Source organism: Glycine max, chromosome 17, assembly GCF_000004515.6.
Source record: "Glycine max cultivar Williams 82 chromosome 17, Glycine_max_v4.0, whole genome shotgun sequence".
NCBI lineage: Eukaryota > Viridiplantae > Streptophyta > Magnoliopsida > Fabales > Fabaceae > Glycine > Glycine max.
Window position 1 is genome coordinate 32183164 of NC_038253.2, and position 65770 is coordinate 32248933.

The 65770-nt window shown below is 32.4% G+C and overlaps 4 protein-coding genes and 1 pseudogene across 8 annotated transcripts; 2 read left to right on the plus strand and 3 right to left on the minus strand.

Annotated features, from left to right (window-relative positions):
• The first annotated feature begins 19420 nt into the window (after positions 1–19420).
• LOC100804101 (FCS-Like Zinc finger 10) lies at positions 19421–22093 on the plus strand. Its single transcript, XM_006601047.4, has 3 exons — positions 19421–19579; positions 20134–21222; positions 21332–22093. Exons 2-3 carry the CDS (start codon positions 20150–20152, stop codon positions 21456–21458), a joined length of 1200 nt encoding a protein of 399 aa, XP_006601110.1. The 5' UTR covers positions 19421–19579; positions 20134–20149; the 3' UTR covers positions 21459–22093.
• A 5387-nt stretch (positions 22094–27480) lies between these two features.
• Positions 27481–34109, minus strand: LOC100803569 (probable E3 ubiquitin-protein ligase RZFP34). 3 transcript variants are annotated; one of them, XM_006601048.4, is made up of 13 exons: positions 32255–33881; positions 31715–32104; positions 30998–31617; positions 30826–30913; positions 30267–30326; positions 30112–30144; positions 29607–29684; positions 29354–29397; positions 28893–28933; positions 28679–28761; positions 28492–28583; positions 28294–28405; positions 27481–27937 (listed from the first exon to the last, which is right to left on the minus strand). In XM_006601048.4, the coding sequence occupies exons 3-13, from the start codon at positions 31186–31188 to the stop codon at positions 27833–27835; spliced, it is 927 nt and encodes a 308-aa protein (XP_006601111.1). In that variant the 5' UTR covers positions 31189–31617; positions 31715–32104; positions 32255–33881; the 3' UTR covers positions 27481–27832. The 3 variants fall into 3 exon arrangements, with proteins under 3 accessions (XP_006601111.1, XP_040866891.1, XP_006601112.1); XM_041010957.1 differs by having other exon boundaries at positions 31715–34109; XM_006601049.4 differs by lacking the exon at positions 31715–32104 and having other exon boundaries at positions 30998–31253; positions 33400–33586.
• A 7171-nt stretch (positions 34110–41280) lies between these two features.
• Positions 41281–42507, plus strand: LOC100778594 (transcription initiation factor TFIID subunit 7-like; annotated as a pseudogene).
• Positions 42508–44257: 1750 nt separating this feature from the next.
• LOC100779131 (glucan endo-1,3-beta-glucosidase 4) lies at positions 44258–48582 on the minus strand. 3 transcript variants are annotated; one of them, XM_041010959.1, is made up of 5 exons: positions 48375–48582; positions 47648–47728; positions 45973–47220; positions 45078–45105; positions 44258–44681 (listed from the first exon to the last, which is right to left on the minus strand). In XM_041010959.1, exons 2-5 carry the CDS (start codon positions 47712–47714, stop codon positions 44528–44530), a joined length of 1497 nt encoding a protein of 498 aa, XP_040866893.1. In that variant the 5' UTR covers positions 47715–47728; positions 48375–48582; the 3' UTR covers positions 44258–44527. The 3 variants fall into 3 exon arrangements, with proteins under 3 accessions (XP_040866893.1, XP_006601114.1, XP_040866892.1); XM_006601051.4 differs by having other exon boundaries at positions 47648–47756; XM_041010958.1 differs by lacking the exon at positions 48375–48582 and having other exon boundaries at positions 47648–47954.
• A 7377-nt stretch (positions 48583–55959) lies between these two features.
• LOC100779658 (molybdate transporter 1) lies at positions 55960–57998 on the minus strand. Its single transcript, XM_003549182.4, has one exon. The coding sequence runs from the start codon at positions 57779–57781 to the stop codon at positions 56303–56305; it is 1479 nt and encodes a 492-aa protein (XP_003549230.1). The 5' UTR covers positions 57782–57998; the 3' UTR covers positions 55960–56302.
• Between the last annotated feature and the right edge of the window lie 7772 nt (positions 57999–65770).

A 65770-nucleotide genomic window follows, 5' to 3' on the forward strand; every position in this document is an offset into this window, starting at 1 on the left:
CATACGCCTAGCGCGCAAGGCATGCTTAGCGCGACAATAGAAAAATGAAGGCTCTGGCTAAACGAGACACCCTCGCTTAGCTGAAACAATACAGTGGCTAAGCGAGCATGGCTCGCTAAGCCTTATTCTCCAACAGAGAGCTAATTACGCTTACAAGCACGGCTCACTTAGCATGACACACTAAACAGGCTTAGTGCTAGTGGGCGCTTAGCAGGACTTGACTACTGCAACATTAATAGCTTAGGGAGCCATGAGAAGAAATTGTGCTTAGCGAGCATGACTCGCTTAGTGCATGAACAAAATTCTGCAAAACTAAATTTCCTTGGGCTTAGCAAGACAGACTAGCTTAGCCCAGACTTATTCAAACTCAAAGGCATGGTGGCTTAGCGAGACAGGCTCACTTAGCCGCAACTAGAATACCAAAAGCCTTTATGACACAGACCTAACTAAGCTTACTCGCTAAGCGCGGCATGCCGGCTTAGCAAGTTCATACGAACTCTAAAATTAAAAACTTGAAATTTAAAGGCTCGCTAAGCCGTAGTGCAGTGGCTTAGCGAAGTCATACAAAGATGCATAAATTCAAATAGAAATGATGAACTCGCTTAGCGGGACAGGGCCCGCTTAGCGTGTTCATCAGAAAACCCATAAATTCATCCAAAATGGATGAACTTGCTTAGCGAGTACATCGAAATTTCCATAAAAAATTGGGGCTTCGAAGTCTCAACTCCTTAGCCATTTTCAGGCATAGGAAGCCTAAGGCATAGCCCGACAATCAACCTACATTCTACGCTAAAATAAAGCCCTAACAACATACAATCAAACAACTACTTGCAAAGAAACTAGAGCATCAACAACATCAAAATCACAGAGAAATGAAAGTGACTTCTACCCTAGGGTTCAAAACTCAAATTAAAAGGAAAGAAAATGGTACTTACTTGGATTGCTAAGGTGAGTGAGTGTGAGGCAAGAAGCAGAAAAAAAGAAGTGTAAGCACAGTCCAGAATGCAAATGATTGCCAATGAGTGAGAGGGAGGTTATATTTTTGTGCAAATGGTAACTTCCTAAGGCAATTACTTTTTTATTTTTGGCAGTTTCAATCTGCTTGCTAAGCGCGAGTGACTCGCTAAGCGAGCACTCAGTGACGTTTGAATTTTTTTGGATTTAAACTCATGCACTTAGCGAGTCTGGCTCGCTTAGCTCAACTCGAAAATTAGAAAACCCAAGAAGGTTTTGGGCTCAGCGCACAGGTGCATGCTTAGCGAGTTATGCAGCTCTAATTGGTCTGCAACTTCCGCTAAGCGGGACATGGCTCGCTTAGCGGATTAAATGCCTCAAGATGTAGTAGTGGGGTCGCGCTTAGCGAGATGGTCTCGCTTAGCGCTATGCCATTCCAGAGAAGGTTTTGGGCTTAGTGGGTATGGCTCGCTTAGCCTAATTGCAATGAAGGTCCAGGCAGAGAGCCTTTTGCGCTTAGCGAAAGACTATATCGCGCTCAGCGAGCTAACTCGCTTAGCCCTATTCCATTAAATGTAATTCCAAAGAGGTTTTTGGACTTACTCGCTCAGCGCATAGGGTATGTCTCGCTTAGTGCATGAGGCGTGCTGAGCGAGTGGATGAATGAAAATTTTTCTAAGTTTTTTCCTCATCCAATGCTTCAGAGAAGCTTTTGGCTAACCCCTCTATCATACAAAACATGCCTAAATATTACTCTAGCAATCTCAATTAAGTTAAAACCTAGCTACATGCAATGATGAACAGAAAAATGATGGAAAATTAAGAAAATGGTTGGGTTACCTCCCAGTAAGCGCTTCTTTAACGTCACTAGCTTGACGTATGGTACCTCTAAGGGTCTTGTAAAGCCTTAGCTTTGGCAATCTGAGCTATCTCATTCTCAATCTCCTCCATCTTGGAACAGACATTTTGGTCAATTGAGTGCTTCACTGCATCAAACAAATTGAAAGTAACCTTCTGGTCTTCCACACTCATCTCTAGATTACCTTTCCCCATATCAACCACACAATTGGCTGTCAACATGAATGGATGGCCTAAAATCAGTTTTAGTGTCTTCTTCAATGTCTATTATCACAAAATCTGCAGGGAAAGTGAATTGATGCACTTTTACCAACACGTCCTCCACTACACCATATGGCCTTGTGATTGAGCGATCCGCTAACCGCAGTGTCATTCTTATTGGCATGATTTCCAATTCTCCTATCCTTTTGCACATGGATAGGGGCACCAAATTAATGCTAGCCCCTAAGTCAATAAGGGCTTTTCCAACTAACACAACACCAATTGAGCAAGGGATTGTAACACTCCCTGGATCCTTGTGCTTCGGTGGAAGGATTCTCTAAATAACAACACTACAATTTCCCTCCCCCACAATATTATCACTGTGGATATATTTGTCTTTCTTGGTCAGTAGATCTTTGAGAAACTTGGAGTAGAATGGCATCTGTTGCAAGGCTTCTCCGAATGGAATAGTTATCTCCAATTTCTTGAATATATCAAGGAAATGAGCAAAGTGGCGTTCCTTGTCCTTTTTAGATGGAACCTAGGGATATGGTGCTTCCTTTCTTGTACTTGGAACAACCTCCTTCTTCTTCTCTCTGGCCAACTCACTCTTAGTCTTTTTCTCCTCCTCATTATCTCTTTTTTTCAACTTTTTCATTTTTTTTCTTCCTCTTCTTCATTTATTTTTCTCTCCTTCATCTGATCTCCCTCATTTTCTTTTTCTCCCTCAGCTTCTACCTTCTTCTCCTCAATAGTCCTACTTTCGTCCTCTACAATGGTCTCCATCTTGCTTCTAGTCATGACAGCCTTACATTCTTCCTTGAGATTCTTCTCTGTATTAGCTCCAAAACCTCCAAAAGAATTCTCAGCTCTTTTCTTAGCTAGTTGTCCCACTCGGATCTCCAGATTCTTTATGGTTGACTCAATGCTCTTATGGTTAGACATTGAGACCTGCATAAACTGAGCCAAAGTTTCTTCTATCTTGGTAGTCCTCTCATATAAATTAGGCTCTTGATTAGGAGGTCTGTTGGAAGGTCTTCCTTGGTCTTTATTGAACTGATTTCCTGGATGTGACCTCCATCCTTGCCCCTGATTTTGATTGAAATTTCCGCCTTGCTAGTAACCTGAAAAACCACCTAAATGGAATCCTTGTCTATTTTGATTCCCCATGCAAATTACTTCTTTTGCAACATCATCTTGGGGTATGCAACAGCCGGATTCATGCGCTCCTCCATAAATACTACAACCTCCAACCTGTATAGCTAGTTGTCCCACTCGAATCTCCAGATTCTTGATGGCTGACTCAGTGCTCTTATGGTTAGACATTGAAACCTGCATAAACTAAGCCAAAGTTTCTTCTAGCTTGGTAGTCCTCTTATATAAATTAGGCCCTTGATTAGGAGGTATGTTGGAAGGTCCTCCTTGGTCTTTACTGAACTGATTTCCTGGATGTGACCTCCATCCTTGCCCCAGATTTTGATTGAAATTTCCGCCTTGTTGGTAACCTGAAAAATTGCCTGAATGGAATCCTTGTCTATTTTGATTCCCCATGTAATTTACTTCTTTTGCAACATTATCTTGGGGTATGCAACAGCCGGATTCATGCGCTCCTCCATAAATACTACAACCTCCAACCTGCATAACTGCTTAATGGGAAGGCTGAGCCGCTTGTAACTGTGTTGGCAACTTGCTAAGTGTCTCAGTGAGTGATTCCAGCTGCTTAACTAGCAGCTTGTTCTGGGCCAACAATGTATCTTGCGAAGAAAGCTCTAACAGGCTTCTCTTGGTGGGTACATGACTTCTATCACGCAAAATAGCATGATCACTTGCAGCCATATTCTCAATGAGTTCCATTGCTTCTTCTGGAGTCTTCAACTTAATCTTTACTCCAGTAGAAGTGTCTAACAATTGCTTGGACTGTGGTCTCAAACCATCAATGAAAATATTCAACTGAATAGGCTCGGAGAATCCATGAGTATGGGTCTTCCGCAGCAAGCCATGGAATCTTTCAAGCGCTTCAGTCAAAGACTCATATGGAAATTGATGGAATAAGGAAATAGTTGCCTTGCCTTCAGCTGTCTTTAATTCAGGGAAGTACTTCTTTAGAAATTTCTCTACTACTTTTTCCCATGTCTTTAAGTTGTTCCCCTTAAAAGAATGCAACCATCTCTTTGCTTCTCCAGCCAAAGAGAATGAAAACAAGCTGAGTCTCACTGTATCTTCCGGCACCCCTGCAATTTTTACTGTATTGCAGATTTCTATGTATGTTGCAAGGTGTGCATAAGGGTCTTCGTTAGGCAAACCATGAAACAGATTTCCTTGAATCAGCTAGATCAAGGATTGTGGATATGTAATGTTGTGTGCTTGGACTTTCGGCCGCACAATGCTTGTGAAAAATTGCGGCACGATAGAGCTGAAGTAGTCCTCAAGAGTAACCCTTTGTGGTTGCTCGTCCGTCATAATGAGAGCTTCAGATGCACCAACTTCGAATTCCCTCAAGTCTGCTAGAAATGCTGAAGATGATTTGGATGAATGAGTTCCCTCGGAACTTGGCTATACTATCCTCTCTTGTAAAGCTTTTCTCCTCCTTTCTGCGTTATTTCTCCTGCAAGTAAATCTAGTGGAGCTAAATCCCCTGCTGAAGAATTACCTCGCATACAAGAAGCAACTAAACAGAGCAACAGTTAACCAAGTCAAGAGAAAAATTGAATTCTAATTATTCACAAAAATTAATCAAAGAATAAATGTTTCCAAACTAAATTATACTATCTAAGTGGAAAGAAATTCCCTGGCAACAGTGCCAAAAACTTGTTCGAGTGTGTCGACAAGTGTACCGATTCGCACAAGTAGTATAAAATGGTAAGATCGAGTATCGTCCTTAGGGAATTTGTTTCACTTAGACCATGTACATTCAGTATGTAAACACTTATATGGATTAAAAACAAGGTAAATGTTGAGTTTTGTACTAGAAAACCTATTTGAACATAAACAAAATATCTACAGCTATATAAGGTGAAACTATCAAGTTAAGAGTGTTGGGTCGTTCTACTGAATTTATCTTGATGTTTAAGTTGTATTTTTCTCTATTTAACGTTATCATAGTGTTCTTATATTGAGAAACTACTCAAACCATGATTTCTTAAGTGAATGAGCCTAACTCTCTTTAAATTTCGTCCATGATCCCTCAACAAACTAGGTCTAAAAGAGTTACACTAAGCCTACAACGTAAAATGGACTAGATCACTGCACTTCATTCCTAGACATACAGATTTCTAGCTTGCTCTATCAAGTTTTAAGGTTGTAAAGCATTTTCCAATACTAAAAAGCCCAACTACACATACAAATGGGTGATCAAGCCACAAGCATGTAAAATAAGCATAGATAGAAGCAATGAACACAGAAAAATAACATTTAATAGATAGTAAGAGTGTTACATCAAGATTGTTCAATAGAGCTCCCCAACAAAGAAGCTTAGCCTTCCATTACAAGCAAAAACTCAAAACTACAAGAAAGAAAATGTTTTTGGTGAAAGAATTTGGAAGAAGATGATGGAGGATGTCTCCTCCAATCTCTAAACCCTAAGTCTCTCTATTTTTCTAGACTAAGCTCTATCTGCTACTCTAAACTTGTCTCCCTCTGCTTCCTATTGATTGTTGTTCCTTGTTGTTGTTTATTTCCGCCAACCTCAGTGTTTTAAAGGCTCTTGCGGATCTGCCTCGCTAAGCGAGTCATCAGCTGCTTGAACCTTCTCTTCTTTTGGCTTGAAACTGAGTTGGATTCAACATTAAGCCACAAAAATAGAGTCTCTACTCTATAAAATCACACAATCAAGAAAAATATGTACAATTCCTACAAAAAAAAAACCACAAATTGAAGGTAAATCACTATTTCCTTGCAAACATTCAATATCAAACTAACTCATGAATAGCAACTAACATGCATTAGTCGTGCCTTAACTTTATTGATAACTTTTGGGGGTGTTTGGCCTAGAGTGTGAGTTGTGAGATTGTTGGATTTTATATGTGATTTCCTTTGGTTGTAGAAAAAAAAAGGGTGTCCTTAGAGGAAGAAAAAGGTAAAATAGCAATTTTAAATCCTTCCCTAAGCTTTAAACATAGAACCTTCTCTTTTTTCTCCCATTTCCTTCATGTTCTTCTCTTTTTCAAGAAACCCACTTCCTAGCATAAGGAGATTTTGAATTCTTTCCCCTAGAAGACTTTTCTCCTACTTCTCTAGAGCTTCACGGTTGATTTGTGAGTTGGTAAGCTCATCTCCTCCCTCTCTTTGATCTCTTGATTCATTCCTCTTCTTCTACTAAGAGCTTATGAAATAGGTATCCTTTAAACTCTTGATTGAAGGATCAAAATTTTATTAAAGCTTATTTTGGTATTGATCTAGGTCTCCTTTAGTTGATTTCATAGTAAAAGCTGATTAAATATCATTCTTGGATCACCAAGTCTCCTTTATAGCTTCTTCAAGGTTTTTGGTTAATTCTTAGGGTAAGGGAAGCTTTATTTTGGTTTAAATGCTTTGATTGTTATGTATTATCATTGAAATGATGATGTTTTTGGTGTTTGTGGATGTTTATAAACTTGAGAGGGTCTTTACATGTGAATGGGATAAGTGGGTATGTTATTTAGATCCATAAAACTCACAAATTTGAAGCCCCAATTTTTGCTTGGTCCAACTAGAATTGAGTTTCGGTTGGGCCATAGTGAAATAGAATGGTGCTTTAAGTTTTAGGGGGCTTCGACCTAGCTAGAATTGAGTTTTGGCTGGGCTAGAGTGAGACAGGGTGGAGCTTTAAGCTTTAGGGGTTTCGGCCCAACAAGATTGTATTTCGATCAAGCCAGAAATGTGACAAAAGGGTTTTGACCCAGTGAAAGCTTGGTTAGTTGGGCCAAAGAAGTGACAAAATGGTGCTTTAGCTAAATGGGGTTTTGGCCTAGTGAGAATTTGTTTAGATGGGCTAGAAAGTGACAAAATTAAGTATATGACTCCAGTTGTGGCTTGGCGTAAGAATTAGTGAAGAGCATTTCTTGATGCTAGACCATAATGCTAAGTATTTTATTGTTATTAAGATAACTATAATATTGGAATGACTATAGTATTAATTGAAAACAAAGTTTTATCTTTATATGGTTTAACTTACTAAAATTTGATGATAAATATCATGTGAGTGTGAATTGATGTGAACATATATTGACTATTAATCTATGACTATTTTGTTTACTGTTGAAAACATTATACCATATTATTGTTGAGATATTGATACTTTGAGGAGATGAATAAATATCATGGTTGGGTTGTTGATATATTGTTAATTGTTGAATGAAATATTAATAATATTATAATGGAATGTTGGTGAAATGTTAATGAGGGATGATAAATTTTGTATAGAACCTCCCTTATGTGTTGAAAGGAGTTGGTTATATCCTTTGGAAAGATTTTTGTTGTTGAAAATGATATACTTAGGAGGGTGAGTTTCACGCCAAGACTTCGCTCCACTAAAGTGATCTAGGGATCTCGCCTTATGGGGTATCTTTCCAAGTACCACGCTATATTTTGATTTTGAATGACATGTCAGAGTGATGCAAATACTTCCTAAGAGGTTTAGTTGACCCTTTTGGTGTATAGGAAAAGGGTTGTTGTTGCTGCTATCATTGTTGCTTTTGTTGTTGTTGGTACATGGTGGGTGCACATTTGGTGTACATAAATGTATTATTGTTGCCTCTTGTACACGATGGGTGCACAAAAATGTATTGTTGTCATATGTATACAACCGGTGCACAATTGGTGCACTAACATATGAGTAGGCACGTAAGTTGAGGGTGATAGGTGGGCTCTCAACCTAGTGCTGAAGGTTTTTGTGATGACTAACGGGAATAAACCTATAGAATAAACGTGTAGGAAAATCACTAAAGATGCATGGTATCGCAAACCTACAAAGGTAAGCCAATAGCCATATGGCCACACTTGTCTTTTTTTTATTTTTATAAAACCACACTTCCTCTGTAAGGTCAGCCCAAGAAACCTCCTGAATGGTCAGAGTGTAAGTACTATGTTAGGAGATGAGGCTCTTGGGGAACCACTCATATTATGTTGAAACTCCATGGAGTAAAGCTAGTCTTGATGTCTAAGTTTGAGGTGGCCTAGTTGGCTATGTATCTCAGTTGTGATGATCGTTGTAATATCCTAAAATTTTAATATAATTATTTTTGTTAATTTTAGTAAAAAAAAATATTAGTGTAAGAGTTTATTTGAATTAAAAAGATTAAAAGAGTTTTACTATTGTAAAGATAATTATTATAGTGATAATACAATATTGTATATCTAGTTTGGATCAAATATTTGTTATATTTGAATTTGTGATCCTTGAAAATGATTTAAGTGTTATCTTGTTTTATCTTAATGTATGTTGAAATAAAATAAAACATTAGATATTGTTAATAGTTAGATAAATCTAGACAATGGAGTAGAAAAAGATAAAGAAAGATTTAGTCTGCCAAATCTATTATCAATATATCTCATGTGACTCAATCTTAATCATATACTCTTGCACTTATATAAGGATAGTCAATTCTATTTCTCCTAGAACTTTATAGTTAGTCTCTCTCAAAAAGTAGAAAATAAGTAGAGTACGTAGGGTTGAAAAGAAAGAAGAAATTAAGAGAATCTTGTTGACCCAGTAAATAGAGCAGAGGAAAAATAAGCTGAGAATGAAAATTACAATGCTTTAAGAGGTGAGTAAAACAACACTTTTCTAAACTTTAATGGTATAAATCTTCGAGAATATGCCTTCTTGAATATTACTAGTTATAAATTGATACATTTATATTTGCATTAATTGATCCCAGCATTGATTGTGAGAATTTAGGTTTTGAGGTTTTCTTGTATGAAATTTTTTAAGTGTTTAATATATCTATTCATATATATATATATATATATATATATATATATATATATATATATATATATATATATATATATATATATATATATATATAATATATAATTTAAGTGTTTATGCCTATGAATGTGTTTAATTATGTATATGTATGGAGTATTGTTGGATCAAGTGGCCTCAGAATAATTAAGAAGGGGGGTTGAATTAACTATGAACGTGTCTTGACTAATTAAAAATCTATCATTCTTAATGTTACCAGATTCAATTAGGCTTTTATTACAAGTTAAGAAAGTAAAGAACAAAATAGAAACTTAACCAAAAGTAAAAGCGATAATTAAAAGTACACGGGAAATTAAAGAGTGTAGGGAAGAAGACAAACACAAGATTTATACTGGTTCGGCCACAAACCGTGTCTACATCCAGTCCCCAAGCAACCTGCGGTTCTTGAGATTTCTTTCAACCTTGTAAAACCTTTACAAACCAAAGATCCACAAGGATGTACCCTCCCTTGTTCTCTTTGAATAACCAAGTGGATGTACCTCCACTTGAACTGATCCACAAGAGATGTACCCTCTCTTGTTCTCAGTATAACAATCCCAAGTAGATGTACCCTTTACTTATACCACAAAGGATGTACCCTCCAATGCGTTGGGACAAATAATTCTCAGGCGATTAGTCCTTTGAATCTTTGTAAGGGGAAACAAAAGATATCTCAGGCGGTTAGTCCTTTGAAATATTTTGCTTAAGGGGAAGGGAAGAATCAAAAGAATTCTCAGGCGGTTAGTCCTTTGAATCTTTTGCAAAGGAGAAGAGAGACACAAAAGAATTCAGGCGGTTAGTCCTTCGTTCTTTTGGCAAAGGGAGAAGAGAATGAAAAAGATAATAGCACAAGTTTTTGAACAAAGAACTTTTCTTGGAAGAGAAATGTTGATAAAAAATTTTAGAAAGATGAAGAAAATGAATCAGAAAATTCTGTAGAAAGATATTGAAAGATTGATTGAAAGATGTTGAGAGATGATGTTGAAAAGATTGAAAGATAGATGATTCAATATGATTGATGATTATTGAAACTCATGCCATGGTCACATATTTATAATCTCTTGATGACTTAAGTCAAAGCTTATGACTCTTGGCAATTTCTTTAAAACTAGTCACTTAAAAAAGTTGTGACTTTTGGAAAAATCTTCAGAAACAAGTCACTTGAAGAATTGTGACTTTTGGAAATGTATTTTTGAAATCAGTCACTGGTAATCGATTACAATTAAGGTGTAATGATTACACATCAACAGATGTGACTCTTCATTTTGAATTTTGAAAATTAAAATGTTTAGAAGCTCTGGTAATCGATTATAAGTATTGTGTAATCGATTACACAAGTTTAAAATACTTTAAAACTATTTAAACATAAGTTGTAACTCTTGAAATTTGAAACCTTAACATTTTAAAACACTGGTAATCGATTACTACCTTCTGGTAATCGATTACCAGAGAGTAAAATTCTTTGGTAATGATTTTGTGAAAACTTCTTGTGCTACTCAATGTTTTGAAAAACTTTTTAGTACTTATCTTGATTGAGTCTTCTCTTGATTCTTGAATCTTGATCTTGATTATTCTTGAATCTTGAATCTTGATTCTTGAATCTTTGGAATTTTCTTAACTCTTGATTCTTTGGCATCATCAAAATAACCTTGGAAGACATTGCTTCCACAGTATTGTTCCTACGATGAATTGCTATTTTATGAAATTATGGTACTGACATGGTGTCATATTGAGGATAATTATGATTGATGCAAACTTTTTAAGAATTCATTTAACAATTATTTGAGATGACACTTTTCTTATTATTGTGAGAGTCGGTCATTACCTTTCGGGAAGAAATGATGGTAAACATTCTACTAGGGGAATAGGATGATAGATACCTCCATCTGGGGTGGGAAAGAGATTTCAGATACTTCCGTCTATGATGGAGAAGGCAGTAGGATGCCATTACAAGGAATATGAACTCATAAACCCTTTAAAGAATCTAAGATCCACATTGGATCCAAGAACCAAAGAGTTGAGTTTAGTGATTCCGAGAATCATCGAGTTGTATGTGAGTTTATTTGAATGCATTGAGGTGTTTAAATATTTTATTTATTGAAAATGTTATGAAAGTAAATTGTGATTATTTCAATTTGACTTTTATTGGTGTATGTGATGAAGGGTGTTACAATTGTGACCTAGTAGGTTGTTGGTATATGTCAGTTATGATGATTGTGGTCTAGTTGACTATTTGTGTATGTCAATTGTAATGATAATTGTGATGATTGACTATAATAAGAAATTGTGAGGATCGATGATTATATAAGTGATTATTTTGATGGAAGCATGATGTTGATGATAAGTGAGGATTATGTTGTTATCATTATGTTGTATGAATCGATTTGAAATAGTTGAGCTGAAATCTTTGAAGTTCAATCATTATTAAAAGGAAAGAACATTTTATATAAGATGAATCTTGTAAACTTTCGACCTTTTGAGGGATACTATTTTTGAAGTGTATAAAATTAGTTTTACTTTTCTCCATAAATTGTTTAGGTTTATTAGTATATGTACGTTTTGTCTCGGTGAGCTTACCCTTGTGTGTTGCACACGTGGTTTATGCATGTGATCATCTCGAACCTGACCTATGTGGGGGGCATATGGTTTATAGGCTGGATCTTTCTCTTGGAGGCATGGTAGATGGAGCAAGCATGGGCTTTAAAGTTATGTTCTCATCTTCCTTTTCTTGGGTTTAGTATTATGTATAAAGACGACCAGATTAGGTTTATATTAGATATATATTCAAAGAGTTTTAAGTAATCAAAGTTTTGTCTTGTTAAAGGTTGAAGTGTCATATGACAACATATTTGATTTAGTCATGTAATTTAAATACATGGTTTATATCTTAGTTTTGAGTTTTAACTATTGGTTTTGGAATCACAAAAAGTTTAGACAGTATTTCCATAATTAAACTAATGAAAGAATTTTTTTTTAATTAAAATAAGATTAAAACTTTACTTGTGTTAGTTGTGTAACAAAGGTGGGTCGTTACACTTAAATGAGAATGAATGTGCTCAATTAGTAAGAAAGAAAACGCAATTCAAGGTTAGTTAAAATTTAAAAACAGAGAAAGAGACACAAGTTTCTTATACTTATTCATATCTACCATTGAGACCATGTCTAGTTCTTGGTTAACCCACCAAGTTCAACTATAACTAATGCCAAGTTATAAGTATTCTTTCCCAAAGTCATTTCTAACTCAAATCCTAAGTGGTTTTGCAATTGTCTCTTCAAGCAAACTCCTAAGTATTTTTTGAATCAAAGCCTTTTTAGGCTTCAACAAAGAGATTGATTCAAGTTTAAGGGCCCACAAAATGTTTCGTCTTACAAATGGATTATAAATTTAAAGCTTAAGTCTTACACTCTTAAGATATATAAATGATTTTGAGAACTTAGTTTCTAGCTAGGATAAAATTACAAACAGATTTGAATTCAAAGCTGGCTTGTTTATGTGTAAGTTTTTCTAACTTGAGAACTTCGAATTCAAGTCTTCAAGTATATATAAACAACTTCAAAGGATGATAGTTGTAACTTGTGAAGTTTTCATCTTCATCTATTGGTGGAAATAATCATCGAAGCATTTAATGCAAGTCATTAACTTGTCATGTTCATATGATAAATCAGTTTATCATACTATTTCTACACTTCATATCTTGTGTAAGTGATCATATTTGCTTTTCTGTATGCAAATACTTTGCAACTTGTTTTGACATGCCTTTTAATGTAGTAGGCAGTTTTTTAGTTGACTTCTTTCTGATTCATACATTTGGACAGATCCTATGAAGAAAATAACATTTATTCTCTACAAAGAGGACCAAAACACCAAAGCATTGAATATTCATATATGCATAAATCCAACATCCAAATGTGAGCATCTATTAACACAAACTAAAACACTAACAAGCTTTCATCTAACAACATTCAAACAAAGATATAAATACTTAGCATTTGTTTGCATAAATAGAAACATTTGGTCCTATATTTTTTAAAAAAGGACCAAAATGGTCCTTCCGTTAATGGAAACTTAATGTCGTTAATATATCTAAGATAGTGGCAATTGTTATCCGCCACTGTTATACCTTTTACAAATTTGAAAAACACAACCATCTTCTTCGCATCACAACTGCCCTCCTCCCATCCTTGCCTTTCAACAACACTCTCACACCAGATCTCATAAACCCAAATCTCACAAGTTGCATAACAATGAACCTCCTAAACCCAACAAATTATAAAAACATTTTAAAAAAAATCCTAACATTTACTTCCTTCAATTCCCTTTTGATACAAGAGAAGTTAAAAATTGACACCAACCAATTGTTACGGCTTGAGCAAAGGCTGAAAATTTGAATCCTCCTTAGACTCGCACACAATGTCAACATCCTCCTACATTTATCAACGACATGAAGCTTTGCCTCAAACAAACACAGATCTAGCACATAGAGTTCGCCCTTTAACTCCTTGGAGATTTGCGCACATTTGTGCAAAGCCCTTCCAATGACATCATTTCTTGTTGAATTTGTGGTTAAACAGCACCCATCACAACAAGTTCATATTTGGCACGACGACACATATCTTCATCGATGGCTATGCCAGTGAGTAAGTTTTTGTTGGGGTGGTGAGGTAGATCTATACCAGTGGACCTGGATGCCCTAGAGCTCCACCACTCGTGCGTTGGCGGTGTTGTCGATGAGCTCACATGCCACGGTGAGGTCAAGCCTTGCGAACGAGATTTTGCACTTCATTAAGGCCTACGGATGCAAGATCACACATTTGAAGAACTCCTTGTAGATGTCAGGGAGAACGAAGATGCAATAGTGGTTGGAGGATTAAGAATAATAGGGTTTCAAAAATTAAATTAGATTGAACCCTTATTAAGGAAATTGGGGGTTTTGTTTTGAGCTAGTTTTCCACCATTTTAAGACCATTCATTCTCGACTTTTGGATCGTGTGTTCTCTTTTTGGATTGTGGTGTGATTGGTATTCTAGATTTGAATATTTTTGTTGTATGTTGTTGAGTTGGAGTTGAAGATGGGGATGATGGGGGAGGAGGAAGGAGAAGGAAAAAGAAAAGGAGGAAGATGAAGGAAAGGATATTTTGTGGCAGTTTTAAACCGTTAATACCTTTAGTTTATCAACAACACCAACTTTAGATAAATGGAAGAACAATTTAGAATCAATTTAAAAGGATAAAAGACCAAAATGAACTTTTTAAAAGGTAAATGACAAAAAAATAAGATAAATGATCAAATATGTCATTTGACCTTTGTGTTTTACTTCTCAAGGAATGAATAATTTAACTCCCACATGATAAGAATAACATTATATGTGTAAAATTTCTATTTCTATCATTTAACTTCTTCACACTCCATTTTCTTAAAAAAAAAAAAGTAACACTTCTATCAAATTTTAGTTGTTAATCAAATAACATATTTTTTGTTTGGGTGAACACGTACTATTTCCTACTTCTGATCACGAACTAATATCTCAAAATATTAAAATTCTTAAATGTGTTTGGATGAGGGAATTTAAAATTATGAGAAATTTTAAATTCTAAGAATTTCAAATACTTCAATTGAAATTCTTTTATTTTCAAAATTTTGTGTTTGGATAAAAAAAAATTAAAATTGTGAGGATGAAAAAAAATAAATGCAAAGAGAAGAGAAGATATGTTTAGTGTGCTTCCAAAGAGAAGAATATTGATGTAGCATGGGGAGTCGCAAGGGAACCGGGACATGACGGCGTACACCACCATACCCGACCACAACATTCAGTCAACGACGCAAGGCATGGCCCAGGCCCTCTGCACTGGCAAGCACCTCCACCGCGTGATAGGCAGCAACGATTGCTCCCTTGACTGACAGGTGTAGTTCTACATGTCCCCCTACGCTCGCACTCGATCGACGCTCCGCGAGTTCGAGAATGAGATTTCAGAAACTTTCAGGTGGAAGAGAGGATGAAGGTTATAAAAAAAATACACTAACGTTTTGAAAAGTTTTTCTATCAAGAAGAAAATTTTAATTTCTCACCTTTTAGAAGGAAATTAAAATTCCATATTTTTAATTGTTTAAAATTCCAAAAATTTAAATTCTTCATAAAAAGCATCCAAACAATGAATTTTAGATCAAAGAAATTTAAATTCTCTGATAAATTACTTTCCTCAGTTAAAATTCTCTATCCAAACGCACTCTTAAGAAATTGTCTTTTTCCAAAAATTATTTTTTATATACATAAAGAACAAAGTTATTTGTCAATTATCTTACACCATATTGATAATCAAATATATATATATATATATATATATATATATATATATATATATATATATATATATATGTAATAATTTATCATTATAATTTCAAGAATGTTATTACCATGAATTAAAATAGATAATTTAAAACAAATTTCTTCTAAAAAATATATATTTTATGGTCTTTTAGTTTAAGATTTTGGTAACATATTTCTTATATTATTTTCACTAAACTCTTATAAAGGTTAGGTTAAGATAAAAGTTTAATAGTTAGAGTTAAAATCAAGGCCAGTCCAACACATTAGTAGGCCTAAAGCGAGCTTCGAAATGAGACTTTTTTGTTGGCAAAAAAATGAAACTTTTTGTAAACTAATAAAAGATTTAATAAAATTATTCATATTTTATTTAAAATTAATTTTTTGGGCTTTTTGGGACACAAAATCATTTATTAAATTATTGTAATCAATTTCATGTAACATTTCTTTTTCAATTGATAATAAAGTCAAACCATTTAATTTTTGTTGAGACATTGTTGATTTTAGATAAAATTTTATTAGTTTTAATTTTGAAAATTTTCTTTATGTTGAAACAACTGAAATCGTTAACATTATATATTTTAAAATAAAACAATGACTATAAATCAAGATTAAAGAGTGTTATTGTTTTTTATTCAAAATTAAAAGAATTAAATGAGTTAATGAGATTTTTTTTTATTTCTAAACATGTAGGCGAAAAACTTTTTACAACCTCACGTATAATAACACATAGTGTTATCACTGAGTCGCAATCCTTGATAACACATGTGTTTAATATATATATATATATATATATATATATATATATATATATATATATATATATATATATATATTAATTGCAAAAAAATATTTTTTGGTGGGCCTAAAGTAAGGGTTTGGGCCACCTTACCCTTAGGCCAACCTTGGTTAAAATTGTGAATAAAAAAAAAAAACACAATCAATAAACAAAAGTAAGAGAATGTAATGTTATTCCTTTGAACTCAAACTTTAAAGCAACATATTAGTAAGTAATGTAAAAAATAATTAAAAGAAAATATAAATCATAAAAAATAAAGCATGTTTCAATTCAAACTTTTTTCTTGACTAATGGACGAACAAGGAAAAAGAAAGTATAAATAGTTATTTTGAGCCTTTAAAGTGTTAGACGATGATAAATTGATTTTTCAAACACAAAAAAAAATAATCATTGAATATATAAAAGTATAATAAATTGATCTTGCAAATAATTTAATAACAAATTAATACTTAAACTTCATAACTTAATATTAATTTGATTATAAAAAATATAACTTATTATCAAATTGATTATTGAGATTCAAGTGAAAAAATGAAATAAAAGTTTTAAATTAAAATAAAATATAAAAATATAAATCTTGAATCCATTATATTATTTATTTCTCTTTTTCTTCTCTCTTTTGACCTAAACGTCTCACTGGGACAAAATAATATTTATCAAATACTATACGGATTATTTATCAAAAAAAGAATGAAATTTAAATAAATAAGAACACCAACTGACCAAAGTGACTCTCAACAGACAAGCCACTCATTACTCAACACGTACACAAGTCCCCCCAAAAGGCAACATAATACTAATAAAAGGAAAGAAAATTAAAAACCCGTGGTCGGTTAACCGCAAAGCTATAAGGGACCTAGCACAATAAATAAATAAAAAAGGAAAATCCTTTTATCGTAAGAGAATCTCGATGTATTAGCCGTTGATTGTGGTGATCTTGTTCTGATCATACACGTGGACGGTTAACGTTTTCTCTGTTTGAGAGTACAAAATCATAAAAAGCTGGGTCGCAGAAAACGACAACATAGACTCAGCACCTTAAAGTCATGAAAACAAAACTACAATACAACCCGTGGTTATTCATTGGTAAAGCACTTAACCATGGTTAGGTTAAAGTTTGTTCCTTAAATGCTGGTTTCGTGTATGCTCGGCAACTGGGTAGGAGGGTAGGCTTAATTTAACAACAGCAGAACTCAACGTCTCAACCACAACTTTTAACCTCTTCCAAATTAATAATTCCTATATTATAAATTAAAATATACAATATACAACTAAAAAAAATATATAAAATGTGTTTTTGTTAATTTAATGTTTTCAACATTGGATTTTAGTTCTTTAAAAAAGTATATCCGATTTTATCATCTCGAATTTTAAAATACAACACTTCTAACCTCAATTTAATCTTTAATTGCGTTTATAAAACACCATCTAAGTCACTCTAAAGAATGATAATTTACAGTGTTTTGGTACAATTTGATTTGATTTTTAGATAGAAATTCATTCAAACAAAACATTAAAAAGTATAATTTAATTTACTTCAATTTAAATATAACATCAAAATCAAACCCATCTTTTGAGAGGTTTGATTTGTTTGGTTTTACAATTTTTTATTTCTTGATTTAAAATTTATCAATTAAATTTACATAATTATTATTAATTGTTGATTAAAAATTATTATTTTCATCTTTGTTTATTATTATTAAAAAAAGATATTACCAACTTCTTTTCTAACATAATAGTAATTTATGTATAAATTGATATTTTTTTTATCTATATAAATTAAACATGATACCAAAAAATTTATAACATTCTTATATCCTATTCATTCAACTAAACTAAACTCCCTTATACATTACTTGATATTTAATATTATATTTGAACATACTCATCCATCATTTTCTAATATATAAAAGTAAAATATATATATATATATATATATATATATATATATATATATATATATATATAAATTATGAAAAAGAAAATATAATAAATTATTCAACACTTATTATTAATTATCATAATAAAAATTACATATTATAAACTTGTTATAAAAACTAAAAAGGAGTACAATATAAATTGCATACTATAATTATTATAAATTTAAACTAATACTAGTTACATAATGCGAAACATTCATTAAATATAATCAATGTAATTTTAATATGTAGTTTGATTTTTGGATTTTTTAGATTTGATAGTTTTTGATTTTTTTTATTGGTTTAACCGTTTACAAATGGTCTTATTTGATTTTGAACAATCCTATTGATAATCATAATGATGTATATCAAAATTAAAGAGATTAAAATAAGATATTTTTTAAAAAAGAACTATAAATATATTTTAAAAACTTAAAGAGAACAAAAATATATTTTATTAATTTAAAAACCAAAATTTATTTATTAACTATTTCAATTTTTTTAAATATCTATGTATTTGATCTTCTTAACTACTTATCTATTTTTGTGTAAACAAATAATTATCTATTTTAATTTATTATTTTAAACCTTCACCATTGAATTAAATTTCAACAATTTTTAAAATAAATTATTAATAATTAAAAATTAGTTTACATCACAATTTAAACTATTTATTATAAATATAATTTATATATTTTTTAAAATATTATTTATTTAACTTTTTTTGGAAAGATTATTTACTATAACTACAATACTTATTAATGTATATTTACTTGTGCTCTTTAATTATATATGTGACTTTTTTTATATTATTATAGTCAATAGTCAAATTCTTATTATTATTATTATTTATAACAAAAGCGTTTCAAAAGCTTGATAAAAGAAAAATGGGATTTTCTATACTATTTAGTTGTCTAATTAATTTAATTCTCCAAATGATTAATAAAATTATTTTATTAATTACCAAGTTATATAATACTACTATTTGTTAATCAACTACTAATTTGTTAGGGATCTATGTGGCTAATTATTTTAAATCTTCTCACATTATCTTATATATATAAATTATTATAAACTTTGTAAAATGATTTTCCATAACTATCGATAAAAAAAACTAATCAACCACTAATCTCCATTTATTAACAAGTTTTCCGCTAAAAAAAAATGGAATTTTCTAGTGTAACATAACGTACACAAAATATTTTAGTGTCTAAAAATGGGATAGGAAAGTAATTTAAACATGGTGCCGATTTAAGAACAATGTAGTGTACTTTTTACTTTTTGCATCTCAAAAATATGAGAAGGGATGCGCTTTTGTGGTTACGTGGCAGCAAACTAGTTAAACATTTGTCACAATCGAAGTGAAAGTAGCAATTTTGTGTGTGACACGGCACACAAAGTTAGTAACGCGCAAAGAAAGAGAGAGAGAGTGTGTGTGATAGTACAGAATACAGATACACAGTACTGCACTGCACGAGTTTCACACACACTTTGTCATTTTTATTACCGCATTTGGAGTTTCTTCTCTCTCTATCATCTCTCTGAAGGTTCTAGAGCACATAGAGAGAAAAAACCCAGGTGGGGGGTTTCTTCAGTTCTTCTTTCATTTTTGGCTCTCTTTTTTTCTTTTTTTGAATTTTTTGGGCCCTTTTTTGAGACATTATTTATATTTATCCCTTTTTCTTATTATTGGTGGCACTGGTTTGTTTTTTGATTGAGGTTCTAATGTTTTTTTGTTTCTTGTACTATGTGGGGTTTTTCTGTTGTAGAATGATGCTATGTTTTTTTTTTTTTTTTTACATTTTATTTTCTGTACTGCGTATGCATAAGAATGATTAAGAATGTTTGTAGCAATTTTTCAATGGTCTATTGCCCCCTCCCTAAAAAAAACACTTTTTTTTCACCTTTTGCATTTGGGGTTTGATGCATTGAAGTGAATGTTATTTGCTGTCAATGTAAATTATGCCTTTGCTGTTCATTTATGTGACATGCAATCAAAATATTAATCTTTTTCTGACATGAAAGTGGATGCGTTAGATTATATCGGCTTAAATTGTCTGTGGGTATTCTTGATTGATTATTTTTCAGATTGTGTTCTGTTATTTATGTGAGAAAATCTGTGGTTTTTTCAGTTTGTGTTTTGAGATAATGCTGAGGAAGAGGACCAGGTCAATCCAGAAAGATCAACACCACACTGGTCAAATGGCAATCTCTGATACCAATTCTGAGTCTCATGCTTTGGGGAGCAATGGCAAAAGCAACTCAATTTTCAATTCCCCTCTTCTGTTTGTGGGCATGGGTCATAAGGGCTTGTTGGATTCTGATTCAGTTAAGAGCCCCACTTCACCATTAGATTTTGGTTTCCTTTCAAACCTAAGCAACCCCTTTAGAACCCCAAGTTCATTGTCCAATGAGGGACAACATAGGAGTTGGAACTGTGCCAAAGTAGGTCTAAGTATTATAGATTCTTTGGAAGAATGTTCTAAGTTTTCTGGGAAAATTCTCCAGGCTTCAGAGAGCAAGAAGACTAGTCTTTGTCCTCCAATGATTACTAAAGCCCCAAAATGTAAATCCTATATGGATTCTGCTCAGGCATCTAAATCTTTACCTAAAGATTTTTGTAAGATTACTTGTACTCAAAATGGTTCTATTTTCCCTAAGGGTGAGTCCACTGTTCTTTCTGAGATTGGAGAGGCCCCTCTAGAATATGAGTCCTTTGGGAAAACTGTGTCTTTTTCATTGGACTCTTGCAGTCCAATTAGAAATCTGTCTGGTTTAACTGGTTCCGACTTTGATTCTGACTCTGAGAATTTTGCATTGAAACAGATGTGCTCCCCTCCTCATTTTATTGGAGGAAGCCAAAATAACACAAAATTTTTGCTACCTTCTGAGGTACATTCAAACCCTGTAGCTGCAGTCTCTTCTAATGAATTTATCGAGTCTCTATCGGCTAGTGAGATTGAACTCTCTGAGGATTACACCTGTGTGATTTCCCATGGTTCTAATCCAAAAACAACCCATATTTTCTGTGACTGCATTTTGGAAAGTCATGTTAATGATTCTGAAAGACATTATAAGGCTGAAGAGGAGGGAACGGGATTGCCCCTTTTCAGTGTTAACATTTTGCATACTCCAAGCCAATATCCTTCTCATGACTTCTTAAGTGTCTGTCACCATTGCAACAAGAAGTTGGAAGATGGGAAAGATATTTACATATATAGGTAGATTAACAGTATCGCATCTCTTATGTTTTGACTTGAAGTTCCTTTGAATTTGATGGATAGAGTGTGGCTCTAATATTGGCTTCCTTTACCCTTTGATATCCTGCAGAGGTGAAAAATCATTTTGCAGTTTGAGCTGCCGCGAAATAGAGATCACGAACGATGAGGAGCAAGAGAAATCCAATTCATCACCTGAAAACTCTCCAAAGTGGGGACTTGGAGGGAAATTTTTTTAAACAGGCACCCCCAGAGCTACATAGAGGCATTCCTGCCATTGGCACCAAGTCCATGAAGCGAGTAGACGCGTCTGATCATCCGTTCTAAAAGAGCTGTTTTTTGTTTGCATCTATTGGCAGCCATGGATGATTGTTTTGTACATCACTGCGTTTGCTATTTGTTTTTCAGCTTTCATGGTCTTGGCGGTTGATGGCTCTCCACAGCTACTAGATTTGGTTTCCATATATAACTACATATATGTATGGTATGGCATTATATTATAGGGTTTTAAGCTTAATTTTTCATACAAAAAATCAAGGGTTTAAGCCCATTTTTCTTGGCTTTCCCGCTTGTTTGCATTATCTCTATGTTGTGTCAAGAATCAGTGTATGCCAATCCAAACAAGTTTTTGAGTTGAAGGTTATACTACTGTTGTAGTGCTTATGAAATTATTTTCTTTGTTTTGGATTGCAAATCAAAAAATTGATTGATTTGGTATTTTCTGCATTCTGTACTGATTCAACAGTAATCCTTACATGTACTAGCCTAGAGTATGATTTCATTTGAATGAATTGTAACTTGTAAGCATGAAATCTGACAGGAAAACTATTCCTTGCCCTGGGATTTTGAATATTTGATGCTTAATATTGCTCCATTGTGCCAAGCATATGACTCTTATGATTCATATTCTTGTAATGTTTCTTAGATTACTTCCCTTGTTTGTTGGGATGGGGATACGGAAGTGGCATGATTTCAATATGGACTTGATTGTTTTAAAGTTGGGTAAAATTGATTTAGAATTAGTTTTAAAAGTTTTGAATAATACAATTGGAATGTCTTTAAATTTATCAGTTACAAATTAACATTTTGAAATTCTGTTTAAATTAATCAGTTTTAAATTAACATTTGATTGTGTGTGTTTAAACTAATACTATCAGCAATGAATGAACATTTGAATGTGTGTTATGAAAATGGTAGAATGGCTTGTCTAAAAATGAGGAAAAAAGAGAAATTATATTTCTATAATTTTTTTATGACAGATAGAAAGATAAGAAGAAAAAATGCAGAGATAAAATGATTAACTAATGTGATAAAGAGAGAACAAATAGTACAAGTTTTATAAAAAAAAAATGTGTATATGATTGATGCAAGAAAAAAATAATATCACGTTGAGTCTCCGTGCCAGGCAAATTCTCCTATATTCTTTTAACTTGGTCCAAAGCATTAAAGCATCTTCCTGGACATCAAGTAATATAATGTGATAAGACCCGAATACCACTGTTCTGTGGTCTATACTTGTATCAGAACATATTGAAAAGCATGTTGACCTAAGTGAGACTTAGGTGCAAGCTTCAAATTTCCTAGTATTGACTCCTTCAGCCAACCACAAGAAACTTATCATCCATGAAGTCAAATTCCGGACTCTAATCTAGCAGAGTATTTTTTTATTCTTTTTTTATATGTAGGAATCAAAGATTGTATTAGGAGATGTATAACAGTGATGTATCTTACTTACTAATGGAGTTAGATTTCTTTAGTATCTAATATAATATCTTCTTATTTAGGGAAAATTACACTTATTTCCTATTTCCTATGAGGTCTTTTCAAAGGATATTTACACTTATAATTTTCAAACAAAACACTCATCTCTCTTATTTATTTAATCAAGTGATGCACACAACCCTGCAATGTTACTCTATTAACGAGAGATACTCAACTATTTTCACAACTCTTCACCAAACGATTCTTAAGACAAAAACATATTTTATATTATAAAGATAATGCTATAATGTGTACCTCTAGATTCTCAACAGTGTTGCTATATAGTATTAGAAAAATGTTTGTTCTTTTATATGTTTCTCTCATTCTCTTTTCATTGTATTTTTTTGAATTTTTTATAGAGAAAATTGGTATCCTAACCTTATATAAATAAAGAGGGATACCAAAATTTTAAAGGATTATTTTTTGATGCCATCTTGGGGGAGATGGGTATATATCATTTTAGAAGAAGGATGAAAAAGGAAGAATTATGAATATTTTGTGAAATTACACAAACTCCTCTTTCTTTTTTCAACTCCAACATTTATCTCTTTAGTTGTTTGAAAAATATACACTCACATTCGCTTTGTACATTATATTAAAATCTCTTAATTGTTTGAAAAATATTACATTGTATTTTTTTTATTAAAGGGTTAATGTAAATGTTAAAAAAAGTAAGAAGAGCTTATGTAATTTCACTAACCCTCGTAAGTGATTAATGTAATATACTTTTTTAGAAAAGTGATTTTTTACATCGATTATAATCATAATCGAAGTTGCTTTTGTACATCGGTTATAATTATATCTGACGTCAAAATTCAAAATCACCTATCTCTAATAGATAGTTTTTGAAACCACCTAGTTTGGTATAGTTTTATAAAACTACCTAAAACTACCTAGTTTGGTAAAAAAAGTCAACCTTTATGACAATTATTTATAATAATAAAATTTACATATTGAATTGCACACATGGGCTAAAATATGAATTAACAAAAGGAAACTTATTCACCAAAATTATGTCGATCCATGTGGTACTAGGGTTGAATTCTTTAAACAAGGTCTTAAGTTCATTTTTTGTAGATGAAAGAAACATGGTTGGAAGGAGAGAGATCTCCCTAAAGATAGTCATTCATTTAGGTTTTTTGACGAAAACTAATCATTAGTAAGACTAATGTATACTTCGCATCTATAACATGGTGACCCCACACAAAAGAAACTAATTTGTACAAGTATACCTCCCTTGGTCAAAGTCAAAGACTTTCTCCCTTTTCTAATTTCTCTCTCTTAATGACTGACACTTAATAATAAAATTAAACACAAAAAAACGCATGTCACTGCTCGTATATCTTCTCGATTATATATATATATAAACTTACTATTTCTCCTTTAAAATAAACTTATTTATCAACATTATGTTGGTCTGAGTGATATTAGGCTCAAATTCTTTTAGTAGGGTTTGATGTTCAATTTTGTGGATGAAAGAAACATGGTTGATAATAGATTGAGATTTCCGATAAAGATTAGTCATTAGTAAAATTGATGGGTAATTTGTTCCCATAACATGTTGACCCTCCAGAAAAGCAAGCTCATTTGCACAAGTACACCATGACTCACTCTCCCTTTCTAATTTCTCTCACTAATTTACTGACATTTAATAATAATTAAACCCTCACAATGAAATGTATGCTACCGCACCTATATCTTATCAATTAAATTTAAATAAAAAATGATAACTTCTTTGTTAAGTTTTTACTATTTCTTCATTGATTCCCATGTGTTAAATTGTCATCTTAGATATCTATAAATGCATATCAGTTATATCATAACAACATAAGGTGTGACACCCTTTACTCCAAATGATTCATTTTAATAATGCTGTGGATGATAAGAAAAATGCATGTACTGTGTGAAGCATTTGACTTTGTTAGATGAATGTTTTTGTAACAACAAACTTTTAAGAAACAGTTTTGAAGTCTAATCAACTTTTGATACAAATGGAAATGCCTTGAAGTGCTTTCAAAGAAACACGACTAATCAAGAAGCATGGGGAACAAGGTGTGAAGCATTGTCTGCAATGTTGGTTTTTTGAATTTGAAGTTTATCCAACTTCAGAAGCAGGAAACCGAAAGCAGAAGGGCAATAGTGATTTCTGTATCAAAGTGTAGATATCGGAAGTTGTACATGACTTAAGGATGATCAAAAGATGCAATGTTGAGATAACAAGTGAAGATAGGCGTGTCTACACAGTTAAGAAGCATACACCAGGAACTATAACAGTGTATACCATGTAACAATGTTTTGATGCACTAACAGTCTATACCATGTAATAGCGTACTGATGCACAGCTTCGATGAAGTTCTCTTGATCCAACAAATCAATTCAAAAGAAGAGAAATTTAAGTCCTACATTAGCATGGCAACCATAAGAAGAAAAATAGTCTCTTACAGTCTACAATAGTCGAGAGAACATCAACACCATTTTGAAAAAGACATACTTTTCTGAAGAAGTAGCAAGCCTCATGACTGAGCTAGAAAAAAGGAGAAGCCATAAGTTCTAAACCAACAACAAGCACCAAAGGACAAAATTCAAAATTCAAGTAGTGTGCAAGCTGTTCCAACTAAGAAAGGAAGAGGAACCAACCAACTGTGTGATGGAGACAACTCACAACACATCTCCTTGGCATCCAAGCCTCTCAAAAATAGGAGTAATGGATCTCATTGGCCTCCAAGACAAGGTGCAACAATCATCTTTAAGAAAGTCTATACAAGGACATTGAAGTGTAGTTGGAGTTCTTTGCTAGAAGGAAAAACAATAGAAAGGACATATCTTAAAAGCCTAATCAACTTCTGATACTAGACTTTTTAGCTCAAGCTCTCTTTTTTTGTATTTATCTATAGAGTCTATAAACATCTTCTCAAGGGGAGTTTATTGATGAATTTTTCCTGAGAGATGTATTAGTTACATGTCCAAATATAACCCATTTAGGATAGGGAACCTTAGAAGAGTAATCAGGGGATTGCTGCTTTTGAAGGTTAAGCGTGACTACAATGTCTTCTTGTGTTAGTCAAGTGATAGTTGCTACTGGGGGTTTGAAGTCTGGATAGGTTTTTCGAAAGAATACTTGGATAGATTGCTTGCATAGGCTTGGAGAATACTGAGGTGTAGGAGCCTGGGGAGGTTTTAAGAAAGAAAGAATAGTCGAATGGTGCTTGTGTTAGTGGAAAGTCTACCGTTGAAGGTATTGGATGTAATTCAAGTGGGATGAATTCCTTTGTATGCTTCATCCTTCCTGCTTTTGATTTGTGTGTCTCTGAATCTTTTCCTTGAGTAGCTTGATTTTTAAATGATTATATCTTTGATATAAAACATTTTTAAGCTTTCTCAAATTGTTTTTACAAGTCTAGAAGCATACACGTACTCATTGATTAGATTAAGAAAACATATTCTACCTATCATGAATATAATATTATATGAGTAACTTTTGAAGTAGTAAATGAGGATATTTATGAATGATTATTAGTGAAAATTTATTTTATACAAAATATTATCAAATGGTCATGTTTGCTCTTGACGAAGCTTTTTGAAGTTGATATTTTGATATATCATTAAAGCTTCAGAAGTTGAGTGTTCTTTTGAAAAAAATAAAATAAAATCATAATCGATTAAGTGTCACTGCTCAATTCTCTTTTAGTGACCTTCTAACCCACTTTAGTTGGTAGCAAAAGACGGACTCTCTGAAAGCACTTCACAGTGCAAGAAGAAAAGATCCCAAAGAAGTAATGACTACTGCAAAAAGAGGGACCATAGGAATTAAGAAATTACAAGGTAATTATTTTTTATCCTCTTCCTTATTTTGGCAATTTTCAACTTTCCATTTTTTTTTGCAAATTTAATGTAAAGGTATCACGTCAATATTTCTAAAATATTAAGTTCATGAATAGAGTAAAATAGCTAAGTAGATAGTAATACATAAATTTGCAAAAAGAAAAAAAAGAGAATTTACAAAAAGATGAAAAAAAAACCAAAATCAACACCGTATGCACAAACCTCTTCGATAGTAATAGCTAAATCACAATTTATATATGAATAACATGTAACATCAGTATAACTGCCACGTGATATCTACAAAATTACCACGTAAAATTCTAAAAATATTTTTCATCCCTGAAAAAATTTCAATATTTAGTTTGAATCTCAATATATCAAAGTATTCTATCTTATTTTAAAAATTTGTAAATCTCTAATCTCTTCATCCACTTCCAGCCTCATGTCACTAACATCACGTTCAAGGCTGTTTCATTCTTAAATAATGGAAACCGTCGTAGAGAGAAATGTTAGAAGCCAATTATGATGATCTCTTCGTTGGGAAAAATTTTCCATCTTAGCTCAAAGATGGGACGATCGTTTCCCCAACGATGAAGATATAGTTACATTATAATTGTGATATATATCTTGAATAGAATAATAAAAATAATTAGAAGCATGAATTTCACTTAATAGTAATTTAACTAGAATACTTATCAATTGAGACCCAAAAAAATAGAAACACTTTTAGCCAAATTGCTAAGCTAAAACAAACACGAACTCTAACACTCGGGGGCCCTATTCCAACTAGTGGCGCCCCAACAAATTACACTACCCCACTCCAAATCAACATATAAGAAAAAGAACCATTATTCTATCCCTTTGAATGTGGCTCATCGTGCACTCCAAATTCAAATTCCCACGTGCACATCCACGTACCCAATGGACACACATGCATTTTCACAGCCTTCACGAATCACAACAACATCAAGAGAACTCAAGTGAAGGCTTTTGACGAAACCAATGAATAATCGTGGCCACTTGCTCAGCCTCATGTTTGTCGTGTATTGTAGGATTTGCAGTTCGGACACTTTTGAGCCACAAAATGGAACTGAACGTGAGAAGTTTTACCACAATCGTTGCACAGGATCCAAACCTGTTGAGAGCAACACCAATCCATTAGGCAATATGATAATTGATGTGACATGCAACAAAAACCATGCATATTGCAGAAAGAGAAGATAAAAGCTTAATCTAGGACAACCACTAATTCCATCAACCACCATATATCAAAGGTAAAAAGAGATATAAGGTGAATTAGATGATTAAGAGAGAAGGAAAGAGGAGAAAGGTTCTGGGTTTGATCCCTTCTGCTAACAAAACTAACATTCTAAGAAACTAACATTTGTCAATACAAAAAAAAACATATATCAAAGGTGTGAGTTTATTGTATAGTTAGCAGGAATAGTAAGCAATAGCAATAATAATCAGAGTTGAGAAAGGAACACTGACCATTTTATTTTGATATTGCTCAGGCATTGGTGTAGCAGCAATCTCTATATCAAATTTCTCCCAAACCTTTGACATGTCACAGACTGATTTCAAGCAGAGAGGGCACGAATACCTAATTTAGAATCAAATTCAGGGATCAGAATAAATTTTCAGGTATAGATGGAGAAGTAAGGGGATGAGGAACTTTGTGATACTCACTGGAAATGTTCTCTCATTTCATTCAGGCAGCTCTTATGGATTGTATGTCCACAAGGCATAACAGTGACATCATTTCTTGATTCAAACAAATACTGCAATCATCAAATTTGGTGTGTTTGAATCAGCCTCCAACAATTCAAAAAGCTGTTAGGGTAATATTTAAATCATAAAAGCTGTAAGAACTCACCTCAAAACAAACCGGGCAATCATGATGCATTGCTCCTTCTACACAAGGGTGACTGTTTTTCAGAAGAGTTGAGTAGCAACAACCTATGCACAAAATCAGGAATGTAATGACCAAAAAGGTAGTACATTTTAAATAATCACATTGCTACTGTACTTATTAAAGTGCATTAGAATGATGTATTAAAAAAAAGAGAGGAATTAAAATAATTACTTACCACACTTGTAGCAATGGAAGAAATTTTCGCTTCCTCCAGTTCTGTATCAAGTGAAAAGACATCATAATCAATCAGTCTGAATTTTATACAAAGCCTAGTCAATCTATAAAGAAAAACTACATGCAAGATCTACTTACTATAAAAGTCATCATTAAGTCCAACACAAAACAGAGAAGGTAAAAGTAGGAATCATAGGAAGAAATATAGCTTTCATTTCCATTTTCACAAAATTCTCAAAAATCAGGGGTACAGCTGCTAGTATAGCTTAGTTATCGTGGCCAAGTGAGAAATATTATTATTGGGTAGCCAAATTAACATTTATTGTAAAAAAAAAAGATTGAGACACAAAATTGAGGGGAAAAAAAAGGAACTCCCTTCAAACATGTCATCGTTCCTGCCTAGAGTGCAGACTGCAGAGATGCTGATATTTCTGATAAAGTAACTAGTCTAGCAATTCATACCTGCAAATTCCACAGCCACTGCAATGGTACTGCTGCTTAGATATCTGTAGCACATAAAAGAAGTTAATAGCACAATAATACCAATTGAAAATCTTCATAGTTCTCTTGCAATCATTGCATTCCATCATTAATCTCATGGTACAGTTAGAAATTAGTGAGAATTTTCACTCATTTATTATGCTAACCTCAGATAATTATACCAACAATTAACTGAAAAGAAAAAAGATCGTTTGTTCCAGAACTATTTACTTACATCATCATCAAAAAGCTTGCATGTTCCACAGAAGTACTTGCCCATACAAACACCACAATTTATACAGTTTTGCTGAACCTGGAAGCAGTTAAAATCAGGACAAGAAACTTTAGCTTCAAACATTCAATGCAGATTGCAAATCATGAACTTTCAGCTGGCCTAATGGATGTTTTGTTGAATAAAATAAGAGAAGTATTTTCAAGTAGTCTTTTGTCTAGTGCTTCATCAATATCTTTAGATGAAACTCACAAAAATACTGTTTCCACAAAACATCTGGCAGAACCTTCAGAAAGTAATAAACTTTATATTTCCCTTATCAAATGCACCATTTTGTTTCCTTTATGCCTGTGAATGCACATATGCATTCACATGCAATGTGATTCTCTTTTTATTTGACAATATTAAAGATTTGTCTACAAAAGCATAGAGATCAAGATCCTCCTTTATAATTTATATACCACTATACAAAGCACACAGAAAGACATTAACGAAACTCTAAACTCACCTCTTGTTCAGTCCCACAAAGTGAACAAATCACCTGAGTATGTCAAAATTATTTCATTAGCATTAACGAATTCCTTGACCATGAAATAACAAAGCAAAAATATATATAAAAAGTGTGGATATTCCAATTGGAAATGTCCAAATAAATAAACATACCTGTTTGACTTGGTGTCGTGGAATATCATGTCTATGCTTCTGATCAATGTTGATATCATTCTGTAGAAAAAAACATATTAATAAAAAGTAAGTTCCCCAATAAAAGTAATGCAACAAGTGTACAATACAACACAACAATTAAACATAATAAGACATTAAGACCATTCCTGGTACATTATGAGTCATAACTCATATGAGTCTGGCTTGCCTAGAGCACGTGGAGACCCCATTTAAAAAGCAATTAGTCATTACATCACAACAGCGGAGAGTTGAAAAAAATGATACTTGCTTTTCCTAATTCAGACCACTCACAAACAACTGCTACTCAAATTAGTTCAATAAGGATATACACAACCTTGCCTCCTTTTGAATGGAGGACACCATAAATAAAGAGCCAAAATAAATGGAAGCCACTGAATACAAAATGATATTAGACTACTCTGGATGGGTAGAAATATAAATAATAATATGGAACTATATTATTTATGACAACAACCATAAATTAAATATCCGAATCAAACAACTATCATCAAATACTAGATTTGGGGAATTGACTGACTTTTGCCTCATTATGACAATGGCGGCAATCAAAAATCTCATTGCAACATGGGGCCCTGATACGGCATCTTCTCCGGTAATGCTGACATCTGCAGAGACAGCCTAATTTTAATAAAATAACAGGGAAACACAAAACTTACATAGCAGAAAAGAGTTTATGAACAACAAATTACCCATACTCCATATATCCTCTCTCTTGCAAGTCATTGATATTTTTGTGGTCTGTTGATTGACTCGATTCTTCTCCAGGTAAGCGCTCCACATTTGATTCTGGAGGATACACTTCCTTCTCAGTCATATTCACACTAATGTCATTGCACTCAAACTGCAGAGGCTCAGAGTGCATTACTGCCACTTCTCCCATGGTACTAGCTACTACCCTCAGATAAGATTACCAACTATCTAGAAGCAGGATGTAAGCTTAGGGACCTGCATGTAGGAACACATTAGAAATAATCCTAAAACTTCTAAAGGCATATTTAGTCACCCTATCAAGCCAGGTAAACACCAACGCATCGTTGCTTTCTTCTATACTGCCGCAGACCAATTGAAATCAGCAACAACAAAATCGATTAATGCAGCTCCAATCAGCACTACTCCAAGAGGGGAACACAGCAAAACTAATGTATATACAAGAATTCCACATATTACTACAAGGTAGCACTGGGGGTACTTGACAGCCTCCAGCAGTAAATAGAAACCATTAGCATAGAATGATCACTTGAATCCTTGAAGAACTCTCTGAACCAAATCCAACTATACTGGACTGGAGCCAATCAATAGACACTCCAACCTATGGTGAAACCAATAAATCACTCAATCAAATGCATCCCATATAATATAAATATAGTAGATGTGTTGATTTTATTGCCCATGAAGGGCAAGCCTACCTTAAAATGCAGTTCTGCATTTGACTCCTCCAAGAACTGCAAATTACCAAAAGGAAGTACTTAAAAACTCCACACCATCAGCACTTTGGTAGATTCCTTTGGATCAAATACAACCTTTCACTTCATTAACTAGGTAACTTGACAGTGGACTATGTGTTCACTGCCAAAAAGAATATTAACACTACTCCAGGGGACTAGGTTATCAATATTCAAGAACGAAATCATTATCCATGTTAGGAGTGCAGCTGGATTGCCACTTCTACCAACCAAGACAAAACAAAGGCTGGAAGAAGAAAGATGGAAAGATTGGCACTGATAGTATGTATTGAGTATTCAGGTGACGTCAAACAATTGGAGTGGCATCAAGCCAGCCTTTGCACTGTACATAAACTGGCAAAGAAACAAAAGGATATTTCCTATGAATAATGCAAAAGGGATATCCCACATTAAGCTTTAACAACATCACAAATGATTCCAAAGCATTTGCCCAAAGTAGAGGGTGAACAAAGACAAACAGAGATGGATAAGGCAGAGATATACTGGTTTGGCCATTCTTCCCTTCAATAGAGTAATAGTATCCATGCAGCAGGAGCTTTCTGCAACTGGGTAGTCCCCTTCGGATGCAAATTGCATTTTCCTGCAAGAGACTTCTTCTACGTAGAACCAAAACCGATCAAGTCTCCTAAAATTTTCTCTCAGAGACCTATATAGATCATTCCTATCCATCCAAGTTTCCAACTATCTTATTACTTTAACCGCAAACTACATTCTGCCTTACTCTTGGCTTGGTTTCTTATCACAAGCCACAAAAGGCCTGTGATTCACACAATGCACAACAATCCAATGTTTCAAAAACTGAAGCAGAGATTGAACAGGGGTTTGGATCATAGTTTGAAACTAGTTAAATTGATGATCCAACAGGAGTTGAAATATGATCGAACAGGTTCACAGTTTGTCCAATTAAACACCGATTTTTAAAACTTTGCAGATAATGGACAATTGACAAAGGTTAGTTTACACTTTTCCAACATTCCAACATAATACGAGGATATGGAATGTCATAATCCAAAGTCCACAAAATTAAGAATTGTCATAATCATAATTTCAATAACAAAACCCGAAAATTAGACAAGGACCATTGGAAGGAAGACCTGCACCTTGTGCAGTTCATTTAGAACTCAACCGAACCCTCATGCCACCGTTTGAATTGAGGCTTCATTTCTGACTCAGTTTTTATGATATTACAACCTAGTGAACCTACACAATGCCAATAAAGACCTTGGAATCCCAAGGTTTTCGTAAATTACACTAAACCAAACCAAAACCTTGGAATTCAGGCATTGAATTGTTCGGCTACGTACCACAAAAGCAACGGCTTCTAAACTCGTTAGACAACATTTCAACTCCAGAACACAGAAGTCATAGAAAACAAACAAATCACACAACCAAAAATAAACAATCAAACATGTAGAATTAAAAAATTGCACAGAATTAAAACACCAGAAAACACAAAACGCAGCAGTAACCGAAACGACTATCTTCAAACGGCAAAAAAATTATAAAAAAAAAAGGAACCACAGCTACGTTACCTAAAAGAGAAAACACACACAATTATTGTTATTATTCACAGAATTATCACAGAACGGAAAAAAAAAAAAAGGCAATTTCACAGAACAACAACGAACTTTCGACGCGATCGGCGATTAGGTTTCTTTTTTTTCTGAGCTCCGATTGGAATCTTCTGCAAAACGTTTTCTTGGAGTGAGAGCGGAACGAAACGACGTCGAATTTATAGGGAAATGAATGTTCTGTTGAGTTTGGATTCGAGAGGCTTCGAAATTGACCTTCTCTGCACGAAAACGAAAAATTTACAGTATTTATATATCTTGAAAGGGACTGAGGCTTAATCATCATCCGTTGCCGGTGACAGCTCTCGTTTTCGTCTTTGGTGCCGAAAAATATCTCGCTAACGATATCGATTGACGTGGCGCCACGTGGCGCCCCGAATTCAGTGCAATGTGCAAGTATCTTGACATGTTAGAACAATGGAATTAACTTTCCCACACGAAACGATTATTGTTTAAGAGCATCTTTAGACTTTAGTGGCAATTTTTCACACTCATTTTTATGCCAACTACTAATAGTGATTAAGAAAAAGTGAAGGAAATGTTTACGAAAAAAGTGAAATAGGATCTATAAAAATGTTTTAAGAATTTAAAATAAGATAGAAGATCTTGATGTATATTTAATCCAGTAAAATCATGAAAAGCTGCTCTTCCGCGCTTCTACGTCACTCCTCCGAGCCTTATAGAGACCTTTCCTTCAAAGCTCTCTCTTTGCACCACTCCTCAACGTCAATCAATATTTTTTTGGAAACATTACAATTACAAATCTTGAGACTAAGATCTTCTAACAAAAACTCTTATTAAAAATGCTTCTCAAAATTAAATCTAGCATTAAAGATGTTCTAAGGATAATAATCAATGAGTAATTTTTAGTTGTAACACATGCTGGCTGATTTTGTAGAAGATTCCAAGAATATTTGGATTTGATTTTTGCATAATATATCTTTAAAAAGTAGTGAGGAGTTTTATTTTAAATATGAGTAAACTTTGGATTAAAGATTAATTTCATAATTATCCAAAAGTTAGAGTTTATAAAATATGGGTTACGAGAATGAAGAATCCAAATTATTTAGTAAACCGACACGACAAGAATGTTTTTTATTTTGATAAAATTTATAAAATATAATAAAACGAGGATTGCCGGTCAAAATACGTAAAATTTTAAATACTAGTGTTTACATAAAGAAAATTAAAACATCACTCAAAAATATATGAAGCATGAAATTAAGGGAGGATTTGAACAATTTTTTTTCTTCTTTTCTAGACGAGAATATAATAATTGTTCATGATATAATAATCTAGCTCCTTTTTTATACTAGTATATAATAATTATAATAATACACCTCCTGAAGCTTTATATTGTTCATGATAATAATTTTTTAAAAAATTATGCAACTTAATTTTTATAAAATAAAAAATTAGTCATCTAAAAAACGGATGAATAGGCTTTTAGAAAAATTAAATTAACTTATTTCTTTTTATATTTTCTGCTCTTTTTTCCTTCTTGGTCTTTCATCCGTCTCTCTAAAATTCCTCATTATTCTCTCTCAAATTATCACTTTTATGTTAAAAGGAAATAAATATTAAAAAAATCTTTATTTTTTATTGTAAGTTTTAACTTTAAGATAAGAAAATGGTAAGCGAAAGATCCTCTCCTGCCAGACTCCGCTCCAGCTCTCTCCTGCAGCATCGTTGTGCGTTGGATGAATCTCATGGTTAAAAAAAATGCTTCTTTCTTTAAGTGTGATGGATGAATTTTCTAATCATCTTAAACATACCGTTGATTTTATATGTCGAATTATAATTTTTGTAAATATCCTATATATTTTAAAATTATTATAATGAAAAAATATATATTTTATAAATAATATATTATAAATGAATAAAAATAATAATTACTAAAATATATTTTTTAATTTAAATAAATAAAAATTATTTAGTTAAATAAAAAATAATAAAGAAAACATATAATTAAGACATTATTAATATGAAACGTAATATTAATTATTTAATTGGATTTAATTTTAAATACAATAATAGTGTGAGAGTTACACTAACCTCCCATCATAAATTATTGATTTTTTTAATAATTATTTTAAAATTCATGCCACAATAATTTTAAGTTGTTGATAATTATATCAAAACATTAATTTTTAAATATGTTAGACTAAATTATTTAGAAAATTTCCTTATATTTTAGTTTTTTTTTATTAAAATACGGCTCTCTTTAACACTTTTTGTATATATATGAAAAATAAATAAGAGAGAAAAAAAAAGAGTTAAGAATAAATTATTTAGACAAATAAAATAATATAAATTGAATATGCCTTCTTTTATTTACATAAATTTTAAAAAGGTAAAAATAATAAATTATATTAATTGAATGTTTTATTTAATTAATAATTGTTTATTTATTCAAATTAAATTAATACTTTAGTCGTTATTGTTATTATTTTAGTATTTTTATACATAATGCAATTTTCCTATTGGAATAATTTTAAAATATAAAATATATATTTTTTAACATTTTTAAAATAATTCTTTTATATTTTTAATATGATATTGAAAATCAATGGTTAGTATAAGATATAAAAAAAGTCGATTCAAACAGCACACTAAACAAAACACAAAATAACACCCCGAACATTTACTTTGAAACGAGCTTATGAGAGAGAGAAGTGTATTTCTTTAACCACGAGATTCATCTAACGGACTGTAATGCCGCAAGAGAGAACTGAAGAGGATCCGCATCCAATCTTATCCTACTTGATGAAGTTGTCTTTATCTTCTATGTCAACTTTGACAGGTTTCAATTATAGTTATAGTATTAAACTATTAAATCAAAGTCAATAATTGTCCAAGATACCATAGTTTTCTCAATAAGGCAGCAACACGATAAGATCACGAAGAAAGCAAAGATGGGTGGGGTAGGGTCACTAGAGAACAAGATCTCATCAGAAACAAATCTAGTGTAATTAAAGGAGGGGTATGAATGAGCAACATGAATTTCCAACAAAAGAATTGTCCTCCACTGTGACATAAATTTCATATAAGGAAGTATATATATGTATATATATATATTGAGAGCAATGGAAGAACATATGAAAAGCTGAATTAGATGAGCATAACAATGAGGAAGTTTCGGAAGATGACACTACGACCGAAGGGGAACCGAGTGTGGGGAGAACATAGTGTGTCTATACTCTATATCACGTGAAGAATGGAAGAAAATTGATATATGAACCTTGTTGGAACTTGAAAGGATATGATGTATGTAATTGTAAAGTTGTTGGAGGGAAAGAATTAATGGGTGTTCATTTGTTGAACAAGGCTAGTTAAGGCTTAAGAAGTAATTCCTCTGTTTCTAATTATAATTCTTGAAAAGAATGATACCATATTTGTACCTTTTTTAATAAGAATTTTTTTTAATTTTTAATACATTAATTATTTTTTTATATATCGTTATTAAATTATTTTTATTTTAAACATTAATAAAAAAATAAGTAATTGAATAACGAGAAAATAAAAAGATAATTTTTAAATAATAATATAAATAATTGATAAATTTAATATAATTATCTTTTTTGAGTAACATAAATATTTAAGAAAGTTTTATAATTAAAAAGGGCAATAGTACCCTAACTAAGGAATGAAGCTCGTTATATTAAAAATAACTATTTATTGATCAAGTTTCAAGACTTAAATGATGTCAAGCACATGTTCACCCACGGACATATGAATGATTTGGGGGCCATTACTTGATTGAATAATGTTGGAAACATGGATTCATGTTCTTTTCATATGACTTTTTAAATGGTGGTGTTAGAATATCAGGCTTCAAACATAGAAAAAATATTATAAAAAAATTATATAGCTATTCAATCATAATTTATTATATATATTAAATTTATTAATTTTTAAAATAATTATTTTAAATAATTCAAACAATAATTTGTAAAGAAAGATATAAAAGTGTTGTAAAAAAATTAATCTCTCAAACATATACTACCGTTGTTAGATTGACACAAATGTTCAATTTTTTTAAATAAAAAAATCAAAATTCTTTAGCATCAACTTAAATTGCCACTAGTTTTAAATTGAAATCGATGCTATCAATAACATTCAAAATAGAATTTGTTTGCTGACGCTATCTAATAATGACTGATTGATTAAATCGTTTCAAGATAACTACAACTTTGACATCAATTATCTTGCAAAATTTAACAAAAAAACTTGATAGTTTTTTTAGAACTTATTATTATTATTACTCATTTTATTATGTAATTAATTAAAAAATTAATTTAAATGTATTTTTTAGAGAATTATAAAATAAATAATAATATTTTTTTTTTCATAATCTAGTTTGAATGTCTCGTACATCGGACCAGGTTGATGCACGGATACAAGTACTAGTTTAGATAAAAAGTTCTTAAGATTGACACTCACAATGCCCTAAACAAAATTGACACTCACAAATTTAGCTTAAGTAATTATTTCAGTAGGTGTGATATTAATGTGGTTGGGGGTGCTGATTGTGAAGAACAAAATTTTATGGGCTGCAGGATAATGGTAGAAGGCTTATTCTATCAGCAAATAGCTACAGGGATTGGGGAGGGAATTCAGTTGGGTATATATGTAATTATGTATAGGGTAGGGTAACATGACCTGACTTTCACTTTCTTTTGTAATGTGAAATTATCTATTTTTATCATGAGATGGTAAAAAATACTAATATCTAACCTGGTTATACTTTGGATTAATTTTTACTGATCGCAATATCATTATGAAGTTTTTTTTTTCAAAAATAATGATAAATCTTCATTAGAAACTATAAACACACACTGAAAAATAATTTTTGAAATATTGTGAATTTTTAAAATATTTTAGAATTCATTTTATAAAATTAATAAGTTTTAAATTTTAAAATGAAAATATTTATACAAAAATGAATCCAAAAATATTTTTTAAAAAATTCTAAAAGAAAAATAATTTTTACATTCACATACTCATTTTAATTTTAAAACTGTATGTTTACACATTAAATAACCGACTATTTTCAACTCAAATATTATGTTCATGCATTATATACTCACCAAAAGAATAAAAAATCAGAAGAAAGAAAAGGAAGAAGAAAATACAATAAAAATTTGCAGACAAACAAAAATAGGAAAAAAAGAAACCTTTATGCATACATGATTCCAATTCATAGACGACCCTATTATGAATTTTTCAAGTCTATTATTTCTATTGGTTGATTAGCAACTGAACACACTATAAAACAATATAATACAGATGAAAAAAAAATCACACGATTGTTTTAAATAAAAAAATTTCACTCCATTATACCCAACATAAGAATGAGGAGAAGGAAAAAATTAATATATACCATAGTGTTTCACCCATACACAAAATAATATTCTTCCATAATTTCAACCATACTTCAATAGCTATTCTCTTGATCATTCATTGTTTAATCTCCTGTGTAAAACCAAGAAAAAATTGTTAAGTAATGAACAAAGTTAAATGTTCGCATACACAAAAAAAGATAGATGAAATACCATTATTCCACAATGTGAGTCTTCGATCTCATCCCATGAAATAATATATGAATGTTTGCATGACATGCTTGCAAAGTAAACAGAATATATGAATGTCGAGAGAGTGATACGGATGTGAATGAGAGGTGTGTTGGTAGACAAAAGTGTGGAAGGAAGTTTGAGAAAGGAAATCAGTTTTAAGAATAATAGCTATGACTGTTGTAGAACGTGAGAGTTGAAATTGGAACAATAGTTTTAAAAGTTCTTCAACTTTGTGGTAGTTTTGAAAGTGTGAGAGATATCAGGTTTTTAGTTTGTAGTTACTTTATCTATTTGATATAGATAATTCAAAAAAATAAAAATAAACTGTGGGTTACATGAACAATTACAACGATAATAAGTGGTAATTTTTTTATTAATTTAAGATTAAGAGATAGAAATGGAGACCAAAAATAATGTTCAAATGAGCATTTCCCAGCAAATCTTAGCTTCATTTTCCAGCGGCTCAAGCTTCTGTGTTACAGGTCTCTCTCTTCTTTCATGGCTCGTTGAGTTTTTTTTTTTTTTTCAATTTATTTATTTAACTTTCTTGATCTAGTTTTCGTGGACTATGGTTGATGTTGCTGTGAATGATTATGGGTATTACCTTCACTTTTCGGTTTCTGGTTTTTCGGGTTTTGCTTATTTCGTCTTATCTGCATTGGCTTTTGAGGATTTGTGTAATTTTAAGGATGTAGCATTAGGGTTAATAATCTTGCAATGTTCATTTAAGCACCTCAATTTTTTTAATTTTTGGAATCAAGCGTACTGCTGGGCGCTTTAGTTTATTGCTAATTAGGTAAAATCAGTTTATATTCTCTGAAAAATGCTTATGATTAAAATTGCTCGAATTATGTTTGACAAAAGGTCCAAGACATGATCTGCTCCAACTAACATGTGATGGTTTTGAGTGCTGTTTTGGGAGAAAGAGGTTGAAGGATGCGAACTAAGTTACCCTAACATTTTTTGTCTAACGTGCCTCTGAATGGCCCTAAGCAAGTGTCGGTTTTGGGTGAGATGTAATTGCCCTGAGTGAACTCGCCAATTCACCCCTGAAATTTTGCGACTGAAATTGCAGTTTCACACCAACCCGCTCGAGTTTACCATGCCCACCTTTTGGGTGAGATGTTTTGCCATGGGTGAACTTACCAATTCACCCCTGAAATTTCAAGGGTGAAATTGTGGTTTGATACGAGCCCAATCGAGTTTACCTGAGCCCGCCCGGAGATGAGTTTGCTTGCTAGTTGAACAGATTGATGACTTCAAACTTGTAAAGTCATCTGATTGATTCTACTGAGTTCACTTGCAAGTTTAGCAACCATGTTTGAAACCCATTTTTTTCTCCATTTTGGTGATGCTTTGCTTAATTATGTAGATTAGCTTGTTGCTAGGTAATTTGCTTAATGCTTATTATGGTTGATGCGGAATCAAAGTGCTAATGATGTTATAAAAGTATGAGTTTAACGCTTATGCATTAGTAGTGTAAAATAGTTTTACATTGTTATCCAATTATAAATTACTGTTTGAATTATTTTAAGATAATTATTTTAAAAGTCATGAAACATATTTTAAGATAACCCTTTTTTTCAAAATATATTTCTACATAGTTTGTTTTAAGTGCAATGAAGTCTTTTATTTCTCAGATGGTGATGCTGAATTCATGTTATCTTTGCTCACTGGATGGTTATCGTTGGGAATTCTAGTTCTAAATAGCTTCTGTAGTTAATTTGAATTTAACTGTATTAATTCTCTTTGTAGCAACTAGCACCTGCTGATTGTTTTCCTCTCATGTTACTTTTTTGTTTTCTCTTTTATGACTCTTTTTGATGTTCATTGTCCAATAATCGTTCTAGCTATTATCCTAAATAAGTTTTTAAAACATGAGTTTATGCATTGCCTCTTCAAGAAAGTAATGAATTTAGTATGTGAGTACACTCTTTTAATTCTTAGTTCTTATATCAATATACTTGCTGATTGATATCGGAAATAGCAAACTATTCAGGAATATTACATTTGTTGCTTATCTTACAGTTTTGATGATTATGATGTTTTATCTATTTGTTTATTTTTATGCTGGGGGAAGAGAAGGGATTTAATGTTATAAATTCATTCATAATGTCATATTATATTAAAATCATAAAACGTTAGAAACGAAAAATAATAAAATGAAATGAAATAAATTCTGTTTTAATAAATTCAAAACATAATAATTAATTTCCAAATCCATTTGAATCCCATTTCGTATAATGGGTACAAAACATGTGATTTGATTTCTAAATCATTTCAATTCATTTCATTTATGTGTTTTCTAAATCAAATCATTTAGCATTTTAATGTTTCCAAATATGTCCTAATGGTTGTAGTTATGGAGGAGCAATTCATACTTAGAGTTCCACCCAATATGGCGGAGCGGATATAGAGTCTTCTGTATGAAAACAATGCTTCTTCATCAGAAGACAAGTCACTAGATTTGTCATTTAGTGAGGATGGAAGAAGTGGTACATTTATGATTGGGAATGAACACTTCCCAGCTTCTCTATTGGATCTTCCTTGCGTTGTTGAATCCTATAATAAGACTTATGATGATAACTCTTTGACTAAGACTGCCGATATTGGACAGGTCAGATTCAAATAATTCATTCATTCTTAATCATACTCTTTGATTCATATAACTATCTAACTGCTTACTGCATCCAACTAACAGATGATTATGGTGAGGGAATCCGGTGATGCTGCACCAGATGTTATTGAGTACAGACATGGCCTCACTCCACCCATGAGAGATGCTCGCAAGCGTAGATTTCGCAGAGAGCCTGATCTTAATGTATACTTTTCATTCACATAACATAGACATTAACTTGCCTCTCCGCCTATATATACATGCTCTCGTAAATAACTTTTTTTTTATTCTTTTTCCCAATTTTCAGCCTGAGCTTGTCTCCCCGTGTTGAGAAAGATCTTCTCAAAATCATGGCTGGAGGAACAGCGGACAATCTTGATATCCTTACATCTTTGCTTGTGTCAAATAGCAATTTAGCAAAATTTTCAATCCTTAAATACAAATCTATGACTCTCTTTGAACTGTTCTCTTTAAAATAAGTAGTTATTGTGATCATTGCTGTTGCTTATTTCTTTCCCTTTTACTTATTCCTTTCCTCACTTATAGACATATGGGGTCATGGGATAAACTAGAGTCTCTATTTGGATCAGTGAAAATAGATCAACTTTGGTTATTTCCTTGACTGAGATTCTCATGTGGAAGCAGCTGAGCAAGAGGAAGGGGATGAGAATGCCCGCGGTGCCAATAAAAAACCTGCACCTAAGCCTGCACCAAAACATGATGCTCCAGAGAATCTTACTAATGCAGGGGAACTTGACAGGAGTGATTCTAAGGAATCTGATGACTCAGTCAGACCAAATGAATATTTATATCACAATGATGAAATGAAAATCTGTATAGTGTACATTTTGCAGTTAAATTTGAATTCCATCCACTCTTAAAATCTCACCTACAGTAGATTTTCCATTGTAGGTGATATGTATGCACTGTTCTGTATATTTTACAAATTATGCATTTTCTTGCTATCTTTTACAAATCGTGCATTTTCTTGCCTAATGTTTTGTAGTATACCTTTTTGATAGTTAACCTTCGAGGTCCTAATTTCCTCCGGATATATGAGTAAGGGCAAGCATGTGTTCAACTAAAGACATTTTGTTTGTTTTCCTTATCTAGGGCAGCATGAAGGATATGAAATTGGATACTTTATAGGTTTCTTAATATTGACTCTTTATGGAGGTTGTTTAGAGACCCACGGTTAATCCTTACTTTATATCCAATGGTTACTAATAATTAAAGTAGGATAAATAATCATTTTTGTTTCTAAATATGTAATTCGCTGACAAATACATTCCTGAAAGATGAAAATATAAAATTGAATTCTCGAAAATATAAAAAGTGTAACAAAATATATTCGACGTTAACTTTTGTTTGTCACCGTTAATAAAATATGACACAGAGGGATGAATTTGTTACTGAAATAATCGTCAACGTGAACATACTGACTAAATTGGATGAAAATGTCATTAAGATATATTTTTGGACGTAAATGTTATAATTTTTTGTTGGACGAAAAATGTCAATATTTTTTATTGGAGGAAAATGTCAATAATTTGTTTTTGACCTAAATGTCAATACATTTCATTGGATCAAAATATCAATAAGTTATCATTATTGAACGAAAATGTAAGTAAATTTTTATTAGACCTAAATATCAGCATGTTTCTATTGGACTAATTTGTTAGATTCAAAATTTCGTTTTATTTAAATGTAAAATATAATTTTAGGATAAAATTTCGCCATTTGTTATCATTACAATAATCACTTAAAAAAATATATTAACAAACATAGTTTAAAACAAACATAATAATAATAATAATAATATTGATTATCAACCATAATTTATCTCTCACAATAAAAATTATTCAAAATAAACATTGTACCAATTTACCAAAATAAACATTATACCAATTTACCAAAATAAACATATTACCAGTGTACCAATCATTACAAATCTTTTCAAATTATAATAATTAGTCACAATCTACTACAAATAAAAGATAAATATATCTCATTTCACTTCTCGAATCTTGACTATGTTATTAATGGCGACGAACGAAAGTTAATGTTCGACACTTTTTACACTTTCAGGGATTAAATTTTGTATTTTTATCTTTTGATTATGCATTTGTCAGTGGAGTGCAAAGACAAAAAGTTTAAGAAAATATTATATGACAAACATGTCTCTATGTTGATAATTAAAGATGATCACGTTGACGATCATTACCGTAACAAATTCATTCCTTTGTTGCCACATAGACTATTTTACTAACGGTGACGGACGAAAATTTAACAGTCGAATATATTTATCGTACTTTTTACACTTTCAAAAACTAAATTTTATATTTTTATCTTTAAGAGACACATTTAGGCATTTGTAAGCAAGTGTTCAACTAAAATCATTCTGATTGTTTAACTTATCTAGGGCAGGATGAAGGATAAAATAAATATTTAAATAATTAGTTGAGTGGTTGATATGTGGCGGTAGATAATCCTCAAACTAGTTTTGATAGCCTGTTTTTGATTGATCCAGATCTTAATTGAGAATGTGTGTGGTAATAAAATATGCAGTTACGTTACATGCAAGTTTGGAATGAATTTTGTAACGTGGATCATTGTTCTCTCTCCACATTCATCTAAAGTAAAAACACGTCATTAACGTGAATTTGGAATGGATGCGGCTTTATAACGTTCCAAACACGAAGTTGTAAAATATGCGTGTATGTGGAGAAAGTCATTTAGAAATGACATTACTCACTACTCATAAATTGACTACATTTGTATGTGAACAACAATGACAATGGTTTCTCGTAGGTCCAATCTCTCGTTTGTCTTCTCCAGCTAAAGCACTAAATTTCTTCAACTACCTACCTAGAGAATATAAGCTACAATGACCCCATATAGACCATACAAGATGGCACAGAGATCTAAGCAAAAATTATGGACCAAAAAAACAATTGATGAAATTGCAATGTAAAACCATGTGACCTTCTGGTCATGACAACAACAGAGAGAAAAATACACTAATAAACGATATCAAATACTGAAGTGTGGACACTTGCAGGTTCAAACCAGCTCCAACTGGACTTACAGGTCCAAGTCCAAGTGCTGTAGAAGATGAACTTCTTCCACCATTTCTTGTGTTAGCACTGTTCTCAAAATAGTCAATAACCGTATCAGATATGAAAATCATAACAAATATTACCTCCATTAATATATATATATATATATAAGAAGACCCTTTTGACTCTATTGTCTAGATATTATTCTAAAAGTATGATGCATTAATTATTTTTATTCTATAATACTTTTAATTAATTACAGTGTTTTATTTTCCAATATTAATTATTTCTTGATGAGAAACAATTAAGTAGAGAGAAAAATAAAGGATAATTTTAAAATAATAATATAAATAATTAATAAATTTAATGTAATTAATTAAATTAATTATTTTTTATGAATTAGTCGAAACAATTTTATATATAGGGACCGGAGTAGTACTAGTAAGTCTATTCATAATTGGTCTAAACAGAGTCATTTCTCACCTTCCAGCGTATATACAAGATCCATAACCTGCAATGCAGCAAAATTTCCATCATTAAATTTCATAACTCTTCTAGAATTCCTCAACAGAGGTCAGAGGGCATGATAATACTTTCAAGTAAACATTTAACATGAAAGAATGAAATAGAAACTAGCAATATCATGACCCTTTCGTCCTCTTGCTAGATAAATTTTTGAAGGAGTCGATTACTATTTTTTACCCCTGTTGGTCAAAATATGTGAAAAGTGAAATTTCTTTCTCCTTAAGCTATTTTTCTCTCTCAAAAAGACTTTCCTCCCTCTACTCTTATATTTTTTTTAGGAGTCCCTCTACTCTTCTACTTGTTCCTTGTTTTATTGGTTAATAATTCGTTTGTAATATTTTTCACGGAATGTCTTAACTCTTAAGTCATTGATACTAAATAGGATAGTAGCAAGGTTTTAAAAAATGGTCTGCAACTGTGATTTGGCCGCAAGATCAAGGTTTCTTGAGTGACGGTGACTCTAATGTGACCCGAATTGTGGCCACATCGACCATCTTTATCCACAATTTTTTGTAATATCAAGAAACACAATGAAGCCACAACCATGGCGACAATTTAAAACCTTGGTAGCAGATTATGGGATCCAAGCTTGTCAATGTCAGGTTGCAATAAGAAAACAATTCTAGGAGCACATGGTTATACTTTATATACAAGGTTTTAAATCACAGTCGAAAACTGCAATTGTGGCAATTGTAGCTGTATTTGTCTATACAATTTTGTGCAATCTCAAATTGCAATTTAAAACCTTGGTTACATATATTTGACAGTGCAGAGAAACAACTTAAAGTGAGACATAAGTAATATGCCAGAAGATTGGAAATAAAAGAAAAACCAAGAAGGCACATGGACTTACTAGGATCCTCAGTAGTTGTTGTAGCTGTACCATCAAAGTCACATGTTCCACCAGCATTATGCATCTTTTGATAATAATCATTATAAGCATAAGAGGCATGGTTCTTCACATTATTGGGGGAATAGCAAGGTCTCCCTGGTTGAATAGCTATACAGTTAGCTTGGCCTTGTCCACAAGCCCAGCTCAATCCAGCTTGCAATTTATCAGTGTCTGCATCATCTTTAGCCACACAAAATGATCCTTGAGAATTTGCATTACTCATGTTGGAAGCACTAAAACTCAAGGAATAAACACTACTTCCATTAGCATAAAAAACACCCCAATTCCTTTCTGATATAGGACCTTTCCTCTTATCTTCATTGAATAATTCATATAGGTAGGTATTGATGGCTATCTTTGGCTGACTAGGGGGACCTGAACCATTTATTACTCTCTTAATCAAATTATTATTGTAGGTCTCAGAATTCTTTGTAGTAGCATCTGGTTCATTTGCTCCACCAAAACTTGGCCAACCAGTTTCTGTGACAACAATAGGTATATTATTGAAATTGAAGGCTTCTATGGCATAATAGGTAGCATCCACCATAGCCTCAAACATGCTGTTGTAGTGGAATAGTGTGTTTGGGTCAACAATTTGCTTCACTGGAGAAAGGGGTCTGAATAGAGCATATTCAATTGGGAAAATTCCATCTCCTTTGGTGTATCCATAATAAGGGTAAGCATTTAACATGTAAGAGGAATTTGTGTTCTTCAAAAACTGAAGGAGTTGGTAGATTGTGGAGTTCCATGAGGAGTTAAAGGTGGCTGTGGAAGGAGGAAAAGGCCTAGAGATTACATCCATGGACTGCGGCGTTGAAACCTTAACACGGAAGTTAAGGTTTGAAGCAACAAGTGCTGTGTGAAGATGGTTCATGGCAGGAACAAGAACAGGTGCAACATTTGGGACTGAGGTGAGAACCTCACTGCCAACTGATATTGCTGTGATATTAGTGGATGGCATGTATGCTGCCACATTCTTACTGATCCATGCTGCAGCAACTGATGCAGATTCTCCAATGCCTAGTATCTCTTCATCTGTGACACCAACAATCACTTCAATGCCAGTGTTTGAAAGGGCTTGTAGCATGTGCCCATTGGCATTATAGAGACGCACGTGTGTAATTTGATGTGATTTCAGAATAGCAACAACGTTTGAAGCTGATGGAAGATCAGTAACATCAGTGCCAATGTTTACCCCCACAAATGCACCTACATTAAAAAATTTGATGCTTCATCAACTGAAAATATATGATACACACTCAAGTATCTCTTCCTTGTATTTGCATCTACTTATTCCTTCTCCTTATTCATTCGTGAAACAACTAAGCAGAGAAAAGTACCATGCATCATGTTATTAACATTTATGTCAGAAAACCAAAGGTTTCAACTTAAAATCTTTGATTCTAACTATCAAGTAGGTTTGAAAAAATGGTCCACCACGACGATTTTGGCCACAACGTAAACGTTTTCGGGGCTTCCATGACCACATTGTGGCTATATTTGTCTGCAATTTCCCGCAATATCAAGAATTGACAAAACCGCAATTGTGACCGCAATGTAAAACTTCAACTGAATCAGGAAGTTTAATAGATGAACAAGCAAACCATAACATAAAAAAAGTGAAATTTTGATTTACCTGCGGCATTGCTCACTGTGGCAACAATGAGGAACAAAACACTCCCGAGCCACCTTTTAAGCTTCATCCTTTCCAGTATTGCTGCCAGGCAAAGCCTTAACTATGAAAGCTTCATCATTAAAAGAAATCACATCTTTAAACACTAAAATTGGCAACTAACAAGTATCTAACATTATGAGATCACAGATATCCAAGTATATAACACTAAAATGCACTTGTTTGCAATTGTATTATAAGTGCAGTTCATTAATGGAAAAGCTTTACCATTTACCAAATGCATTTTTGTTTATTCAATTAGAAACCAAAACATGAATATTAATTTATATGCTAAATAGTAAGAGTATCTCCAATGAAGATTTCTTGAAGGATTTCTTAAGTAAAAAAATTATTTCTTACCATTTCTTTTTCATTGGAGTAAATTTACGTGACACGGAAAATTTCTTAAAAAAATATTTGTGTTATATAAGAAATTATTTCTTAACAATAAAAAATAATATTTATTTGACATATAATAATACTATAATTAAATCATAATGAAATAAAAATAAAAAAATTTAAAATGTGAGTTTTTTAAAATTTTTTAGAATTTCTTATCATTGGAATAAAATTGTGTATAGATTTTTTACAATGATATGATATTCTCGGAATAAATAAAAAATATCTGAAAATCACAAAAATAACTTGAAAAGCCTATTTAAAAAATTCTCATTAAAGATACTCTAAATACCTCATCTAGCTTGCCAAAAAGTGAATGTGATTATGGAAGGGAGTGAGTGAGTGAGTGTCAATGGCTGCTTCACTTGATCACAGTTTTTGAGTTGAGTTTGGTTTGAGTTGTGGAATGTTCCTTTCCTCTCAACACTATGTTTGAGAATTGAGACTTTTATTTTATGCCATGCCTGCCTTTACCATTGATTTTCCTTCCAACCCCAAAAGTTATTCATTTCCTATTTTTTCTTTCTTCTGCAATCATAGTCATAAATCAGTCACAAGTCACTGCTCATACCAAAACAAAAAAGAGCCGAAAGGTCAAATGACGCGTTAGTGCGTTACCATATTATTATTACCACTGTGTACTCTCGTTTCTGCCTTCTCGTGCTTCCTACAAGCTAAGCTATACAGTTCAGTTGATCACTTGATTGAGTAGAATTTGGAAAGCTAAACTATTACTAGGATTTCTTAAAATTGATATTTTTTAAATATTAGTTAAGAGATTAAAAATATTTAATGTTAAATTAAATTAAAAAAAATCAGGCTTTTAACCTAATAAATATTTATTTTTATTTAATATTTCTATTTTAAATTAACACACTTATCAATCTTCACACAAACATCGAAAGATTAAATTTTCATATATAAATCTCGTGACGACAATTAGCGTTGAAAGAGTTATGTTTTTTCAACCCATCTGGAAGAGCTAATATATGATTTATTTATCCTTATTTTGTGGCATAAAAACTTGTGTATTTATTTGAGAGAGCTTATGAAAATTGGCTATGATGTATCTATTAGTTATTTTTAACTTATTTTAATGAACTCTGCAAGATAACTTATAAAAATAACTATAAAAAACAGTTTAATCTTATTTCTCATTCAATTATAAAAATAATTCACACATATTTTTACATAAATACTTATTCAATAAAAATGTAATTAAGTTATTTATTCAAAGGAGCCTCACGAATTCGCCCCACCTTAACTCAAATTAGTTAGGAACTTAGAAGCCCAGTGTCTTATTATTTGAGTAAATAACGTGTGCATAATACACTAATGGTACAAAGAATTATTATACAGTATAAAATAAAAAGGAAAAAAAAAAAACTCTTCTCAGTAGAGTTAATGTATGCGGCATATATAGTAGTAGTAAAAAGAAATTAAACTCTTGTAATAAAAAAAAGAAGAAGAAATTAAACTCTTATTATTATACAGTGAATTGATTAAACTTTCTATTCAACTTTTAAAAAAATGTTATTTTTACACAAACTTCATATAATATATTTTCCAAAATCAATTTTTTTTCTTTTTACCACGTTATTTGTCGAATTTCACATTTTTTTTCCCATTCTCCTTTTCTTTTCTAATCATAAAAACAATTAGGGAGAAGTTACAATGACTAAAAACTATCCCAAAATGACTTTGGTGTCTCTGACATGTTCTTTGGAACCAAGAGCGAGAAAACGAGATTATAGTCAATCCAAATTCAAAAACCCGACAGGACAAAGAAAATTTGGGGCCATTTCGAGAATCGAGGAGCGCAGCTCCATATCGAGCGTGGAAAAATGACCCCTCCTTCGTTCCCCCTCACTGTTCCCTATCATAGAATCAAATGTCAAAAAGTGTTTTTAGTTCTTCTTCCCCTTTTAACAGTGGTTTTACTAATAAGCGATATCGCGCGATACCTGCTACTAAATTCGGTGATGCCTCCCTCAAATTTCAAATTAATTATAGGATAAATATTAAATTTCATCATTGAATTTGTTGGGCCTGATAATTAAATTTCTGAAAGATAAAAAATTAAATTTTATCTTTGAATTTATAAAAAATATGATAAATTTGTTGTGCCGTCGATTTTTTTATATGATATTGCTGAACTTATTTGTCATAGAAATAGTACTTATGTGTGTGTGATGGTGATTCAACGAGACTAAGTTATCATTAAGTAAGTTTTGATTTTTCCTTTTTTTATTTTCTCTTTTTCTTCCTTTGCTCTTTAAATCAACACCTCCTTTAGTGGAGCCCACACAACCCAAAATTAACAAGAAAAAGAAGCAAAGAAAACAATAAGTAAGGTTTACGTGGTTTGATGAATGTGACTTATATCCATGAGAAAGAGTAATTTGACTCCCAATTAGGGGTGGGTAAATCTGCATAAGCCTACATTAATAGTGGATTGGGTCAATTTATTATACACTCTTACACAGACTTAATAAATTGATTCATCCTCATCCTGTAAATTTTGTGGGCCAAACAGGTTGATCCACAAGCCTAATATAGATGTTTTTTTATCAGAGTAGCTCAAAAGAAAAGTATAAGTGTTTCTGCTGGATTTCAATTTTTAAAAATTTTCTAGCAAAGAGAAAAGTGAAAATTGTTAATGATCAATAGTTGATAAACAAGCACTAATGGTGGAATGACTACATAGAGGGATGTCTTGAATGCTCTATGTAACTATAAAATATACCATTAAGTTTAAGAGGAAGCTTTATTGCCTAAATACAAAGACTTGTAATGTTATATATCTTATACAGCAAAAAGTTAACAAATGAAAAATAAGTTCAATGTTAAACATATGAGAGTGTAGAATGTGTAGAAAATATAGGATCGAAAGTTATGATACCCTATCGACTCCCCTATCCCTACTAAAATCATAAAAGAAAGATATGATACATAAGATATAAAATGAATATATATATATATATATATATATATATACACATAAGAAATTATATGTAGCTTATATTCTTCGTGTATGTTTCAAAGAAATGAGGTATAAGGCTACTTTGAGCAAGTGTTAGATAAACAATTGAGGAGAAAAATAAGAACACAAAAGAAACAACCAAATTCTAGAGAGAGAGAAGGACCCTACTAAAATCATAAAAAAAAGATATGATACATAAGATATAAAATGAAATATATATATATATATATATATATATATATATATATATATATATACACACATACACACACACACATCAAAAACTATATGTAGCTTATATTCTTTGTGTATGCTTCAAAGAAATGAGGTATAAGGCTTCTTTGAGCAAGTGTTAGATAAACAATATGGCAGAAAAATAAGAACACAAAAGAAACAACCAAATTATAGAGAGAGAGAAGGACCTTGCGTGGTGGTCCAGTGGTGGCGTGGGGGCGTGCAATGCGGAGGGACGTGTGCCATGAGGAGAAGAAACATTGATTTGCGGTCGTGAGGACTGAGGAGAAGAAATTGTGTTGTTGTGCCTTGTGTATTTAGGAATTAGGTTTAGGAATTTAGGATTAATTGGTTGGTGACCCGTGGACCACGCAGTCCAAACCCGCACAACCCGCGAATTATGCGGGGCAAGCCCAAAATCCAACATAACCATGGACTCTTAAAAAAGATTTGTCTATGGCACATGCAGACCGCGAGTGCCATGGGTCAGTCCATGGATCTGAGCTCGTTTACCCACTCCTACTATGAATCAAGCAGGGTCATGTTTAGAATTTACGAGGCCTAAGGAAATTTTTTGAAAGATGCTCTATCTAATATTAAAATCAATTTTTATACTAATCTTTTAGTTTTTTTAGTTGTAAAATCACTTATCAATGTTTTATAGTCAAATAATTCTAGTATTTCATTCTCAATAGATAAGATGATTAGTCTATTCAATCTATCTTGTAACATTGTTGATGTCAGATATGATTTGAGCAATTTTAATTTTGAAAAACTTATTTTAACAACTTTTACAATATTGCTAATAATATTCTGCAAGCAATGAATGCATTCAACACGATTTTTTCACTTCCATGTTCGTGTTCTTTCATCCGATCCTGTTAATTTCTCTGCTCAACGCTTCCACTACCTTCTCTGATTGTCATTGTTGATTTAAACAATGCTATTTTCACTTTTGCTTCTTTCTTCGATCTCGCGATGGTGGGTTGTAGTCCGTTTGTATTGCGCCAAGACTTGAGGAGGATGTAGGGCACATCTTTGATGGCGTTGTGGTGCGGATCTCCACCAGTGTAGCAAGGCAGCACTAGAGACAACAAATAAGTTCAATGCATGAAGAGGGTTGGGGGGAGGGGGGGAATCTATGGAGAAATAAGGGAGAAGAAGGAACATAAAAGGAAGGATCAATGATGCGTAAACGAAAGCTCTCAACAACATTAAAATGTGAATTTTGAAAATAGTTTTTTTAATTGACGTGGCATAAAATGATGGGTGGGGATATGAAATGGACATGGTTTGTGATATGTGATTTTAATCCATACATGTGTCGTTGAGATTTTAAAATAATATTATACTAACAACTTAGGTCCTACTCAGGGTGGTTCTCGTTTTTCATTTTAATTTTTTTTTTAAAATCAAAACCAATTTTACTTTTGAGTTTATTATTTGTTTTTAGCTTTTAAAAAGATGGTTCAAATTGAAGATAAATAAAATGAATCAATTGTTTTATCTTATCTCATTTCACTATGAAATAATGGCAACAACGATGATGGAAGGGTGAAATAGTGGCAACGACGATGGTAATGATGGTGAAATGGTGATGATGACAGTAGTAGTAATAAAATGATGGTGGTGGCGGCGACGATGTTGGTGGGGTGAAATAGTGGCATTGATGACAACAACAACAACAACAACAATGATGGAGGTGACATAATGATGGTGATGGTGGTAATTGTGGCAATTGTGGTAGTAGTGGTGGAATGGTGGTAATGGTGGTGGAGGTGACAATGACATGGTGTAGTTGTGGGATAGTGGTGATGACAATAATAATGGTGAAATTAGTGGTAGCAACAACAGTGTGGTCATGACAGTGGTGGTGGAGGTGGCATCAACTGGGTGTGGTGGCGACGATAGTGACATAAATTATGGTGGTGGCAGTGGCATAGTGGTGGTGGTGATGGAGGCGACAACGATGACAGTGTGGTGGTGGTGAAATGGTGATGGTTGTGAGGATGCATATTTTAAAACTAAAACCAAAATTCACAAAACCTTTTCTCTTAATTTTGAAAATGAATGTAAATTTGTTTTTAAATTAAGTTAAAAATCATTTCAGCTCCATTTTTGTTTGACATGTGTTTGTTTTAAAATTGTGTTCGAAAATAAAAAACCAAAACCTCACAACCATCCTGAACGGGTCTTAATTAAAAATTTAAGTTTGTGATTCTAAAATGTTGGTGGGTCTATGTTACTAGTCTAAAGGGGTCTTTGGTTTAATTAAAAAGAAAAAAAGGTTAAATTAGTTTTTGGTTCTCTAAAGGAAAAGTTTTTTAGTCCTCTAAAAAATTCTTATTATTTTTGCCTTTGGTGTTTAATTTAGTCCTCTAATTTTTAAAAGTGATTTAATTTGGTCCTTTAGTTTTTTTTTTTCCATTCAATTAGGTAGTCTAATTTTTAAAAATGATTCATTTTTTAGGAAACGTGCATTTTGTGGTGGTTTAAAATCATTTAGTGGCGGTTTTGAATGACCACAAAGTGTGATTTCTTACTTTTTAGACTAAAAAGATCAAATTGAATCTATTTAAAAAATTAAAGGACCAAATTGAACTCAAAAAAAATTAGAGGATTAAAATAAATTTAAAAAATAAATTAGAAGACTAAAAAACTAATTTAACAATAAAAACAAGGAGGGGACCCTTTGATTACAAGCAATGAGAACTTAATTTTGAAGGGGACTGAGACACATACTAAGTTTCCTAACAATGAACACAACTCTGAAATCATGATTACAATGTGAACATACAACAAAAGTACTCTTGGATCTTCCCTTTAATGTTCAAGATAAACAGTAACGAAGAACCCAAACTTTCCCTCTTTTCACAAACCCTTAATCTCAACTAATTTAACTTTTTTTCCCTCTTTTCTCTCTATTACAATTGCAAGAATAAAAGCCAAAGCAAAGAAACTCTCAAAGCCTCTCTCTCTCTCTCTCTCTCTCTCTCTATATATATATATATATATATATATATATATATATCCTCTCAGGCCAACAAATTTTTCAAAATTTTGCAGAGCAAAGGCACAAGAAAAAAAAAGCTCAAGACATATATTTCTTACACTCTAACTATTGTATTTTACACCTCGCATTACAAAATGGATTTTCCAAAATATAATGGGAGATAGAGTATACAATAGTGAGATTGCATGACATAATAGCCCAAGCTCAAAAGGTTTAGGCCCAATAAAAATAGATTACTAAGAATAGGGCCAAACTGATTTGAGACACCTATTCACAAAAAGGATTTTCTTCCTGCACCCAAAATCATTTCTTTTACACCCAACATTTTGAGTGAAAAACCAATTTTACCCCTCCTTTCTTGACTCTTAAATGTGATATATGGATTGGGAATCCGTCTATCTATACCATTCATTCATGCATTTTTTCATTTCTCCTCTCAAATCCTCTCATCTTCTTCTCTTCAATTTGTGGTTGTCTTCATCAATTCGTGATTCATCTCCATCAATCTGTGTGTGTTTGTCATTGGTGTCAGCCTTTGTTCCGCTATCACCGCCGTGAGTTTTACGATCTGCATTTTTTTCTATGTATTGAACATATACGGATTGACAATTCATATAAATCATACGAATTAACAATATTTTTTTATATAATATTTCATATGCGATAGAGTTATATTCTTTATATAATATTTTTTTACAACAATTTCTATAATACTGGTTTTTTTCTCTATTTTTTCATCATCCACTATTTTATTTAAGATTTATTCCTATCTCTTTTATTATTGTATGAAAAATATACAAATTTATTATATAAATACTATTTTTCTGCACGAGTATACTTAAAGTACAAAAGACAACAACAACGAAAGTTCCTACTAAATAGCATAGTATCTTAAAATAAAATTTAAAACCCCTTGCAACTGCAAGCCCCATTCGGCTTCAAATGTTAACATTAAAAAACAAACTTAAAATACTTTATATAGACTCATTTTCTCTTCCATATCACTTCTATCTTTCTCTTTTTTCTTTTATATTTATCTCTCACATTTATCATTTTGTCTCCATTTTCACCCATACACTCCAAAAATATATAACAGTCACTTTTGAAATCCATACACAATAATACTGACTTATTTACAAACAAATTAAAAGCATAATAGTCATGTAATAGAAAAAACAAGTCCTCCATACAATAAAAAAAACATGCATCTCATAAAAACAAAAAATCTCTGGTAACAAATTCTGTTAACTGAATCAACTTGTTTATATATATATATATATATATATATATATATATATATATATATATATATATATATATATATATATATATTAAGCAGCACACGTTTATTTAATTATACTATTTATACAATATTTTTTTACAACACATATTAGAATATTGTTTTCCTTCATTCTTTCCATTATATTATATCAAATCATATCTGACGGTACTTATCTCAAATTTCCCATGTTTTTTCTTTATTGTACAAAATATCATAGAAAATGATTAGAGTAGTATTGTTATATATTTTAAATAGTTTTATTAATTTTGTCAGAAATCATCTTATATCACAGAACTCAATATTTGTTTAATTATACAATAATTCATAATTAGATGATAGTCCAAGAATCTTTACATTGTCAAATGTATTCCAATTATATTCTTTATTATATACATGCAATTTCTGTGACTCCAATACAAAGAAACTACAAAGAGCAAAAGCCAGCAACAATTGAACTTGCTACTAAATATCTATACTCTACACTCCTTATAATTACAACTAACATGTCATAAACCCTTACGACCCCTTATTCGGCTTTAAATAAAGACCAGCAAAGCAAAAACAAAACTGAAGAAAATAAAAACTCTAACACAACAATCATTTTTGAAAAACATTACTCATCGACTTATTTACAAACAAATTAATTAAAAGCATTAGAGATATCCAAAAGCAAAATAACTATATTTTGAATATACTCCTTAGTTTTCTTCAAACTTGCTCGGGGCTTTTCATCGTCCAAATTGTAGAAAGTGGTTTATCCCTTGTCCAATTCCTCAGCCTAAGAAGCACATAGACAACCATTCCACACAAAAAGCCAAGAGCTGCACTTGATCCCACGAGTGAAACTGCAGTGATAACAAGAGTCACAAAGGAATCTTCCTTTGTGTTCATGTCCCTAGCACACATGGCTAGTTCAATTCCAGCAAACAAAAGCAACACCCCTAAGATCCCCACAGGAAACTGCTTCAAAATGTGTGCCAAAGAAGTTCCCAACACCAAACCCAACACCAATTTGGCAACACCAAGAAGTGCCACACACCCACCACTCCTTCCACCAAATTTGTATTGCCCCGCAAGTCCACCAGCACCATGGCAACTCGGCATAGCACCAAACCAACTACCAATCAAGTTCATCAATCCCACTGTCACTGACAACGAAGTGGCTGAGAAATCCTTCCCTGGGAACAAATCTGATGACAACTTGCAAACAGCCACCACAGAGTTCAAAATCGACAATGGAAGTTGAGGGATTGCACCCTTCACAAAACCCTTTTTCCATGCATGCTTAGAGAACTTCACTACTTCTATTGAGGAAGGTCCAAACTTTATTTCATGCACCACCTCATGCCTTCTTATGAAGGCCAAAACAACCCCCAACACAAACACCATGAAAGCAGAAGGTAGTGAGAAAATAACCTTCCTCACCCTGCTTGTCCTGCTTCTTGCAACAACCTCATTATTCCTCTTTTGACCACCCAAATCATCATCACCACCACCACTTTCCACAACATCACAACACCCTCTACTCTTCTCCCCAGCCCCATTCACAACCACAATGAAACACAAACAAACAATGGCCAAAACCAACCCATCAAGCCCAAACCAATGCCTCTCCCCCAAAGATTTAGACTTTGGCAAGTCCTGAATTTTCCTCACATACTTAACAGCTGTCAAGGCAAATGACAAACCTTGTGCTAGTTGAATTCCCCTCACAACACAGAGAGGAATGAGCATGTAAACAAGCTGCATCAACCCTGTCACCCCCAAAACAAACAACACGCCGCCGGTTAATATACCGGCGGTCATGATCTCGGGCACACCGAAATCAGTGTCCGATAAGGCCTGGGCCGCAATGGACTTCATCGGCTGGACCGGCATAGGGACCCCATAGATGACACCAGTGATGATATTGTACACACCGGTAAATATCAGCGTGGTGCCAAGGTTGAGGTCCCTAGCAAGGGTCAAGGCCAAAACAATTGGTACATAAGTGCCGAGGTCACCCATGGCGCCATTGAGCTCACCCCATTTTGAGTGAAAAACCAAGTTGTTTTTTATTTTTTCCACCACTCCTTTGGTTGAAAATCCATTGGCTAGTGGGGTGGTGGTTGAAGGAGTATGAGTAGGAGTGATTTCCGGTGCTTCAGGATCTGAGATTGGAATTGAAGGAGGGTTTTGGTATGCCATGGAAAATGTTATGTGTTTGGTTTGAATCTCTCGAGCAATAAATTAAGTAATTAACAAACCTATTAATTAACTGTAAGAGAAGTGAATATGAATGTGATATGTGGGAATTGGTTGTTGATTCAATAGTGTGTTTGTTTTGTCAGTGAAAATGTGGTAGCACAAAATACGAGGCACATCCACCGCAGAAGTAAGAAAGAATTTGCTTCTCCAACCTCAATTTAAAGTTGTCTTACCGACAATTCAGACACACTCCTCGTAGGGATTTGAAAAATCAATGTTAGGACAACTTGTCATCAATCATGCAAAGATAAAACGTACAAAACACTTCCCTTTCACAATCTACTGTTTGTTGATTTTATTAATACATGAACGTGAACAAGTTTTCAGGATAACAAGTATTATATTACGGGTTAATAATTGTCGAATCTGTGGATTAGAAAATAAAAAAAGGACAAGGTATATTGACAAAGTGAATTTTATACATCTGAAACTCCTAGTTTTATTACTAAACAAAAATAGCAACAGGCAAGTCAACAATTGGTTGCCACAAGCATAGCTCTAGTTGTACAGCTAAGATATGGAAATAACATTAGAATTATTTGAGCCTCTTACCGAAAAACAAGAAGAAAAAAACACCAGGAATATTTCCTACATTAATTATATATAGACCATTAGTACAGTTTGAGTTTAATTTCCAATTAATTTTTCACTAATCAAAGAGTATTATTAACCATTTTATAGTGTAAATTAAAATTTAATGAGAAATTTATGCATAAAATATGTATGTATAATCACAAGTATATCCTACACAGTGGACCTAAATCTAGATTTCATATCAAAGACTAGTTGTACTTTTAGATAGTCAAAGTTATTAAAAAAAATTATTTTATTTTATTTTTTAAAATCAGAAAATTTATATCATATATATATATATATATAGTTGAAAGAAATATTAAGAGAATATTAAATTATTTTATGATTTTTGTTTTAAAAGAAAACAAGTAAATTATTGTAGGTAAAAGAAAGATTTGATTGATATTAAAAGATTATGATTTTTTTCAACTATGTTCGTATGGAATTTTTATCCCAAGTTAAGTACTAATTCCTAAAATCACCTAAAATCTTTAGTCGAGGAACTAAAAATTTATTTTAGACTACACTTTCATTAAAAGATAAAACCTTTAATATTTGTGTCATTCCAAGAATAGACATATCTTTTCATAAAAGAACATGTATTTTCATGAAAAATGTAACTTTCCATACATGCACCTTTTTAATGAATGGACACATTTTCATGAAAAAAATACAATATAATCTTTCATTTATTTACATATAGGAGGTAATATTCATCTAGATCTATGGCCAGAAAATTTGTTATGATATGTTTAACATATTTTTTAAATAAGATTATTATTTTTAATCCCTAAATGTTACTTTTATTTTTATGTTATAAAATGAAGTTATTCAATGTTTTAATAGCTTTTTTTTTAAAAAAAATACTACTATGTTTTTGGTTCAATTTCTCTTTTTGAAAGGAAAATTTTATATATATATAAACGTAGTATACCTTAACCTTATGTTTGAAAAAGAACCAAACTAATATCTTCTCTCTGCATATAAAAACTCTTGTCACATCACTACCGGGAAAACTGCGTCGACGGTGGAATAAGCACTTCAAAGACGGTGGAAGCCCGTCTTTAAAGTTGACGTCATTGTTTACGCTGGAACCTTCAACGATGGCCGCGAAACACCGTTTTGAATGAAGTCCCGAAGCAAGTCGTTGGTTACGCAGCAACGATGTGGAGAAAATAAATGTCTATATCGGTCCTTTACCCAGCAACATCGTAGAAATAGGTAGTTTCTAAGTCATTTCGACGATGCAACGACGTAGAAGACGCGTGCATCAACGCCGTTTCTGGAAAACAAACGACCTAAAAATAGCGTGCATCAACATCGTTTTTGCACATCAAAATGACTTAAAAACAACATGCATCAACATCATTTCAGGGAAACAAACGACTTAAAAAACCAATCCTTTAATGTCATTGCTTCACTCCAAATGACATGAAAGTGCATCCTTTAACGTCAATGCACCAGGTAAGCACCGATGCAGATTTCTGTATAATTTTTTTTATATAAATATAATTAAAAATAACTAATTATATTTAGAAGTTATTCTTTATATTTATTTATATTAATATTCTTACATATAAATATAACATTATTAAATGATAATTTAAATTAATTATTTATATTTAATAATAATTATTTATCTTTGAAGTGTAATAGTTGTCTCCCCACACTTCAAATGGAATGGTTTGAGTTGTGTCATGAATTATTGGGTGTCATGCCTGACGATGCTGCAGTTGATGGGAACTCACTTTTATTGAGTTGGCTGGCTTCTCATTTTGCAAATATTCATGATTTTACAGGCAACCAAGAAGGGTTTGAAAGATTTGCTCGTGCTTGGATCTTACGATTCATAGGAGGGATAATGTTTGTTGACAAAAGCAGCAAAAGGGTGCGAATGAGATATTTGCAATTTCTGAGAGACCTTAGAGAGTGCAGCAGTTATGCATAGTGCTAAATCAATAGGCGATTTCAGTCTCTTGATTCAATTATGGGCATGGAAACGATGCCCAACGTTAGCCCCGTCAGTTATTCCTCCACAACAACAAAACGCGCCACTTACTTACAGGTATACTTTCCTTTACTATTTTGAATTGATAATTAATAAACATGCTTGGTAGATGTTAATCATTATTCTATGTAACATTTTATTTTGTTATTTAATTTTTTGTGAAGATGGTTGGGAGGTGAATTGCATCACATAGGCAATGACAATTTACTTGAGTTTCGTCATAAATTAGATGTCATGAAACGCGACGAGGTAACGATTTTGACGTTTATTTATTAAATGATGTTGTAATTCTTAATTAATTTACTAAATTTAACTTTTATATGCAGTTTGTCTGGGTCCCTTATTCTGGACATGTGGAAATGAATTTGAGTCAAGTTTGTTTTTTTGGGTCTGTATTATGGACATGTATCATACCACTTATTTGTTTTCAAAAAGTGAAATGGCACCAGCCGGATAGAGTCATGAGACAATTTGGAATGCAGCAACCTATTCCGGGCCCAGTAATGCAACCCAACAACATACATGACTTGACATTAAAGGGAAAGGAAGGAAAAAATTGGATGCGACTAATGCAACCCGCGCTTAATGACTGGAATAGTCGCTATGAAAGGAGAGTAGAGCAAACGCAGCCACAAACAGGGACCCTTAGTCTGAACTCTGAATATATGAGGTGGTACAGGCGTAAAACAAAAGTTTATGTCGACCTAAAACATGCAAGAAGAGGACTATTGGTATACATTGTTCATTATAATTTAGAAAAGAATGTTGCGCTTATTGAAGATTATTTTAATAACTATTCATTTATTTTCTATGCAGGGTGAAATTGCCGAAACACTATATTTTATGGTGTCGTGGGATAAGGGTTTGTACTTTTGACGATTTACTGCCATGTATCGAGAAGATCACTCTTTTGTCTGACGAAGAGGATAGGATACTTGAGGCACATGAAGATGCTCCCCCTTCTCAGCCACAATTTGAACATCAACAGTTTAATATACTACAGCAAAGTGTGGAGACTCGAGGCTTAGCGCAACGTCGAGAAACTGTTGATGCAGTAACGCATAGTTTCCCTCCGATGCCAGAACGACAACATGGAATGTATTACACACCGCTGACATTCACCCAAGAACTGTCTCAGATGCCGCCGATGTATTCATACCCACATGATTTTCAACCAGGGTATAGTTTTGTAGGCATATTTTGGTCCTCTCCTCCTTCAACGGGAACTCCTTCATTTACCCAAAGTGGTCAACTATCAACCCCAAATGCCCCACTTGCTGATCCGTGGAATGTACCTGGAGATATACCCGACATGGACGACTTATTAGGGGTCGATTTACGTCATGATTTCTCTGCCGAGGCTGACCAAGTGGATGAAAGGGCGAATCGTAGAAGAAGAAATCCTGATAGGGCAGTTAGAAATTGAGACCGGCCATGTGGGACTTCGTCGCGGCATCACAGACATAGTGATGATTGATTAATAATGAGTTTACATTTTTTCCGCATGGTTTAACATTTTCATGTACTTTGTATTATTTTTTTCCATGTGTTTCATATTGTCATGTACTTTGTATGGTTTTTTTCCATGTTAATTTTATATTATTGTCACTTTAACGTTTTAATCTTATTGTGCAATGCTTTTAAAATAAATAATGATAATGTCAATGACACATAAAACAAAAGTGATCTCTAACATAATTTAATGGCCAAATCAAAAAGCATTTTAAAACATTTTAGGATTTCAAAATGTATTTTAGGTGAAAATGTATTTTATTGAAAATTACTTATATATACTTCAAAAAGAGAGAATAATAAAATATAAAAAAATAAAAATAATACTAATAATAAAAATGAAAAAAATAATTTTTGATAAACAAATAATAAACAAATTAAAAAATATACAATTTAGAGTTATAAAAAATAATGTTATTGAAATTTTGGGGGGTGGGGAATATAAAAAAATAATAAATAATACTAATAATAAAAATGAAAAAAATTAAATTTTTGATAAACAAATAATAAAAAATTAAAAAATATACAATTTAGAGTGTATAAAAAATAATGTTATTGAAATTTTGCGGTGGGGGTGTGGGAATATAAAAAAATAACAAATAATACTAATAATTAAAATGAAAACAAAATCAAAATTTTTGATAAACAAATAATAAACAAATTAAAAAATATACAATTTAGAGTGTATAAAAAATAATGTTATTGAAATTTTGGGGTGGGGGGGTGTGGGAAGAGGCTGGGGGGTGTGAGAAGAAGAGACTGAGGGGTGTGGGAAGAGGCTGAGGGGTGTGAGAAGAAGAGACTGGGGGGTGTGGGAAAGAGGCTGGGGGTGTGTGGGGGGGGGGGGGGGGCAAGTGCCTGGCTGCCCTGCGCTAGCAGTCGCGCCTGCAGCAGGGGCGCTAGCCAAGGCGCCAGACCCCTGGGCGCTAGCATACGCGCCCGTGTCAGGGGTGCTACCCAGGGCGCCCTCGTGCGCTGCGCTTCCTGTCTTCCGGCGCCATGTGTCGCTGTGTCGCGGGAAGCACCTGTCGGGGTACCACTTTGTAATAAAAAAAAAAAACCCCAAGGTAAATAATTGCAAAAGGGACCCTATTTGGTAATAAATTTCTAAAAGGGATCCTTTTTGGTGTTTTTGCCCACACTTAAAGGACAAAAGCCATTGTTAAAAGCTTTACTTTGCAATTAAGGTGGATAATAGATGAAATTAGTAATGAATGTGCCTTGAAATACAATGCACATGAAGGGAAACACACAATTTTTGGAATTAAAAAAACATTGTGTGTTTTCCTTCAGTGGCACTACACTCTAAGGTACATTCATTACTAATTGCATCTACTATACACCTTAATTACAAAGCAAAGCTTTTGGTAGTGATTTATCTCCTTTAATTGCATTCAAATAAGCGTTCATTTTCTAATCTAGATTTACAACATCAACAATTGCAGGCTGCAGTGTCTCTTAAGTAAATTGGTTGGTTAAGGTATATTATTTTCTTACCAGAAATGTCTTTCCAAAATAACATATATCTATACCAGAAATATATTTCCAGAACTATGTATCATAGTTTTGGAAATACATTTATGAAATAATTATATATTATTCCAAAGAAAATTTATGGAAGAGAAAAAGGATGTTCCAAGGGTTGTAATCGTTTAAGAAAAAGGATATAATGGATAATTAAATATATATAAAAAGAGGTTTGGGGTACTTAGCAAAAAGGGTAGGTATAAATAGTAAGTGATCACTCTTTATTATCGATTCCGTGGCTCAATTGAGAGAAACCAGACTGGTTAATGAAGACAATATTTATTTAATTTTTAAAGATCATAAAAAAATATTTTTAAAGAAACTATATTTATGCTGTGACTTTAAAATAAGGCGGATGATATTATCTTCGACAAAATTAATTGAAAAGTGAACTGGTAGCTGAAAGTTAAAAGCTAATAGCGGGAAGTTTTGATGAAATTAGTTGTTGAAATAACTAAAAAAATATAAAATAACATATTTAAAAAGGGAAATAAGAAAATTGAATAAATATTTTAAAGATAAAAAAATAAAATATAAAAAATTATAAACTAGCGTTTTAAAAAAACATTACTTGAAATGACGTTTCAAATAGGCATGACAATAAAACCCGTATTCATGGGTATTTGTCTAAACTCATCCTGACTTTGACGAAGAATATCCGAATTGATCGGGTATGGGTTCAGGTTTGGGGATTGTCTGACTTTTTAAATCGGGGTCAGGTCGAAGATGTCACTACCCGTCCCATACTTGTTCTTGTATCCGCCCCGACGATGAAATTATTAAAATTTTATTATTTATTTGTTAATTTTATTTTAAAATTTTTACATAATTTAAGATTTTTTTTCTTGATGATTTTTGTAGACAAATGTGCTGTAATGAGTTTATTGATATATAAGTAGTTAAAAATAAATTTGTAACAATCAATTCTTTTTTAAAATCAAATTTTCAATATAATTTTTTTACAAATTTAAACCGAGAATGGAGATATTCGATACCCAATAGATACCGGAATAACTATTAAAAAATGCTATAAGCTACTTAAAAATATCAACAAAGTTAAATAAGTTTTTCATCTGCTAAAAAAAGGTATAAGCTAACTTAAATAACTTGCTTAATCTCAAAATCTTTTTGTTTCCTTTTTCTTTTGAGAATTTTTTTTTCTCTTTTTTATTTTACATTTTTTTTGCATATATTGAATTTGGTCTAGTTGCATATATTAAATTTGCTAAAATGTAACATCATTCTCTCATTTGCGTGTAATGTTAGAAGCTCTGGTCCAATGAGATTTTACAACATACGAACCTACCAATCTCATGGAATAAAAAAATGGTTACAAAGTCGTACTTTTGGTTTTCATCACCTTCATTCCAATTACAATCATAGTGTGAGTTTTGAAGTTAAATAAAAGTTTTATCTTAGTCAGAAGAAACAAATTCGAAGAAGCATAAGATGATTCATGCTTAGGTGAGATGGGCGTCTATATATATCCGAAGCATGAAGCATCGTACAAACAACTTTCACGAGATAATATTTTACTGTGCTCAGAATATATATATATATATATATATATATATATATATATATATATATATATATATATAATATGATGATATTCTAACATTATTTATTTTTATTTTGCAACATCAATTTATTTTTATCTATCTTCACATATTTACTAATTAATAATTCACTTTTATTATACACAAGTTAATTTGTGCTAAAACATTTAACTTCCCTCCATACCTTTTGGTATATTAGGAATGAAAGAAATGAAAGTTAGAGTCATCAATGACATCCATGGCCATGAGAGAAAAAAAAAAGAAACAATTAGACATCCGAAAGGTCCCCTTAAAAAATGATGCATAAGAGGGTGACCTACCCAGTTATACAATAACTTAATCATCAATGACATTCATGACCATAAGAGAAAAAAAAGAACCAACCAGGCATCCGAAAGGTCCCCTTAAAAAAAAATGATGCATAAGGGGGTGGCCTACCCAGTTATATAAGAACTTAATCATCAATGGCATCCATGGCCATGAGAGAAAACAAATCAATCAGGCATCCGAAAGGTCCCCTTAAAAAATGATTCATAAGGGGATGACCTACCCAGTTATATAAAATAATCATCCTCGTGAACCACCTGATGTGGGACTCGCAACATGCCTCCTCGAGTCATGGCTCGACGCCACAAAGCGAGCACTAGTAACACTATCCACACCAACGGGCAGAACCATAAATAGCTTCAATAGGAAGCAAGAGACACGGAAGCAAAAACTTCTGATACCATATTAGGAATGAAAGAAATG

Bases quoted from the DNA above. Each gene is read 5' to 3' on its own strand.
- LOC100804101 (XM_006601047.4), top strand. From the start codon at position 20,150: ATGCTGAGGAAGAGGACCAGGTCAATCCAGAAAGATCAACACCACACT. The intron at 21,223-21,331 runs GTAGATTAACAG...GATATCCTGCAG, and splicing joins AAAGATATTTACATATATAG to AGGTGAAAAATCATTTTGCA.
- LOC100779658 (XM_003549182.4), bottom strand. From the start codon at position 57,781: ATGGCATACCAAAACCCTCCTTCAATTCCAATCTCAGATCCTGAAGCA.
- LOC100779131 (XM_041010959.1), bottom strand. From the start codon at position 47,714: ATGAAGCTTAAAAGGTGGCTCGGGAGTGTTTTGTTCCTCATTGTTGCC. The intron at 47,221-47,647 runs GTAAATCAAAAT...TTTTTAATGTAG, and splicing joins CACAGTGAGCAATGCCGCAG to GTGCATTTGTGGGGGTAAAC. The intron at 44,682-45,077 runs GTGAGAAATGAC...TTTTGAGAACAG, and splicing joins TCTTGTATATACGCTGGAAG to TGCTAACACAAGAAATGGTG.
- LOC100803569 (XM_041010957.1), bottom strand. From the start codon at position 31,188: ATGGGAGAAGTGGCAGTAATGCACTCTGAGCCTCTGCAGTTTGAGTGC. The intron at 30,914-30,997 runs GTAATTTGTTGT...CTGTCTCTGCAG, and splicing joins AGAGGATATATGGAGTATGG to ATGTCAGCATTACCGGAGAA. The intron at 28,584-28,678 runs GTGAGTTCTTAC...TGATGATTGCAG, and splicing joins ATTGCCCGGTTTGTTTTGAG to TATTTGTTTGAATCAAGAAA.